The following is a 72,089-nucleotide window of genomic DNA, read 5'->3' on the forward strand; positions in this document are numbered from 1 at the left end:
GCTAGGGTTAGGGTTGGAATCAGGGTTAAGATTAGGGTTAAGGGTGTGTTGGGATTAAGGTTAGGCTTGTGGTTAGGGTTATAGTTAGGGATGGGAGTAGGGTTAAGGGTTTGGTGGGGTTAGGGTTATGGTTAGGGTTGGGATTAGGGTTGGGGATATGTTGGGGTTAGGGTTGTGGTTAGGGGTGTGTTAGGGTTAGGGTTGGAGTTAGAATTGAGGGGTTTCCACTGTTTAGGCACATCAGGGGGTCTCCAAACGCGACATGGCGCCACCACTGATTCTAGCCAATTTTGCGTTCAAAAAGCCAAACGGTGCTCCCTCTCTTCCAAGCCCCGACGTGTGCCCAAACAGTGGTTTACCCCAACATATGGGGTATCGGTGTACTCAGGAAAAATTGCACAACAACTTTGCGGTCTAATTTCTCCTGTTACCCTTGGGAAAATAAAAAATTGGGGGCTAAAAAATTATTTTTGTGGAAAAAAAATGATTTTTTATTTTCACGGCTCTGCGTTATAAACTTCTGTGAAGCACTTGGGGGTTCAATGTGCTTACCAGACATTTAGATATGTTCCTTTGGAGGTCTAGTTTCCAAAATGAGGTCACTTGTGGGGGGTTTCTACTGTTTAGGCATATCAGAGGCTCTGCAAACGTAACGACGCCCGCAGACCATTCCATCAAAGTCGGCATTTCAAAACGTCACTACTTCCATTCCGAGCCCCGAAGTGTGCCCAAACAATGGTTCCCCCCCACATATGGGGTACTAGCGTACTCAGGACAAACTGGAAAACAACTTTTGTTGTCCAATTTCTCCTGTTACCCTTGTGAAAATAAAAAATTGCGGACTAAAATATCACTTTTTGAGGAAAAAAATGATTTTTTATTTTCACGGCTCTGTGTTATAAACATCTGTGATGCACTTGAAGGTTCAAAGTGCTCACCACACATCTAGATAAGTTCCTTGGTGGGTCTAGTTTCCAAAATGGGGTCACTTGTGGGGAGTTTCTACTGTTTAGGCGCATTAGGGGCTCTGCAAACGTAACATGATGCCCGCAGACCATTCCATCAAGTCGGCATTTCAGAACGTCACTACTTCCCTTCCGAGCCCGACATGTATCCAAACAGTAGTCCCCCCCACATACAGGGAACCAACGTACTCAGGACAAACTGGACAACCACTTTTGGGGTCTAATTTCTCCTGTTACCCTTGTGAAAATAAAAAATTGCTTGCTAAAAATAATTTTTTTGAGGAAAAAAAATGATTTTTTATTTTCACGGCTCTGCGTTATAAACTTCTGTGAAGCACTTGGGGGTTCAAAGTGCTCACCACACATCTAGATAAGTTCCCTGGGGGGGTCTAGTTTCCAAAATGGGGTCACTTGTGGGGGGTTTCCACAGTTTAGGCACATCAGGGGCTCTGCAAACGTAACATGACACCCGCAGACCATTCCATCAAAGTCGGCATTTCAAAACGTCACTACTTCTATTCCGAGCCCCGAAGTGTGCCCAAACAATGGTTCCCCCAACATATGGGGTACCAGTGTACTCAGGACAAACTGGACAACAACTTTTGGGGTCCAATTTCTCCTGTTATCCCTGTGTAAATAAAAAATAGCGGGTTAAAAAATCATGTTTGAGGAAAAAAATGATTTTTTACTTTCACTGCTCTGTGTTATAAACTTCTGTGAAGCACTTGGGGGTTCAAAGTGCTCACCATACATCTAGATAAGTTCCCTAAGGGGTCTAGTTTCTAAGGTGGTGTCACTTGGGGGGGTTTCACTGTTTAGTCACACAGGGGCTCTCCAAACGCGACATGGTGTCCGCTAACGATTGGGGCTAATATTCCATTAAAAAAGTCAAATGGCGCTCCTTCCCTTCCAGGTCCTGCCGTGCGCCCAAACAGCGGTTTATGACCACATATGAGGTATTGGTGTACTCAGGAGAAATTGCACAACAAATTGTAGGATCTATTTTATCCTGTTGCCCATGTGAAAATGAAAAAACTGAGGTTAAAAGAAAATTTTTCTGACAAAAAGTATTTTTTTTTACGGATCAATTTGTGAAGCACCTGGGGGTTCAAAGTGGTCACTATGCATCTAGATAAGTTCCTTGGGGGTCTAGTTTCCCAAATGGGGTCACTTGTGGGGGAGCTCCAATGTTTAGGCACACAAGGACTCTCCAAACGCGACATGGCAAACGCTAAATATTCCAGCATATTTTCCATTCAATAAGTCAAATGGTGCTTCTTCCCTTCTGAGTCCTGCCGTGTGCCCAAACAGTGGTTTATGACTGCATATGAGGTATCGGTGTACTCAGGAGAAACTGCCCACCAAATGTTAGGATCCATTTTATCCTGTTACCCATGTGAAAATGAAAAAATTGATGCTAAAACAAAATTTTTGTTGGAAAAATTAAAATGTCCATTTTTTCCTTCCATGTTGCTTTAGTTCCTGTGAAGCACCTGAACGGTTAATAATCTTCTTGAATGTAGTTTTGAGTAGCTTGAGGGGTGCAGTTTTTAGAATTGTGTCACTTTTGGGTATTTTCTGCCATATAGGCCCTTCAAAGTGACTTCAAATGTGATGTGGTCCCTAAAAAAATGGTTTTGTAAATTTTGGTGTAAAAATGAGAAATCGCTGGTCAATTTTAAACCCTTATAACTTCCTAACAAAAAAATGTTTCCAAAATTGTGCTGATGTAAAGTAGACATATGGGAAATATTATTTATTAACTATTTTGTATCACATAATTCTCTGGTTTAACAGAACAAAAATTCAAAATTTGAAAATTGTGAAATTTTCACCAAATTTCTGTTCTTTTCACAAATAAATGCAAAAATTATTGACCGAAATTTACCACTAACATGAAGCCCAATATGTCATGAAAAAACTTTCTCGGAATCACTAGGATCCGTTGTAGCGTTCCTGAGTTATTACCTCATAAAGGGACACTGGTCAGAATTGCAAAAAATGGCCAGGTCATTAAGGTCAAAATAGGCTTGGTCATGAAGGGGTTAACCGGGCTTACTGTCACCTTACAATAACAAGGTGACATTAACCCCTTATTACCCCATATGCCATCGCTACTTGGCAGTGGGAAAAGAGGGGCTAAGTGCCAGAATTATAGATGCGCCATTTCTGGGGTGGCTGTGGGCTGGTATTTGTAGCCAGGGGGGCCAATATCCATGGCCCTTTCCTAGGCTATAAATATTAGCCCACAGCTGTCTGCATAACCTTTCTGGCTATAAAATATAGGGGGACCCCATGTCATTTTTTGGGGGGTCCCCCTATTTTAATAGCCAGTAAAGGCTATGCAGACAGCTGCGGGCTGATATTTATTGCCTGGGAAGGGGCCATGGGTATTACCCCCTTCCCAGGCTACAAATATTGGCCCTCAGCCATTGGCTTTCCCCCTCTGGTGCATAAAATTGTGCGGGAGCCCACGCCATTTTTTTCCATTTTTTTTTTTTTTTTTAAATGAAACATTGCTTATTAATAAACATGGATATGGATTTATCTATGGATAGATCTATCTATCTATCTATCTATCTATCTATCCCATATCTATCTATTTATCTATCCGATATCTATCTATCTATCTATCCCATATCTATCCCATATCTATTTATCTACCCCATATCTATCTGTCTATCTTTACAAAAAAACCTGACCAGCACCTCCTAAGTGTGAAGAGGTGCAAGCTGCAGTGACTGCAAAACATATATGAAAAAGGCACAGCAGCACCCTGTGAATGCCAAGACATGATGTCAATGGAAATAACTTCCAAACACTCTGTCCCTCAACAAGATGTACTTACAAAAGCGAAGGCTCTTAGCGCATGATTTGGCCAATTCATGTGTGCCCGTCAACCGCGGCAAGGTGACACTTCTCTGACAGGTCCTGTCTGAACCCTTCCATATCCTACTGTATATGCCACTTTCTGGTTAAAAAACCTACTATAATGGACAAACATGTCTCTCCTTGGCTGCAAGCCTACAATTTGAATGGGCAAGTAGAACTGGTTGAGAACGTGGGTTCATTCAAAAAACAAAAGCAGACCTCTCTTACAGGGGTACAGAGAGTGGGATGTTTCCCGTGTTTGAACTGCATCAATTGTCCTGCTATGCTTAAAGGGTCATTTTTTATTGATAAACATACTCAGATTAGCTATAAAATCAATTCATTTTTGACTTGGGAGTCTGACTTTATTGTCTACCTTTTAGAGTGTCCATGTCATAAGTGGTATGTTGGCGAAACAACCTGCAACTTTAAAACATGGTTTAGCCAACACAAATACTCCATACGTAAAAAAAAATGGATTTACCAGTGTCCAAGCATTTTGCTGAAAAGGGCCATCTGGATAAAGACCTGAGGTTTCGTATCATAGATCATGTACCCCCGCTGAGACGAGGTGGTAACAGGGTAGCCATTTTGAAACGTAAAGAGATGCAATGGATATATCGATTAAAAACCCTAAAACCGGATGGCCTTAATGCTGATTTTAAGATTCATTCTTTATCTTACTATGCAGCACATGTGTCAATTGATATCGATGGATTTTTTGAAAAAGTTATCCTTTTTAAAAAAAAAATTCTCTATAGACCCTTATAGATCTCTCTTCTTGTACTATACTCTGATATGAGTTTATTTGTGTTTATTTGAGCCAATTTTGGTTCACTATTTTTTGTTTTTTTTTAATTAATTACTAAATAATGTTTTTTTAATTTTTAAAGGTTGAATCCCTGGATAGAAACTCTTCCCAATAATTGTTGTATGTTCTTTTTGTATATTGTATAAAGTATATGAGATAAATTTATCCCAAGGCCTGAATTTTGCTAGTGACATCTGGCACCCAGTTTATATGGTGAATAGTGTTGAGCATTCCCATACAGCGAATATCGGCCGATACCCGATATTTGCAGTATCGGAATTCCGATACCGAGTACCGATATTTTTTCAATATCGGATACCAGAATCGGAAGTTCCCATAATACAATGAGCCAGTGTTGTGGCTGTGATTGGCTGCTGAAATCATGTCATCATGATGTGCGGTCTGTGCGCATCATGATGCGCTGTCTGTGTGGGCCTGCTGGGGGTCTGTGTGGGCCTGCTGGGGGTCTGTGTGGGCCTGCCGGGGGTCTGTGCGGGCCTGCCGGGGGTTGAGTGTGTGTGCAGGCATCGTCCGATGGGACTACAAGTCCCATTGGGCTATGCCTGCTACAATGACAGTGATTGACACATTAGCCAATGATGGGACAGTAGTAGTCCCATCATCCGGCTAATGTGTTAAATGTTAAAAAAACACAAAAAAAAAACATACATACTACATATATACAACATTCATACAACATACATACATACTACATTGATACAGTATACATACATACATACTACATACATACTACATATATACAACATTCATACTACATTCATACTACATCCATACTTCATATATACTACATTCATACAACATACATACTTACTACATACATACTACATTCATACAACATACTACATATATACAACATACAGTACATACAACATACTGTATATACTACATTTATACGACATACATACATACTACATATATACTACATTCATACAACATATATACATGCATACTACATATATACTACATTCATACAACATACCGTACATACATACATAGTACATACTACATACATACAACATGCTACAGACATACAACATACATACTACATACAATACATACATATAGACATAGAGTACATATAACAGAGTACATACTCACCATCACTTGTCATTTTGATCCCCGAAGCCAGTGTCATCTCACTGTAAAAAAAATGAAAATAACAAACAGCCAATATACTCCCTGATCGCAGAAATCCACGAGTGTCCCACGCCGATCTCCTGCAGTGCATCACTGAGAGGTTACTATAGTTCACTGGTCTCACTTTATGGCAAAAGCTGTGTGGGAACTTTCTCACACAGCAATGCCAAAAGTGAGACTAGGGACTATTTTTTTTACAGTGCGGAAGGATACCTACCACCCGTCATTGTATTCCTGGGTCCCCTAGAGAGCGGTCGCATCAGCTGATGCTGCTGTTCTCCACAGGAGATCGTCGTGGGACACTCGTGGATTTCTGCAGATCAGGGAGTATATAGGTTGTTTGTTATTTTCATATTTTTTACAGATGACACTGGCTTCGGGGATCAAAGTGACAAGTGATGGTGAGTATGTACTGTATTTTATATGTATGTATTGTATGAATGTATTGTATGTAGTATGTCTGTAGCATGTTTTATGCATGTTGTATGTATGTAGTATGTACTATGTATGTTGTATGAATGTAGAAAAATGTAGTATGTATGTAGTATGTATGTATGTTGTATGAATGTAGTATGTATGTAGTATGTATGTCATATGAATGTAGTATATATGTAGTATGCATGTAGTATGTATGTTGTATGAATGTAGTATATATGAAGTATGTATGTTGTATATATGTTGTATGTATGTATGCATGTAGTATATATGTAGTATGTATGCAGTATGTATGTAGGTTGTATGAATGTTGTATATATGTAGTATGTATGTAGTATGTATGTATATTGTATGAATGTAGTATGTATGTATGCTGTATGAATGTAGTATGTATGTTGTATTATGTAGTATGTATGTATGTTGTAGGAATGTTGTATATATGTAGTATGTATGGTTTTTTTTTTTACATTCAACACATTAGCCGGATGATGGGACTACTACTGTCCCATCATTGGCTAATGTGTCAATCACTGTCATTGTAGCAAGCATAGCCGGATGGGACTTGTAGTCCCATCGGACGATGCCTGCACACACACAACCCCCGGCAGGCCCGCACAGACCCCCAGCAGTCCGCACAGACCCCCGGCAGGCCCGCACAGACCCCCGGCAGTCCGCACAGACCCCCAGCAGCCGGCACAGACCCCCGGCAGGCCCGCACAGACCCCGCCCGCACACACAGAAACGCACAGTGTCCGCCCACGCACCGCCCACACTCTTCCCCCCTCCTGAACTGGATGTACAAGGAAAGAAAGGGTTTATTTTCATTCTGATATTTGTGCCCCATTGACTTGCATGGGGTTTCCGGTATTTGGGTATTGGTCCGATCCAATCCGATTCGATATTTCCGGATATTGGAAGGTATCGCTTAACACTAATGGTGAATGTTTGCTGGCATGTGCATTTAGCCCATAGTGCATAGTAGTGACGCAGGGGGTTAATCCCCTATGTGGTTGCTGGCTGTGTGCTGGTACTCCACCTCTGTCCTCTACGGGGCATGTGGCGTAGTCCTTGTGGCTTATGCGCAGCCATTGGTCTGAATGTTTTGGGTGTCCAGTTTATCACTTAATACGATCACTACAAGTATTGAGATTTATCTCTTTTGCGAAATACTGTGTGGGCATAGTTGCCAGCACTTGTAATGGTGGAGCGGAGCGTAGAAATGCCTAGTGAGCATGTGCGCTGATATGCTCAGTTGTGCTCTGAGAATGTTGTTATGGTGGAACTACAACATGGCTCTGAGTGTTCCAGGTGATTTATAATGTTTATGCATCTTACATATCACATAGGTGTTTCACATCTTTTAATCATTGTTAATCTAGCTGTATCAATGATTGTAGGTACGGTTGGATATAATGTTTTGCTCTCTAAGGCTAGTTTCACACTAGCGTTTATGAGCTAAGCCCCGCCCCCTGCTGCGCCCCGCCGGTAGCTCCGCCCACCGGCGCATGACGCCCTGCGTCCCCTATCTTTATCACAGGGGGTGCAGGCCGTGCGCAGTATGCGTTTGGCGGCGCATGCGCCATATCATGAAATTGTTGTACAAGCACACATCTTACCCCATGGAGTCACGTGTATCCTCACTATGCAGCGTTCTCTGACATCCACTGCGCATGTCTGAAGTGCATGATCGCTGAGTACTGAGTTACTGGCCAATCACTGACCTTGTGTGGCATTTTTTGGACTACACATGCGCTCTGTTGCTCTATATCTCCATATTGGTTGTGGCACATAAACATTTTTCAGGCAGCAGCACTATTATGCACATTTAGCAGTTTTCTTTCCATTGGTTTTCAAACCAAATATCCAGCAAATTGCGTCGTTGGGATTTGGTGCGCAAGCCTGACATCTCATACTTACGTATATTGTCAATAAAGACTAGTCATTTACTTGGTTTATCAAATTATTCATATGTTATGTGACTGCATGACGTCTGTGTTGCAATCCTGCATTCATGTTCTTGCTCTTGTCCAGCCTGCATCTCCACTGTCTCCCCGGTGCCGCGCATGTGCCCTTTGCCTCTTGTTATGAGTTCCAGTGCGCGCATACTGCACTTCATCATCTTTTACGCGCATGTGCCCCTTGCGATGCGTTTCAGTGTGCGCACACTGCGCTTCATGACGCACATGCGCATTATCTTTTTTGACCGAGATGTCGGTCCATAGCTTCAGGATCCCTCGGATCATCTTTGTTTCAGTCGTTGCTGCTTACACACACCAGAGGGCTATTACTGATGATTTTTTCAGGTATTTATATTTAATTGGTCACGAGCGTTACTTCCACTGATGAAGCCATACATGCTACGGAGATACGCGTGGGGCAACGCTTCTGGGCTTCCACCCATGGTCCTGCTCTCTTGATCTGCTTCACATGATTTCACCCTGGTAATAGTTCTTTACTTATCGCCCACTTTTGGCTCTATCATGTGCTTGGTCCGTTTTTATTGTAGGGTTCAGCCTTATAATTTCTTTATTGGGGACTTATTGTAGCTCCAGCAGGGCTATTTTTACCCTGAATTTCCAGCGGTTGTGGGTGTTATACCACTCTATTGGGCTATCATTGCGATTGATGTTCATCCTTTTTACCCTGGGTCGTTGATTGGAGTGACTATTTGGTCTTGTGATAGCTCCATGTACCTCTGGTTATGTCCTCATGAGCCATATTGAGATTGGTGGGTTCTTTCTACTTACATTTTGCATAGGGTGTTTGGGCATTACATTTATCATGTTCTTTAAACAACATCCCCAAACATGAACGGGGATATAGAGGCATTGTCACAGTATTAAAATAATTTTATTCAAACATGTTGAAATAATGACACCTAAGCAAGGAATCCTCATAGGTAAAAAAACGGAGGTATAGAAAAACCAGGAAAGCTATAATGTCATGAGATATATAGTTACACACATAGCAAAAAAGACGTATATATGAACATATATTATGTAACTAACAGAACAATAAAAAGTGCATTGTGCAGTTGTGCCACATAATAATCCGTACAAAATATATATATATATATATAAAAAAAAAATTTCATTCTTGTAATTGGCGATATGGATTATTAATTATTATGAACATGAATATTCTCTCTCCATTGTTCATCCTGTTTTTATTATATGTTTGTGTCATTTTATTATTTGCTTTATTCTTTGTTTATATTTAGTGTTTTATTATGAGCATCCAGTGTCTATTGTGACATATCCTCTGGCTCTGTAGAAGAGGTTGATGTATTTCTCAAAAAAAGAAAAATACGCAAGATTGAAGAAAAGAAATTTATGTTATTACTGTTTATAGTAATATCTTTGTATTTTGTATTTATATGTATTAGTACATTTGTCTGGTGGTTAGAAGGATGTTTTTTGAATTTTTGTAAAATTTATGGGATGATTATTATTATATTCTGTCTTGTAATAGGGATTAATGATGGGAATGAAGCTGGTATATCTGTGCCTTTTTTTATTTTTCCTAGTGTGGATCACTGTATAGAAATTTTGCACATTAATGGCCTTATTTATAGATATGTATTTTATATATTTTATATAGTATTTAAAATTAAATGTAATGTCTTGAACCGCATACTTGGATAAATATAAATTTTGCACCTATTATAGGCACTTACTAAGTATCACTATAATATGTTTTATCACCATGGTTATTATATTGCTATATTGTTAATAAGTATTGTCTGGTTGTTATAAATTTATTGTGGACAGTATATAGGTATATTTTATACACAACCACTATTGTTTTTAGCACTTTATATTCCTATTAGTGATGTAGTTATGTTCGTTGCCTGTGAAAAGCCACAGGGCTTGGTCTCGGTATTCTGGCAGTGCATGCGTGATCTGGAATAATCCCCTGACTTATGGCGGTGCCTAGACGGGTCTGTAGTGCGTTCTGCGCCTGCGTCCCTGGTGCGCTGAGCCAGAAGTCACTTTTTCATCAGCGGGGAAATTCCGAAGACTGGGCATGTGCTAAGAACGGCAGATTAGACCGACACACAATTCAGCTGTGGCAACGGCTTTTAAAAGGCACTTTTGTATGCACTTAGGCCGGTTTTACATTTGCGCTTTATAGCGCGGCGACGGCCTGCGCACGGCCGCCGCTAAGCCCCGCCCCCTGCCGGCTCCTTGCCCGCCCCATCCAGTCATCGCCGCCTACTAGCGCACATGGGCGCTTGCGATCTGCGCACCCTATCTTTAGCATAGGGTGCGCAGATCATGCGCTGGCCGTGCGCTAATAGGATTTTGCCATGCGCTGCGCACTTTTGAAGGTGCGCTGTGCGCGCCGAAATGCAACATGCTGCGCTCGGCGCACACGGGCGCACCTTCAAAAGTGCGCAGCGCATGGCAAAATCCTGCTAGCGCACGGCCAGCGCACGATCTGCGCACCCTATGCTAAAGATAGGGTGCGCAGATAGCAAGCGCCCATGTGCGCTAGTAGGCGGCGATGAACGGATGGGGCGGGCAGGGGGCAGGGCTTAGTGGCGGCCATGCGCAGTCCGTCGCTGCGCTAAAAAGCGCAAATGTGAAACCGGCCTTACATATGCCCCTGTTTGAGGAAGCCGGTCAGGCGAAATAGTGCTGTCGGGGTACGCCCAGGTGGTCTGGTTAACCAGGAACTTTTCACTGTGAGTAATACATTTAGATCAGTTTGTGATATATAATGATTTCTGGATCAAACATTTTTGGCTTTTAGCTTTTTGGAGCAGTGCACGGAGCACCTTAATTTTTATCATGCCATTTTTGTTATATGCAGTATGATACATTTTGGTCAGGAAATTACAAGGAATTGTGTACTATACACTGCATTTCATTAACTGGCCCTCATATAGTGCAGTTGCACAGTGCACTTTATATTGCTTATTTTGATTGCAAATAAAACTTTTTCAAAAAAATTTTTTTTTTTTTTTTTTTTTTTTATATATTTTTTGTACGGATTATTATGTGGCACAACTGCACAATGCACTTTTTATTGTTCTGTTAGTTACATAACATATATTCATATATACGTCTTTTTTGCTATGTGTGTAACTATATATCTCATGACATTATAGCTTTCCTGGTTTTTCTATACCTCCGGTTTTTTACCTATGAGGATTCCTTGTTTAGGTATCATTATTTCAACATGTTTGAATAAGATTATTTTAATACTGTGTCAATGCCTCTATATCCCCGTTCATGTTTGGGGATGTTGTTTAAATCACTTGAATTGAGGTGGTTTTCTTACAAAAGGACTGTGTTTGGTGATTTATCATGTTCTGTATCATGATATTATGCAGATGATTATGGGTGGTTGCAGCCATGTGTTTTTAGTTATGTTTTAAATGTTATGGTCTTTTGTGTGCTAATAAAATTTATATATGCAATTAAATTTACTTTTGGTTATAGTGTGCGCATTTTGCAGTAGTGCTTTTCTTCCCCCTTTTGTAAGTCCGAACAAGTTTTGTTCTGCATCAATGAGATAAAGGTTCACATTGTGATTGGTGAGTACCACCTGCTCCTCCTATGCTCTGCCTCATAAACCGTCTCATTTAATTGCTTGTAACGATTTTTTTCATTTTTCCATAAAAAATATACGTGAGCAATAAAACCATTTAGTCAACTTTTTAAGTTTTAAACAAAGCCAAACAGCTTCCTGGTACAGTGGGTGTGATCTTTTTACCCTCATTTTATCTTTTTCCCTAAAGCTTTGTGTGCACATCCAAACTGTGTGCAGTGACCCAGTATGGTGGCATGTGCGGTCCTTGCTGATCTTTAGCACAGAGCTCCTGCTTCCAAGGTAGAACACTTCTGCAATATGGCACACAATGCAATATAACTCGATTTTTTTTTTTTCACATGTTTCTTCATTTTAAGTAAAGAATCCATCTCCCTTTATTTGACTCAGACCTCAAAGCTCCTTCTTGACTTTGTACTATCAGTGGTGATGCTTGGGGCCACCACTAGTATGTATTAGTATTATTACTATTTATTTATATAGCGCCATTAATTCCATGGTGCTGTACATGAGAAGGGGGGTTACATACAAAGTTATAGATATCGTTAACAGTAAACAAATTTACAATGACAGACTGGTACAGAGGGGAGGGGACCCCTTCCTTGCGGACTTACATTCTACAGGATAGAGGGGAAGAGACAGAAGGTCGGGGGTGCAGCAGCTCTGGTGGTGGTGAGGCGGCAGCTCGGGTGGTGGCGAGGCGGCAGAATGGTCATTGCAGACTGTAAGCTTTACTGAAAAGATGGGTTTTCAGGTTCCATTTGAAGGATCCGAGGGTGGTGGATAATCGGACGTGTTGAGGCATGGCGTTCCAGAGGACAGGGGAAATTCGGGAGAAATCTTGGAGGCGGTTGTGTGAGGAACGAATAAGGGTGGAGGAGAGTAGGAGGTCTTTGGAGGATTGAAGATTACATGAGGGAAGATATTGGGAGATTAGTTCAGAGATATAGGGAAGGGAAAGGTTGTGGATGGCTTTGTAGGTCAGTGTTAGTAGTTTGAACTGGATTTGTTGGGGAATTGGGAGCCAATGGAGGGATTTGCAGGGGAGTAGTGAGGAGAGAGGTGGATTAGTCGGGCAGCAAAATTGAGGACAGACTGGAGAGGTGCAAGAGAGTTAGCAGGGAGGCCACAGAGGAGAGTGTTGCAGTAGTCAAGGCAGGAGATGATGAGGGCATGTACAAGAGCTTTAGTAGATTGAGGACTAAGGAAGGGACGGATTCTGGAAATATTTTTGAGTTGGAGGCGACAGGAGGTGGCAAGAGATTGGATGTGTGGTTTGAAGGACAGGGCAGAGTCGAGAGTTACTCCGAGGCAGCGGATTTCAGGTGCAGGAGAGAGCGTGATGCCGTTTACCATAATAGATACTGTAGATCGGGTAGGCAAGATACGTGAGATGGAGGAAAGATAATGAGTTCAGTTTTGTCTACGTTGAGTTTTAGGAAGCGAGAGGTGAGAAAGGAGGATATGGCTGAGAGACACTCCGGGATTCTGGACAGCAGAGAGGTGACATCTGGGCCAGAAAGGTAGATCTGAGTGTCATCTGCATACAGGTGGTACTGGAAGCCATGGGACTATGAGTTGTCCTAGGCCAAGAGTATAGATGGAAAAAAGTAGGAGCCCCAGGACAGAGCCTTGGGGGACTCCAACAGAAAGGGGGCGGGATGAGGAGGTAGTGGGAGTGGGAAACGCTGAATGTGCGGACAGAAAAGTATGAGGAAATCCAGGACAGGGCAAGGTCTTTGATGCCAAGGGAAGAAAGAGTCTGTAGCAGTAGGCAGTGGTCAACTGTGTTAAAGGCAGAGGACAGGCCAAGAAGGAGGAGGATGGAGAACTGTCTGTTAGCTTTGGCTGTGAGTAAGTCATTAGTAATTTTGGTCAGGGCAGTTTCAGTGGAGTGGTGGGGGTGGAAGCCAGATTGCAGGATGTCAAGAAGGGAGTTAGATGAGAGGTGGGAGGAAAGTTGAGCATGGACATGCTGTTCAAGGAGTTTGGAAGCAAACGGGAACAGTGATATGGGGCGATAGCTGGGCATAGCAGTTGGGTCAAGGTTTGATTTTTTTTGAGGATGGGTGTTATGGTGGCATGTTTGAAGGCAGAGGGGAAGGTACCAGAAGTTAGGGATAGGTTGAAGAGATGGGTTAGGGCTGGAATGATCATGTTAGTGAGGTTGGGGAACAGGTGGGAAGGGATGGGGTCAAGTGCACAGGTGGTGAGGCATGATTTGGAAAGGAGATGAGTAAGCTCTCCTTCAGTGATGTTGGAGAGGGAGGTTATTAGGGAAGGGCAGAGGTCTGGTATGTGGAGCGGTTGGGGTGGTGGAACAGTAAAGGTTTGCCTTGTTTGGTCGATCTTGTTTTTGAAGTTGGTGGCAAAGTCCTCAGCAGAGATGAGGGGAATTGGAGATGGCAGTGGTGGGCGGAGGAGAGAGTTGAATGTGCTGAACAGTTATTTTGGGTTGTGGGATAATGAAGATACAAGGTTTGTGAAATAGGTCTGTTTAGCAGATGTGAGGGCTGATTTAAAGCAAGTGTAGCTTATTTGAAAGCAGTGAAGTCATCTGGCAGGCGTGTTTTCTTCCACCACCGCTCCGCGACCCTGGATGCTTGTCAAAGTTTTTTGGTGAGGTTGTTGTGCCAAGGTTGCCTATTGGTTTGTCGCATTTTGCCATGCATGAGAGGAGCGACTGAGTCTATGGCTGATGTGAGGGTGGCGTTGTAGAAAGCGGAGGCACTGTCCGTGTTGTGGAGTGAAGATATGGAGGACAGAGGTAGAAGAGAGTCTGAGAGTCTGTGGATGTCTAGGTGTGCGAAGTTTCTGCGAGGATGTGCTAGTGGCTAGACATGGGGGCAAGTGAGGACAAGGATGAGAACGTGAGTAGATGGTGGTCAGATAGGGGGAAGGGAGAGGTTGTGATATTAGATAGGGAACAGAGGCGGGTGAAGATGAGGTCTAATGTATGTCGATCTGTGTGGGTGGCTGTGGAGGACCACTGAGTAAGTCCAAAGGATGAGGTAAGTGACAGGAGTTTGGAGGCTGGTGGGTGTCAATGGGGATGTTGAAGTACTCCATGATGATGGTGGGGATGTCAGCAGAAAGTGGAGGAGCCAGGTGGAGAATTGGTAGATGAAGGCAGTGGCTGAGCCCGTGGTCGGTATATGACAGCCATTTGGAGATTAGAGGGAGAGTAAATACGGACAGAGTGAACCTCGAATGAAGGGAGGGTGGGGGTTGGATAGGGTTGAAGGAGCAGTTTTTAGAAAGGATGAAACCCACTCCTCCACCTTGTCTGTTGCCAGGGCGAGTTGCGTGGGTAAAGTGGAGGCTGCCATAACTCAGTGCGGCCGGGGAGGCTGTGTCAGAGGATGTCAGCCAGGTCTCAGTGAGGGCCAAGAAGGAGAGGTTGCGGGAGGTAAAGAGGTTGTGGATCACGTGGAGCTTGTTGCAGATGGAGCGAGCATTCCAAATTGCTCCAGAAAGAGGGTGCAGGAGAGGGTCAGAGGCACAGGTTTTAAGTGTGAGGGATTGCGGTAGTTTCTCTTAGTGTGAGAAAGATAGGGGTGAGGATTAGAGGGATTTATGAGGCAGGGGGGGCCAGCATTGGGGGATATGTCACCAGCAGTGAGAAGAAGCAGAGAAAGGGAAAGCAGGTGGGTGAAGGAGAGTGATCGTCTTGTATTGTATTTTAGTAGGGGAGGTCTGAGGATAAGGAGTATGTCTGCAGATAAAGCGAGGTGGGGGGTAAGAGAGAGGGAGAGATAGTTATTTGGTTCAAGGGTGCAGGGGTTTAGGGATAGCGAAGGAGAGTGAAGATTAGTGGAGCAAAAATATTGATGGCAAATGTGAGCATGGTTAAAGAGCAGGGTAAAAAAAAAAAAGCAAGTAAAGTAAGAAAGCAGTGGTTAGTCTTACCGTCTGACCGATTTCTGGACTATTTCTGGTATATTTCTCATGTATCGCTTCAAATGATGTCACATCTGACCAAGGTCATATCTGACCTGCTTTGTTCAACTTATACCATTCAAATGTCCATGAAATGAAGCCAGGTGAGTGAGGGAAGGAGGAGGAGAAGGGGGCTGGAGGACGGCTCACAGCAGGGGGCAATTAACAGATTGCAGTTAATGAGACATTTGACTAGCATCAAAGTTGAAGAAAGAGATGGGATAAGATGGAAGGCTGGAAGGTGTGAGGAGCATGGGTATATCAATATGCATACAGTCAATTTGAAGTATGATACATGGAATTAAAGTCAGGGGAAAAAACAGAGTACAGACATACCAATTAAAAACAGAGGGTGAACAATGCATGAGGGTTTAGTGAGTATTCTGGATTAAGAAGCAGGTTCAGCAGACATACCAATTAAAAATAGAGGGTGAGCAATGTATTAGTATGGATTTATACTGCTTACATTCATGTTTTTGGGAATCTTGACATTTGAGCTCCTCCAGTGGTTGCTGGCCACCAGATTTTTATCTTTAAGGCCTTAATGAGACATCCATGATTTTTCTCAAATGTAAAAATATGGACCATTGTTTATCTATGTTTTGGATCCAAGCTTCATTGGTGTTACAGTTTTTATCAGTGATTTTCATGGATCCACACGAGGAGCATTCAGATGGCACTCACTCTGGAAAGGGAGCACTGTCAATTAAAGGAGGGGGAAGGCCCCCAATATGCAAATGAGGTCACCAAATTCTTGGCCACCCCAAGGATGCACAAAAGCCCCTTAATTTGGATACAAAGTAAAAGTTATTTTCTGAGGTACTGAACCAGCCAGTAACAACTACAATGCTAGCATGATTTCTATTGTGGCTAAGTCCCATTTATCACTGTATAGCTCATTTTAGTTTTAGGGGTGCCAGACTCCCTTTAACCACAGCAGTGGCAGCAGAGTTATAGTGCATAGGAGCACCAAGATTGCTGAAACAAAACAGATACTTTGAATTTAGAGCTGAGAGATTTATAACATCAGGATTCAATGGACTCAGCTAGGAAGTAGCAGTTGTTTGTTGGAAATCAGGCAGGAGATGCTTAGAAGATATTTGGCCAATTTGCTGGAGCAATATAGTGGTAGATGAGGCCAATTCCTGCAAAGGCACGTGCTAGCAAAGTGCTAAACTTGATGAATACTCAGGCAACACATAGCTGCCTGATCGTGTGGCGTCCCTGAGGGTCCAATCGCCACAGAGGTACTGCACCTCACCCAGAGGTGTGGTACCCCATTCTCAGGTAAGGAGCGAGCACCACCCAGGACTCTTAACACCTGCACCCAATACATACTAGAGAAGTAGGGCAACCTGGATGTACCCTACGGGAGGATGATATCATCCCTGGCTGGGTAGGAAAGGGTGTTGGGAAGTGGGTGGAGCTAGTAGGAAGAGAACGGGAGAGGACAGTTCAGTTCAGAGAGAAATTGAGGAGGAAGTGAAAGGGAGCAGACATGCTGACAAGCAGCTCCCTGGAAAAGCTGAAGGAAAGGGACAGAAAGAAGCTCCTGAAGAGAAGGGATACAAGAGGCACGGCGCAGCGACCATACTGCCCATGGGGCTCGTTGGGTGGAGGGATCAGGTTGCAGTGGGGTACCGACCCCCTAGTCCAGTGGAATAATCAATAGACTCAGCTGGAAAGCCGGAGGCAGAGGCACCTGTAGGTACCTCAGCCACAAGCCACAGTTATCTTCTCTGGAAAGGCAGTCACAAGGGAGCAAAGGGACGCAGAGAGGACGTCACCCGACAAGGTCCGCAGCTGCTGGTCCGGGACACTGACTGTGAGTTGTTGGGCAGGAAGAGTAGAAACCACCACAGTGAGATGGCTAGGAAAGGCATACACTGAAGGGAGTCCTGGGAAGGTGAAGTCCGATCTACCTGGGAGTTTGCTGGACCCCTCACCTGGAGGACGCAGTACCAAGCGGGCACTTGGGCCCATAAGAACTGTGAGTAAACCTTTGGAACTGCACCCAGCTGTGTCCACTAATTATTCCTGTGTCACCTATCCAACTCTACTACATCCATACATCTTTCCTATTACAACTGCCCTGGGACCAAGCTCTGGCTGTGGAGAGCTATACCAACTCTGCTGCACTATCATCAGTCCCAGAGGATCTGCTCTGCAGCACTGGTCACCTCTGACCAGAAACCACAGGTGGCATCATGAACACTTTATTTTTCCCTTTTTCACTATTCCCCTTTTATTGGATGCCCAGGGCCACGGACCGGGTCACAGCTGCCGTGACACAGCCCCTTTAAGAAGCGGCCGAGTACCGAGTATCCCCACTGCCCTGGTGGGCCATCCAATCGTGCCTTAAAAGGTCTTGTGTAATGACTAGAGATGAGCGAAACGTTCAAGGTTTGGTTCGGTTCGATTTACCAATCATTTAGATGTTTGCCGAACATGTTCGACAAACATACCCGAACTCCATTAAATTCAATGGGATGCCAAACCAAACGTATGCACAACTTCTCAAGGGGTGACAAAAAGCTTCCCAAACAGCTAAAATTAGTTGTAGACACCATAAAAAGTGGCATCAATTGACCCACAGTAAAAATGTCATGACTTTGGACAGGATGGTTCCGCCTCCATTCTGGTTAGGTCAGGGTTAATTCTAGTTTGCTTCTCTTTGGTTCTGGGGCAGATATTTAATGATGGTAGTGGTTTGTGTTTGCTGACCCAGGTTACTCATCTGTAATCACTGTGCCTCTGTGTGTGTGACCTTTGTTGTGTATGGCCCGGTTTGTCCCCTGAGTTTTGCCTCTGTATCCTGCGTTGTACTGCCCTGTCCTTCCTGGTTATCTGACCCCTTGGCTCGTCTTGGTTTACTGTCTGTCATATCCCTAGGTACCACGCTCTTGTCTGGCTTTTGACCCTCGGCTCTCCTTTGAGTACGTTAATGTTATGTGCCCTGTACTCCACACTCTCAGCTGCCTTCCCTGTCCTCACACACGGTGATTCCGCCCCCTGTTATCACATGACTACTTAGTTCCAGGTCCTGTGCTCACTGGTTAGTCTCAGGTCCTTGTGCAGTGCGTGCCTTGTTCCTCCACTCCCTGCGCTCATTCCCATACCCCCCTGATAGCGCCCCCTAGGCTGCCCAAGTGACACCATCAGTGTCATTACAACAAATTTGCAAACAGCACAGCTGAAATCAGCCATGAGACAGGGTCTGTGCCAGCATTTACAGCTTGTAATTGAAGTTTCAATGAGGACCTCTTTGTAATTGAGCTGTGTAAGCCTTTTTAGCTGGGAGCCCTGATACCTCATGCAACACCTCTAAATTTTTTTTAATTTAGCCATACTGAGATGGCCAAACATCACTTTCATACCGTACTATTGGTAGAAAAATGTAAGGAAATTAACATAGGTATGTGACTGAAACTAAGTACATGTGAAAAATGAGTATGAATGAACTCAAGGAGATCAACATCCAACACTGCGGAGACACCATCACATGTTTCTCAAAGCAGTGATTCTAGAGCAATGCCCCCATCCCTTATGGGAAATATGTAAAAACATGCAAAACACAAGCCGCGGAGACACCATCACATGTTTCTCAACGCAAGCAATGACTAGCCAGGTCTTTACCCGGGAAGGAACAACCACGGGAAGGGCAGTCTCCAATGAACGAAACCACCTATGCCAAAACATGGTATCCATCCACAGACAGCTGTTTCGGGGTATTGCCCCTCATCAGTGTGGAGTAGGAAACTGGCCAGTAGGAGCAATGCCTAGTAGAAGACTGTGAAAAATGAGGATGAATGAATTCATGGAGATCAACATCCAACACTGTATAATTGCACATGTTAGCTATAGGGGGTGGCGGGCTAGAATTATTAATGTGTACTGTCCATCAGGACACGACAGGAAAAAGGAGCGTCTGGCTCTTTTGGAAAAATTAAGTTTGTTTCTTCCGGGCAAAATGCCTACAGTTTTAGTTGGAGACTTTAATTGCACCACAGAAGGGAATTGTGACATAACTGGTAAAAAGTTATCCAATCTTATTTCTGATTTTTCCCTTCTAGATGCTGCTGCTCTGAAATTTGGCATCCCACCACCGCCAACTTACCATGCTGATAGGGGTGGTATTGCATCCAGGATAGATAAAATGTTGTTTTCCAAAAATATGTTGTGTATGAATTTTGAACAAAATGCTGTACCTTTTTCTGATCATGAGTGTTTGAGTGGTGTGTTTAGTGCGATTGATGACCGTGTGTATGGGGGTGGGGTTTGGAAGCTGAATGTAAGATTGTTACATGAGTATGTGATGAATGAATTAAAAATAAAGTATAAAGAGTGGAGAGTATGTAAGAGGGATTTTGCGTGTGTACTGGAATGGTGGGACTGGGCTAAGGTGTGTTGCAACAAATTCTTCAAAAAGTGGGGCTATAAAAAAGCTGCTATTTATCGGAGTAGATTTAATGATTTAAACAGGCACTTAGACTGGTTAAGCAAGTGTGGAGAAAGTGGCATGGATGTGTCTGATCTGCTGGCTGAGACAAAGAGTGAATTAAAGAGTGTTATGGATGAAAAAGGGAAAGAAATCATCTATCGCACCAAAATAGAACATCTTGAGAAAGATGAAAAGTGCACGAGGTTCTTTTTTAAGAAAATGAATGGGAGAAAGGCTGATATGGATAAAATCCTGGATAGGAATGGTTTGTGTGTGTCAGGTGACAATGTGATAAAGGAGGTGAATAGGTTCTATAGCAAGTTATATGATAAAAAATGGATTGATTCTGGTCTTGTTTCAGAAGTGCTGAATGGGTTAGAGAACAAGTTGGATAGTGGAGAATGTGATATTTTGAATGAGGACGTAATTATGGAAGAAGTAGAAAATGTGATGAAGAGTGCTAAAAAGAATAAGACTCCAGGTAAAGACGGATTGCCGGTAGAATTCTATGTGAAGGCGTGGGATTTTCTGAGTGCTGATTTGACTGAGATATGTAAGTATATGTGGGAGAGTGGTAAGTTGTGTGAATCAATAAAAGAAGGGGTGGTTGTGCTTGTGCATAAGAAAGGTGAGAGAAAGTGTTTAGAGAATTGGAGACCTATAACATTGTTGAATGCAGATTACAAAATCTATAGCAAATTGTTGGCGAATCGTATGCGTGAGGTGATTGGTAGTGTGGTGGATGAGGATCAAGTGCTGCGGAATATGTTGGCGCTATATAAATAAAAATTATTATTATTATAAGTGTGTGCTGTGCCTGGAAGAAGTATGAGTGATAACTTATTGTTATTAAGGGATTTGATTGGAGACTGCATGGGAAGGAAACGGAAGTGTATGGTTCGGTCAATTGATTTTGAGAAAGCGTTTGATAGGGTCTCACATGTGTTTTTGTTTAAAATTCTGGATAGAATGGGATTTCCTCCAAAATTTGTGAATGGGATAATGTCTTTGTATGATTGTGTGTCAAGTGAGTTTCTTGTTAATGGGTGGTTGAGTGAGAAAGTGAATATTAAGTCTGGTGTAAGGCAGGGGTGTCCCATGTCCCCTGTCTTGTTTGTATGTGTGATTGAACCTTTGTTATGCTTGGTGAGACGTGATAAAATGATGCGAGGTTTGTTGGTACCTGGGAGTGGTGGGAAGCATGTGAAAGTTCTTGGATATATGGATGATGTTGTGGCTGTGAGTGAAAGTGTTGCGTCTATGAGTAGGGTTAAGTTGCTTCTGGAGTTTTTCTGTGGTGCATCTGGCTTTAGAGTGAATTGGAATAAATGTAGTTTTAAATGTTTTGGGGATAACAGGGTTAAAATGGAGGGGGTAAAGTGTGAGGAGGGTGCTATCAAAGTGCTGGGAGTATTATTTAATAAGGACTTGGAAGGTAAGGAGAGCTGGGAGGGGAGTGGAATGCGCATAGAGCGTAAGTTAAATTTTTGGCGACTGAGAGACTTGACCTTGATTGGTAAGATTTTGGTCATAAAAGCGGTGATTCTTCCAATTTTGCTTTTTATTGCAACAGTTTTTCCACCATCATGTAGGATAATAAAAAGAGTGGAAAAGTTAGTTTTTACTTTTTTCTGGAGCAGTAAAATAGAGAAACTTAAGAGTCTTTTCAAGGCTTGTCACCATGGTGGCATGGCCTTTCTAAACATTGAGATTTTTCTGGGGCTTCAGTATATCAAAACTGTTGTTATTTTGCTGAATAAAGGAAATAAGGGAGCGTATATGGCAAGTTATTCTGCTGGTTGGATGTTATATGGCTTATGTTGGAGAAAGAGGGATGCTAGAGTGCCTGTTGCTTTCAAGTGTCCGGTCTGGTATGAGGTGATTGAGAAGTTTGTGAGGCAGCATGATTTGCTGCGTGTGCCGATGAATGATTTTAGAATGGCTAAGAATGTGATGAAAATAATACGTAAGAATGATGTGGAATGTAATATTGTAGGGTTGAGAGGGAATGAAGTTTTGGTTGCATGGAAGAGTTTGGAAACGCACGGGATGTCTAATAGACAAAGGGATATTGTATGGATGTCCTTGCACAATATTTTGCCTGTGCGACAGGTTCAGAAGAGACGAGGTCTGACCAGAGCTGATGTGTGCCCGAGGGAAGGATGTGGTGGATGTGAGACTGTGTGGCATACTATGTGGGACTGTTATTACGCGTGCAGTGTGTGGAAGTGTGTAGGTGGGTTGTGTAAGGAGTTAGCAGGTGTGAGTTTTATTGACTGGCGTGTTGCGATGTTTGGAATTGGTGCATGTGGTCGTGTGAAAAATAGAATCCTATGGTTAATTATGACTTGTGTGATGCAGAGTTTGTGGGATGTGAGGAATATAGGAATTTTCAAAGAGAAGCATGTATCTGTGAATAAGTGTGTCGGGCTGATCCTTTCTAGATTATGCTTAATTTATAAATTAGACAGCGAAGGCGGTGGTGGTTCTGATGCAGAGGGTGTCTGGAAATTTAAAAAATGGCAGCACCTTATCAAATATCAGTGAATTTTAGTGATGTTTATTGATGTTCAGGATGTCTTTTGTGTATACCCTTGGTTTGTTATACTAAAATAAATATGAACCATGATGATGAGAGTTGAAACAACGACGTTTAAGTTGATGAGCTTATATTGAGTTGTTTATAACTAACCTGAATGGTTTTAAAAAAAAAAAAAAAGAAACAGCTGTCTGTGGATGGATACCATGTTTTGGCATAGGTGGTTTCCTTCATTGGAGACTGCCCTTCCCGTGGTTGTTCCTTCCCGGAGAAAGACCTGGCTAGTCATTGCTTGTGTTGAGAAACATGTGATGGTGTCTCCGCGGCTTGTGTTTTGCATGTTTTTACATATTTCCCATAAGGGATGGGGCATTGCTCTAGAATCACTGCATTGAGAAACATGTGATGGTGTCTCTGCAGTGTTGGATGTTGATCTCCATGAGTTCATTCATCCTCATTTTTCAGTCTTCTATTAGGCATTGCTCCTACTGGCCAGTTTCCTACTCCACACTGATGAGGGGCAATACCCCGAAACAGCTGTCTGTGGATGGATACCATGTTTTGGCATAGGTGGTTTCCTTCATTGGAGACTGCCCTTCCCGTGGTTGTTCCTTCCCGGGGAAAGACCTGGCTAGTCATTGCTTGTGTTGAGAAACATGCGATGGTATCTCCGCAGCTTGTGTTTTGCATGAAACTAAGTACAGGCTTGCTTGTCTGGGAGCCCTACTTACACAGGTGATCCATCAAATGAAGACCCAAACTGGAGTATCCACATTTCAAAAAATTATTGTCACACACCACTAAAGTGTCATCAATTTTCCATAAAATTCAGTAGAAACAGTATAAGCCTCTGACACACCTTCCACTACAGACAACTCACCAGATGGAGACCCAACTTTGAGTCTCCACATTTAAAAAGAAAAAATATATTGTCACACACCAGTAGCCAAAAATGCAAAAGGGTCCAAATCTCCCTGATGGCATTGATTTTGAGCTCCATATATTTCTGCACCATCCTCTCCAGTCGTTCACAACATGTCAGACTCGTACTCTGTTCTGCTGGTGCACTGGCTGGTCTAAAAAATGTGTGAAACGACACAGAAATTGCTCATACCACTTACACTGCTGCTGCAAATATGTATTTGAGCTGATGCCTCGCCGATCTCAGGATTGGACATCTAGAACTGTGATGCACATTGTATGCCTCACTTCTGTCTTGGGGATTGTCTACAAGTGTGTTTTGATACTTGAGCATGTGAGTGTCCCTTGCCAGGGAGGAAGCATCTGGCTAAATTTACTCTTGTACCGTGGATCTAGCAGACTGGCAACCCAGTAGTCAGCACTATTTCTAGCTATAAGAATACGGGCATCATGTTGAAGAAGGCGCTCATGTGTCGTGTGCTTCCACGTCCATCATCATGTCCTCCTTTGTTTGTTCCTTGGCTTCTGCACCTTCACTACCACTTTGTCTGGTACCATGAGCCCCCTCAATCGCTGTATGCCACCCTTCCATAGCACCCGCCTGTATGACAACAGTCCGGAAATTTGAGATATTGTTTTCCCTTCCGCATCCTACTCTGTTTCCATGTTTTTGTCTCAGACCACCACCTCCTCATGCAGACTATTCAAAGTGTGCTCCAGTATGTAGGCTATGGAATAGTGATGCTGATAATGGTATCGTCAGCGCTAGTCATCTTAGTAACTATATCAAAACTGTGCAGAAGGGTGCAGAGGTCATTCATCTGTGTCCACTCCACAAGCATGATTTGCACCACGTCCGTACTGCATTGGCCCAGGTTATGCCAAAGGACATACTGCACCAGGGCTCTTTGCTGCTGCCAAAGTCGCTGAAACATGTGCGGAGTGGAATTCCACCATGTTGGAACATCGCAAATCAAATGGTTAATTGATAGGCCGAAAAACCTCTGTAGCGATGCAAATCGATGACCTTCAGGGTCCGATCGTCGGTAGTGAGCACACAGCGACCGTGCTTTCCTGCATCCAGGCCGGGGAAGTGGCAGAGAAATTGCTGTACCACCAGGTTGAGGACGTGATCCATGCAAGACATGTGTGAGAGTTTCCCCCGGTGTAGGACCACCACGATATTTGCATCATTATCACACACGGCCTTCCCTGGCTCCAGGTTCAGTGGAGACAGCCATTGCTCTAACTCGACCTGAATAGTCATCCACAACTCTTGAGCTGTGTGACTGCATTCTCCATGGCATATTAATTTGAACACACCCTGATTGCGGTGAGCCATGGCTGCTCAGGTGGGGGATTCTATCTTCACTGTTGGAATGTGTGTCTGATTAAAGGAAAGATTGAGGGCACAGGTGGAGGCCCTCGAAGAGATGACGGAGCCAGAAGCAGTGTAGGAACTGTTACAGAGGTTTGTCCTGCAAGAATTAGGGATTCAAAGACTTGTGGAGCAGCCCCTTGACCGCCTGCCCCTACAGCCAACAGTCACCCAGTGCCCAGTCAGTGAGATGTAACGCCCATGCCCATGTTTGTCAGGTGTCAGTAATGAAATGCACCCTGACAGATATAGATTGTTTTTCAGGAAATGGGTGAGGATCACCCCCAGGGCAAGTGGGGTTCACTCACTTGGTACCGGGCCGGTGTCTTAAAGGGGATGGGTGGCGGTGACCCGGTCCGTGGCCCTGGGTGTCCATGTAAAATAAGTGGAAAAGAGTTTATGAGTAGATAAGTTCGTGACGCCACCTGTGTTATCAGGTCAGAGGTGACCAGCGCTGCAGTGCAGATCCTCTGGGACAGATGGTGTGGTGCAGCAGAGGTGTAATAGCTCTCCACAGGCAGAGCTGTAGTCCCAGGGCAGTGGTAGAAGATGTTGAGGTAGATGGTGTAGTATTTAGGCACAGAGATGTAGTAGTGCTGAAGGGGTTGGCGCAGAAAGAAGGCAATGACACAACTGAATGCAGTTCCAATGCTTTACTCACGTTTCTGGCATAGACAGGTGCCCGCTTCAGTGCCGTGTTCTCCTGGTGAGGGCTCAGCCAACTCCCAGGCAGATGGAATACACCCTTCCAGCACTCCCTTCCAAATGCGCCTTTTCTGAATGTCTCCTTACTAGGGCTAATCTGAAGTATTTGTAGTTATGAATTACACTCAAGTTCCTCTTTCTTGCTGTTACTTAGAACTCCACTCACATGACAGGTAGCTGTAGCCTACTTCAGGGACTCCTTACAATCATGTCCCGTTGCTACTGTGTTGTCGAGTCTTAGGTGGAAATAAAGTGGTTACAACTTCTATTCCTCCAGTTTCTACTGTAGAACCATTAACATTCACACAGCCTCGGATACCGGCGCCCGGCCTTAGGCGCATTAATTTAGGGAAGGGCTTTGCTCTAGCTCCAATCCCCAGCTCTCCTCCACACGTTCTGTACTTTTCTATCTTTCCTTCTGAAGAACTGATCTTTCCTTTCCCTTCCTTGCCAGCAGCTCCAGCTCACAGGAGGCTGCTACATCTACGTCCTTTCACCCCATCCCTCTCAGGGGATTCTGGTCTAACTTCCTGTCAGCTTTCCCCTCTTAGTGCAATCTAAGCTCCACCCACCTCCCAGCACCCTTCATGAACCAAGCAGGGGCCATAGAGGGTGCTCTGCTGTTCTAAGGTTTCCGTGCTGGGTGCAGGAGTCAGGTCAGGTATTTCCATCTTACCTGGTAGTGAAGCACCACATCTCAGGAGGAGGTGCAGTACCTCTGTGGCAACTGAACCCTCAGGGGAGTCACAGGTGATGTCTGATATTTTGGTGTAGCGCAGGCACAGCTTCCTTAGAAATAATGGCGACTAGGCAACTGGTACTGGGGGACTTGGACGACCATGAACTTTCTGAAACCGTCTATATCCACCAAGAGGAAAGGCAGTAATCAACCAGCAAATCAGCACCTTTAATGTTGTCCTGGAATGTGCTGCTGACAATCATAATTAAGTTTTCTATTCATTAAGAAGTTCCACATGAAATGTATCACCTAAAGTCTCATAAATAACTTTGAGCAATGGCCCCAAAACATCATATCTGGCGAGCAGTCCTGTCAGTTTCCTTTTACTATGCTACTTTGGCTTCAGTTCCTCTACAGGGTATGCTGGTTAGGTCCGCAGATCTTCTCCAGGTTTGCAGCACTTTCAGGTTTCTGGGACTTCTGATGCTCCAAAATGTTGTCAGGTCTGTTGACTTTAAGGGAATGTGCACACCTTGAGTATTTGGATGCAAAAAGTTCTGCACCATTTCTGCATCCAATGGAAGGAAAAACTCAGCAGACAATACATGTGTTTTTGATGTATTTTTCCATGTGGGGTTTGTTTTTGTTCAGCAATGATTGCTATTTGTAGCTTATAAAGGTAGTAGAAAAAATAGAAAAGTTTAGATAGATAATTATCTATCTATTGTAAGGCAGCACTTACTGTATGTGTTGGGGGACACTCGATTGGCAACAGGATGAAGGCACAAAGGAACGTTTTCTCGCTTAAACAGTCCATGCGGTTTATTTATACTCAGCATAAACCACTGTAGGCTATGTTATACATCACAGACCTAACACATAGTCCATAACACTTCTTAGTACATAGCTTTAATTTGCAGACACTAAAAATGCCAGACTTCTCTTTGTCCAGTTACCTTGGGCGACCGCACGCCGTGCCAGTGTCTCTCACAACTTTACTCCATGACACACGACATAGATTGCAGTCTCTAAACATGCTAGACCTCACTTCGTCCAGTTACCGTGGGTGACTGAACACTTCATTAACATCCACGGAACATAATAAGCACCAACAGTCTGTTCCAATGGCAGATACTTGTCTGCCCTTTAACCCCCTTGTCTGGAGTTACATTACAGGAGCTCCTGCTCCACATGCTGACTCCTTGTCAGTCCTGGCTTCTGGGGAAGCTGCCTTGCTGGAATCACCATCTCATCCGATGCCTTGGGACAAGGGCACTCCTGACAGTCCAGACCGTCAGAAGGTCCGTAGCTTCATAACACAGTGCCGTCACAGACTCTGCGAGTACCTGGTCTCACCCTGTGCTATTCAGGAATCCAGTCCACCTGCAGGACCTATCAACACAGGGACCATCCAGGTCGACGGTCTCACCATGTGCTATTCAGGAATCCGGTCCACTCACAAGACCTTCCAACACAGAGACCTTCCAGGTACACGGCATCACCATGTGCTCTTCAGGAAGTCTATCCACTCATAGGACTGTTTTGAATTCGCTTTCTGTCCTCCCTCTGGTTATTACTAAAGGTAGTGGAGCTGGTCAGATTGACAGAGGGGTTGTGAGTTCTCTTTCTGGGCTCCCTCTGGTGGTTACTGGAGGTAATGAAGCTGATTTGATTGACAGAGGCTTGCCACCTGCCAATGAGGATGATGATTGGAGATCTGGGGTTTCAGATTGGAATTTAAGACAGCCGACTCCCTCTATCCCTGCTGGTGATTTTCTTCCTGTGTCTCCTGAGGTCTGATGTGTCCAGCTCTGTCCGTGCATGTTCAGCTAAGTGGTTCATTTGCTATTCTGTTGCATTTGATCTGGTTTTGTCTATCTCTGCTTTGTGCGGGTCAGCCAGCTCCGGCTGGGGCTGTGCTGAATCACCGCCCATATGTTACTGCTTGTGCCAGTTTGTTTTGTCCCCTGTTCGATTGGTCTCTTTTTGCTCTGCTTTCAGAATATACCAGAATGCTGATATAGTGGGGGCGAAGTCGTGCGACTTCAGTGTTTTTGTGCATCAGACGTGTTGGACTTTTTGCAGGGTTTTTTGCGTGATTGCAGACAGTGTCTTTCCTTTCCTGTCCTGTCTATTCAGTGTGGGCCCCATTTGCTCAGTCTATTTTCCTGCCTCCATTTGTATTTCCATCTTGTCTCACCGACAATATATGTTTGGGGGCTATCTATTCCTTTGGGGTCTGCTCTGGGGCAGTTTAGATTTCCCCTTTCTTGCTTTAGGCTGTTAGCTCTCCGGCAGGGCCGAGGCATCTAGGATCATTGTAGGTACGCTCCATGGCTACTGCTAGTTGTGTGGATAGGGTTCTGCAATCCGCTTAGTTATCAACCTCTCTGGTTTTCTGTGGCTTAGCCTGGGCCTGCTCTCCTCGGTGACCCATTCATAGCATAGGACCTTCCAGCACACAGGCCTGACCTCTTGTAAGACCTTACAAGCTAGAACATGTGACCCAAACTACGGTCACATTATGTAGCTGTAACCACCCCTATAGGTGGGAGGTGTGTGTGGTTAGCCAGTCCCGCCCAGTTCTCTGGCTAACCCTATAAAGCCCCTAGTATAAACAAGGCTCATGGAACGACAGGTCCCAGAGCAACATTTGAAGCTGATAGTGCAGAGGATCTCCTCCTCTGCGACACATACCGGCCATTTACAAAAATGCCGGTCACTGTCTCACAGTGAGTTACTACTATTTTGTTCAAATCCTAAATCTGATCCTGGCCTTGGATTTGTTCCTGATTGTCAATCTATGTCACCCTTTGGATTTGTTACACTCCTGGCTCTGACTCTTAGGCTATGTGCACACGCTGCGGATTCACCAGCGGATTTTTCCATGAGGATCCGCAGGTAAAACCGCAGGTAAATTGTCCTGCGGTTTGACACCTGGACAATGGAATAGGTGTCAAACCGCAGCGGAATCCACAGCATGGGCACATACCCTTAGGTGTGTTCCTGACAGCTCTCCCATCTCATCCTTTGACCTGATGTATTCTGATAGACCACCTGGTGCCAACCTTCATCTCTGTTCCTCACTCAGAAGCTCCTTCAGCAATACCAACTCTAATCTCTAATTATTTTGAGGTCCATAACCAGGCAACACACACATCTCTTTAAGTGGTTTAGGCTAAGTGCACATGTACCGGAACTCTCGCGGAAATTACCGCGAGAATTCCGGAATTCCAGTCCGCGGGAAAATCGCATTTTAAATTCCCGCGATTTTCCCGCGGAAAAACTAGCATTTTGCAAGCGTAATTAGCTTGCAAAATGCTAGCGTTCTCCAAGCGATCTGTAGCATCGCTGGGAGAACTGATTGACAGATTGGTCACACTCGTCAAACATAGTGTTTAACGAGTGTGACCAACTTTTTACTACTGAGGCCGCCTATGCAGCATCAGTAGTAAACGATAAAATGTAAAAAAAAATAAAAAATAGTGTTATTCTTACCCTCCGTCGTCCCGCGCATCCGTTCCCAGTAATCCTTTGCGAAAATGCCCACGATGACGTCAGTTCTCGCGGGATCGCGACGTCTCGCGGTAATTCGCGATGACGTCGCGCTAATGACCGCGAGACTTCGCGATCCCGCGAGAACGGACGCCATCGCGGGCATTTTCGCAAAGCACTACTGGGAACGGGAACGTGAAGAGAAGCGGAAAGACTGCGCGGGACGTCGGAGGGTGAGAATAACAATATTTTTTATTTTTAAATTCTATTTTTTACAGGGGTATGGTACCCAAAGCCCGGAGGACAGTCTCCTCTCCTCCGGACCGTGGGTACCATCCGCAATTGTTCTGCTTACTTTCCGCATGGTGTGCACAGCCACATGCGGAAAGTAAGCAGAACAATGCATTCCTATGGGTGCGGGATCGCCGCGATTCCGCAAATTAATGAGCATGCTGCGGTTTTTACCGCGAAGCGATTCCGCCACGGTAAAAACCGCAGCATTAGCACAGCATTGCGGAATCCCATAGGAATGCATGGCATGCTTATTTTTCGCGTTTTCGCGGCAAAATCGCGCGGTTAAAACCGCCGCGGAAACGCGAAAAAAACGCCACGTGTGTACTCAGCCTAAAGGTAGAATTTGAGATCAGGGAATTTTAAGATTCCACAACCCAGTCGATCCAGAGGAAGAAGGATTGTACCTTAGAGAGTCCACACTCTGACACATGACCATACCGTCATCAGAAGAATATATAGAGAGTCCTCTGTGGTTGATACCTTTTTATTAACATCTGAAGAGTCACATATTTTACACACAAGACAGCACAGAAATAACGCAATAGATAAGACAAGTGATGTGAAGCAGAACAATCATTATGGGAGAGGGATTTTATCAATTGCGTTATTTCTGTGCTGTTTTGTGTATAAATATGTGACTCTTCAGATTTTGTATTAGTCTAGCCTGATGAAGAGACCTGAGTAGTCTGGAAAGCTTGCAATGTGTTACCATCTTTTCAGTTAGCCATTAAAAGGCATCAACCACTGAGGACTCTTAATTCTAAATATTCTTCTATCTACTGGCTAACACGGTACAAAGATATATATCTTTCCTGTATAATACCGTCATCAGACACTTGGTGTATATTTATTCTTGGCTTTTATATGAATGAAGCTTACAATAGCTTATAACTTTCTTGTGTTACAATAGCTTTTTTTCTGCATACTTTACATTTTTTCTGCGAGTAAAAAAGCTACAATGTCAATAAACTAACATTTTATAGAGCAACAGTCTGCTGTATATAAAGACACAAGTGGTGATGAGGGCAGAGGAGGGAATAGAAGGGAAAGCGATGAAAACTATGAATACAATAATCTCTCTCGTGTTTATTCTTCTTATGAGCAGTCAAAAGGGTAAGTCAAAATGTAGTATTAGTGTGAGGAGGAGATGACACTGCTGTGTGCACTATGCTGTGTATACATGTCATGGTGTAGTAGTGTGAGGAGATGACACTGCTGTGTGCACTGTGCTGTGTATACATGTCATGGTGTAGTAGTGTGAGGAGGAGATGACACTGCTGTGTGCACTGTGCTGTGTATACATGTCATGGTGTAGTAGTGTGAGGAGGAGATGACACTGCTGTGTGCACTGTGCTGTGTATACATGTCATGGTGTAGTAGTGTGAGGACGAGATGACACTGCTGTGTGCACTGTGCTGTGTATACATGTCATGGTGTAGTAGTGTGAGATGACACTGCTGTGTGCACTGTGCAGTGTATACATGTCTTGGTGTAGTAGTGTGAGGAGGATATGACACTGCTGTGTGCACTGTGCTGTGTATACTTGACATGGTGTAGTGTGAGGAGGAGATGACACTGCTGTGTGCACTATGCTGTGTATACATGTCATGGTGTAGTAGTGTGTGGAGATGACACTGCTGTGTGCACTGTGCTGTGTATACATGTCATGGTGTAGTAGTGTGAGGAGGAGATGACACTGCTGTGTGCACTGTGCTGTGTATACATGTCATGGTGTAGTAGTGTGAGGAGGAGATGACACTGCTGTGTGCACTGTGCTGTGTATACATGTCATGGTGTAGTAGTGTGAGGAGGAGATGACACTGCTGTGTGCACTGTGCTGTGTATACATGTCATGGTGTAGTAGTGTGAGGACGAGATGACACTGCTGTGTGCACTGTGCTGTGTATACATGTCATGGTGTAGTAGTGTGAGATGACACTGCTGTGTGCACTGTGCAGTGTATACATGTCTTGGTGTAGTAGTGTGAGGAGGATATGACACTGCTGTGTGCACTGTGCTGTGTATACTTGACATGGTGTAGTGTGAGGAGGAGATGACACTGCTGTGTGCACTGTGCTGTGTATACTTGACATGGTGTAGTGTGAGGAGGATATGACACTGCTGTGTGCACTATGCTGTGTATACATGCCATGGTATAGTAGTGTGAGGAGGAGATGACACTGCTGTGTGCACTGTGCTGTGTATACATGTCATGGTGTAGTAGTGTGAGGAGATGACACTGCTGTGTGCACTGTGCTGTGTATACATGTCATGGTGTAGTATGAGGAGGAGATGACACTGCTGTGTGCACTATGCTGTGTATACATGTCATGGTATAGTAGTGTGAGGAGGAGATGACACTGCTATGTGCACTGTGCTGTGTATACATGTCATGGTGTAGTAATGTGAGGAAGAGATGACACTGCTGTGTGCACTGTGCTGTGTATGCATATCATTGTGTAGTAGTGTGAGGAGGAGATGACACTGCTGTGTGCACTGTACTGTGTATACAGGTCATGGTCTATTAGTGCTACAACGGAGGAGGTAGCGATCCTGCTGCTGGGTTGTTGTACTCTTATGGCCTCTGTCCTGTTATTTGTTCCATGCTCTGGACACTGTGCTGACAGACACAGCTCTATACGCTATGGGGTGGCTGCATTATTCTCTTATCGAGGACTATGGGCAGTGCATTATACTATATGAAAAACTATGGGGTGCATTATATTATGGGGAGTGCACTGTACTACAAGGAGAACTATGAGGGTGTATTATACTTTATGGAAGACTGAGGAGTGTATTATACTATAGGGAGTGCATAATACTATGTGGAGGACTATGGGGTGTGCATGATATTATGTGGAGGACTATGGGGTGTGCATGATATTATGTGGAGGACTATGGGGTGTATTATACTAACCAAGCAAAATGCTGTCTATTCATCGATTGGATTGAATATGCCGGAACGAAACTCATTGTTCTTAGCAGCACATCGCCTGGTGAAAATTGTAGATAAGCTGCTGATAACATAGTAGTGTATGGGGACAGATTGATCTATTAGTGATCATTCTGTCCTCATCATTATTACCCAGCCGGTGTAAAGAGGCTGGGAAACAAGGACCGAAGGGCTTCAATATTGTTGATCACACTCACTTAGCGGCCTGAAATCAGCGCATGTGAATACAACCAAAATGTTTTTGTGTGATGGTGCAATATACAGTATTAGCATTTGGGGCCCCATTTTAAACTTTTGCCCAGGGCCCCGCTTTGCCTAAAACTGGCCCTGAGTGGAGACTGAACCCTAATAGAAGCCCATAGCATTATCCTCCTCCACCAATCTGTACAGCGGGCACAAAGCATATATGATACAAAAAGACAACAAACGGTGGAGCCGCAGTTTCGTTCCTGGTTTATTTTATGCATTTTTTTATTTCACGTAGAGTATTTTCTGTTTGCAGTTTCGGCCCTGAAGTGCTTTCGATGTTCAGATACTCTGTGTAGCGAACTATGTACAACGACCTGTGGTGAGGGAAAAATCTGCAGATCAGTGTCTTATTCGAGCGGTGAGTACATATAACATAAACCTCATCATATTTCATACTTCACCTTTTTATATGCCTGTTATGAAATAAAATGAGGAGTCCCTTGCTTAAGACCCTCAACCTCTATGAGCCACTGCATATATAGTTAAGAAAACTTGTCAGTGCATTTTTATATATGGAAGTAGTGGTTGTGTAGATAATTGTCCCCCAATAAAAATTATACCTTTTTTGTAGAGCTCCGATGTGCCAGTCATGAGAAATGTAGCGTAGATGCCATGAATAAATTGTGCTGCAAGTGCACTGAGGGTGTGTTCGTGCACCTGGACTGCTTCTTTCAAGTGCACAGATACGCCCACAAGTGCACTTCCAGCCTGATTTACATATGGCTTGTACACTAGATTTTTCATAACTGGCACATCGGAGCTCTACCAAAATGGTGTAATTTTCATTGGGGGACAATCATCTACACAACCACTACTTCCATATGTAAAATTGCATGCAGATTCCGTTAATTCTCATTTTGGTGAACTCCAATTTTCCATATATTACACGAACACATTAATCTCAATGACGCTGCATAAAGTGCCCCTCGTCACCCTCGAGAATTGGGTTCTGAAGTTTTTTGTTAAAATGGTGAAGTGGCTGAGCAAACAAGTCACCACTCCATTCATTGTCTAAGGGAGTGCCGGAGTTAACCAACTTTCACAGTCACATAGATAATGAATGTATATTCAAAGATCCAGCCTAACGGGAAATTCGGAGCCACATTTTCAGGATCAGTGGTGGTCCCAGTGGACAGACCCCCAGGATGAGAAAGTAATTAGCTACCCTATGCCTAGCTGATAACTTGCTGAGCTGGGACTAATCCCTCTTTATTGTTGCATCTCTGCAGTGGATTTGGAGATGTGTATCCAAAAAAACAGATCATGAATGGACGAAACATGTCCTTTAAATTCCATAAATCAGAGTAATAAAAATGTGTGTTCTATCTGTTGCAGGTAATATTGAATATGTAGAAAAAGGTTGCTATAGTAAAGATAATTGTGATGACCGCCCTTCGTATATACCAGATGCTATTTCATATGAGTCAAGCTGCTGTGATTCGAATCTCTGCAATTCTGCCATCACTAATAAGATGTCCTTCGTTACAGCCGGCATCCTGATCCTGGTGTCTCTATATGTTTCCAGGTTTTGATCTGGATGAGTTGGATGAGTTGATTTACCAGCTAACATAGCACACAACATCTTCTTCTGACATACATATGCCTGGCATGTACACTTGTATTACCTATGCTTATCCAATAAAGTAAATTCTGTATGGTATTTTTTTTTCTTATTGCTTATATATCTCCAAACTCTGCAGACCTCAGTCCCACACCCCCACCAGGACTCATAATCTGATTCCTCACTCTTTAATAATGGTAGATTATAATACTGGTGGTGTGCGCATGCATATTACATGCCATCATTAAAATAGAGACATTAAAGCCTCAAATCCAGTCCTCAGAAATGGCCAATACTAACTCTTCTTTCAGGTATGGTTTACATAAATTCTACCCTCTCTCACACTGGGGAATGCCACAATTTGCCATGATTGTGTAATGGGGCAACCTGGCAACTCTAAATGGGTCTTCCATGGACAGTCTTTACCCAAACCAATCTGCTTAGCAGGTCCCAGGGAACACTTGCCTTCAACCTTTATTCCCTATGCAGTGATCTTACACTGGGCGCCCTGAGCTATGTCCACAAAGTGGCTGCTGGCCGGTGGAGTGAGCTGGCAGCAGAGAGTTGTTGTGAGGCTAGATCAAAACAAGAGGACTGAAACAGGACAGAATCAAGAATCAGAGACCGGTTCAGAAGAATGGTGAGATCTAGAATAAGAGACAATGACCTCACACAACTGGTTCAGGACCCAACAATGGGGTGGGCGCACATCTAGACCTAATTATAGCCAATAAGAATTACAGAAAATCAAATGTACAGGTTGGGGGTCACTTGGCTAATAGTGATCACCAGGACACTAAACTTAAGGAAGGCAAATATGCAATATCTTCAATGCCTTGAAAATATATTCATACTTGTGAACTTTTCCACATTTCTTCATGTTTCACCCACAAACTTAAATGTATTTGATTGGGATTTTTGTGATATATCAACACAAAATAACAAGTATTTGTGAAATGTAAAGGAAATTATACATGGATTTCTAATTACTTTAAGAATATCAATTTGAAAATTGTGACATGCATTTGAATTCAGTCCCTGAGTCAATACTTTGTAGGACCACCTTTAGCTGCAATTACTGCTGCAGTCTTTTGGTGACATTTTTAACCGTTCGTCTTTGCACATTCGCTCTTGCTCAGTGAAACTGGATGGAGACGTCTGTGATGAGCTGTTTTCAAGTTTTGCCACAGATTCTCAATGGGATTTGAGTTAGGACTGTGACTGGGTCATTCACACAAGAATATGCTTTGCTCTTAACAAGTGTTCCCCAACTCCAGTCGTCAAGAGCCACCAACAGGCCATGTTTTCAGGATTTCCCTTAAAATTGCACAGGTGAGATCTGCTCACCTGCACAGGCAATAATTCCACCACCTGGGCGATTGTAAGGAAATCCTTAAAACCTGACCTTTTGGTGGCTCTTGAGGACTGGAGTTGGGGAACACTGCTCTAAGCCATTCATTGTAGCTCTGGCAGAATGTTTAGGGTCGTTGCCCTGCTGGAAGGTGTCACAGACCCACCGCTCACATCGGTATTTCACGGACGGAGGGATGCCACGCACTGCCGACACACGGCTATCACATGCACAAGGGGGGCTTATCTTAGTTATCCCACCGCTGGCACCATGTGATAAAAAAACAGCAAGCTAGTCTTGCCCTAACAATTTATCGCAGGGGGTTATTTTGGCTGTCCCGCCACTGCCCACAATACTTAATGAAACTTTTCAGTTCCACTTTGGAACTCGCAGCTCTCCGGCACACCCCTTACCCTCTGGTCAGTCAGGAAACTACACCTGGGATAATTGGTCACCGGCCGGCTGCTTCAATGAGGTCTGGCCACCCGGCACACTGCAGTGAGGGAATTATAAAATGCTCTGGCCGCAGCCACCCAATTAGCTTATAAAATCCCTGTCCGTCACAGCCAGTAGTACCCGGGGCCCAGACCACACGGCGCCGCCACCAGCTACGATTCTCTTAACCAATGAGTTAATTAAGAGGGTCCGTAGCAAACCCCCAAATTAGTAGTGTAATTATCTTAAAGGCACGTGTTCGTTTTTAGAGCATGAAGACAGACTAATAAAGTAATAATTTATTCCCCAAAAGGAGGGGGGAGTGATTACACAGATAAAAGATGTTACAAAGTTGAGACATTAAGTATGTACAATGCAAATATAAAATAAATGGTATTAACATAGAAAATCAACACTTACAGTTGCTTAATGGTCTTTAGGCTAGCTGTCACGTGCTCCATCCTGAGTGAAATGGCCAGCAGGCTGGTAACTGATACAATAAGACAAAGGGAATAGGGAAAACCTGGGTAACAATAACAATGGTGTCCCTGCGATAGGGAACGGGGAAGTGGAGACCTCCTGTACGCCCCTGAGTCAGTGTCTCTACACTGCATGCATTGTTTCCTCCACCGTGTCCAACATCTGGGTGCACTGTCTAGCAACGGAGTCCAGCACCTGAGTGCAGCTGTCCAGCAATGGGGTTCAGCACCTGAGCGCAGCTTCAGCCAAAGAGTCCAGCATCTGAGTGCAGCTCTACACCATAGCTGCCACTCCACCAAGCTTTGCAAAAATTCTTCACTGACACCATAGCTGCCACTCCACCATGCTTTCCACAAACTCCTCTCTGACACTGACACATAACTGCCACTCCAGGACTCTGATGGAGTTGTCCTGGACTCTTCTCAGCACCATAGTGCAGCCTTGGAGCAAACAGTCCACATCTGCGTGCAGCTGTCCTGAAACAGAGTCCCGCAAATGAGTCCAGCTATTCTGCCAAAAAGTCCAGCATGCTTGAGTCCAGCTCTTAGCAACAACATCCAGCATTTTGAGTGCAGCTCTACACCATAGCTGCCACTCCACCAATCCATGCACGAACTACTTGCAGACACCATAGCTGCTACTCCAGGAATCTCCCTGAGCTGCCTGTGACTCTCCTTTAGCTCCATCCTTCACCCAGGCTTTCTTGCATATGAAGACCTTATCACCAAAAGTGATTAACACACCTGATACTCTCTTATAGAGCTACCACACCTGTTACATAATTACGTGCACAAACTAAGGTAACCAAAGTGCAATGGCCACTGAGGGGAAAACTACAACTGAAATCACCACAGTGCAATGACCCTAATGGCCACCGGGGGCAAAACCACCTTTGGCACACAGCGAAAGGAAAAAAAAAGGTTACTTTGTGCATTTAAACTGTCAGATCCAACCTGGATCATGACACTAGCCATGTGGGGTGGCGGGGCCACACGTTGCCCTGCATCTGGGGTCCTTTCAGCACGGACTCTGCAGTTCAAATGAATGATTTCAGGGAGGGAGTACCTTATAGCTTTGGGTTTGTGACATCATAAAAAGGGCCGTCTGGGGTCGGTCCTCCCCCACTCTAAGTTACAATTCTGACTACAAAACTTATAATCACTATATCTCACAGAGGGTACCTCGTATGAACATGCACATGGTATTCTTTTTAGCCTGTCGCCGCAATAATTAAAAACCAAACATGCAGTAGTTATACCTATTTCTCGGATTCCATTGGGGTTAGAACTTCGCAAGAACCACCATAATTATTATTATTTATTATTATAGCGCCATTTATTTCATGGTGCTTTACATGTGAGGAGGGGTATACATAATACATACAAGTACAGTAATCTTAAACAATACAAGTCACAACTTGTACAGGATGAGAGAGGACCCTGCCCGCGAGGGCTCACAATCTACAAGGGATGGGTGAGAATACAGTAGGCGAGGGTAGAGCTGGTCGTGCAGCGGTTTGGTGGATCGGTGGTTACTGCAAGAAGTAGGCTTGTCGGAAGAGGTAGGTCTTCAAGTTCTTTTTGAAGGTTTCCATGGTAGGCGAGAGTCTGATATGTTGTGGTAGAGTTCCAGAGTAGAGGGGATGCGCGGGAGAAATCTTGTATGCGATTGTGGGAAGAGGAGTTAAGAGGGGAGTACAGAAGGAGATCTTGTGAGGATCAGAGGTTTCGTGCAGGTAAGTACCGGGAGACTAGGTCACAGATGTACGGAGGACTCAGGTTGTGGATGGCTTTGTATGTCACGGTTAGGGTTTTGAACTGGAGTCTTTGGGTAATGGGGAGCCAGTGCAGGGATTGACAGAGGGGAGAGGCCATAATGACGCTGGATTGGAGCATGTCCCAGAAATGTCCATTTCATTTTCGTGTCATGAAAGCGGTGCGAGCTATGGCTTCTTTTAATATTTCCCATATGTGAATTAGCCGCATGGCCAGGACAAAGACATTCTTTCCATTCAGCTTAATTAACATTCATTAGCTGTGGAGAAAGGAATGTGTGCATAGGAAGTATCTGGTGTAGGGTTACAGATGCAGGCAAAGAGCTGTGGAAAAAAAGGAGGGGCCGCAGCTATGTGACAGGCGATTCTCCTCTGTAGTGTTATAATCAGGGAACCTTAAGTCATACCTTACTTATCATTACACCTACCCCCTTTAGAGAGCGCTTAGGGCGGTAGTACCTGTCGGTACGCCGCTAGACGCACCTCCGCGGGCTCACCCCGGCGGGACAACTCATCGGCATTTCCATGATCGCGACCCTTCTTGTGTTGCATGGTAAAGTCATACTGTTGAAGGGCAAGGCTCCAGCGTAGTAACCTTCCATTAGTTCTGGACACTGTGTGCAGCCAGCTCAGAGGGTTGTGGTCGGTTACCACCATGAAGGTGCGCCCGTACAGGTAGGGCTGCAAACGTTGCAGTGCCCACATCATGGCCAGGCATTCCTTCTCGATGGTCGAGTATGCCACTTCCCTCGGCAAAAGTTTCCGGCTCAGGTACAACACGGGGTGCTCCTGGTTCCCCGAGTCGACCTGGCCGAGCACAGCACCGAGGCCAAACTCGCTGGCGTCAGTCTGTACCAGGAACGGGCAACTGCTGTTGACTGCTTTCAGCACTGAAGAGCTGCACAGGGCTGTTTTCAAAGCTCGGAAGGTCACCTCACAGCCATCTGTCCAGTTGACTGTTTGGTGTAGATTCCGCTTAGTGAGGTCTGTCAGGGGTTTAGCAAGGGCACTCACTATAGTTCTGTAGAAACCGCCTATAGTAGTATGCAGTCCCCAAGAAGGACATCACCTGTTTCTTGGTCCTGGGGGTGGGCCAGGACATGACTGCATCCACTTTCTCCAGCTCCGGACTCATGGAACCCCTGTCTACCCGGGGCCCCAGGTAGTGGACCTCGCTCATGCCCATCTGGCACTTTCCCAGCCTGATGGTCAGGCCTGCCTGGTGAAGACGCTTGAGCACCTCCTGGAGATGCTGAAGGTGTTCCTTCCAGGTGGAACTGAAGAAGGCAATGTCATCCAGGTACGCCACTGCGTACTCCTCGAGTCCCCGGAGCAGGTGGTTGACCATCCGCTGGAAAGTGGCAGAGGCATGACCGTGGACTCGTACAGTCCAAAGGGGGTGATAAAGGCAGATTTCTCCAGCACCTCAGAGCTCAGGAGAATCTGCCAGAATCCCTGGCTCAAGCAGATCCTCGATGCGTGGCATCAGGTGTGCATCAGAGGTTGTGATGGTGTTGAGCCCCCTGTAGTCCATGCAGAATCGGGTGGTCCGATCCTTTATAGGCATGAGAACTACAGGTGAGGCCCACGCGCCTTTTGACAGTCAAATCATCCCCAGCGGTAACATCTCATTGATCTCTTGGTGCATGACCTGTTGCCCCTCCTCAGAGATCCGATAAGGTGTTCGCCGTAGTGGGGCGTGATTCCCGGAGTCCACCTCATGAACCGCTAACTCCGTCCTCCCAGGTAGGTTGGTGAACACGGCCCGGAAAGGTTCCAGGGTGTCCAACAACTGCAACCACTGGGGTACGGTTAAGGAGGCACTTACCTCCATGTCCTCAATGGACCCATTGGCCTTGGCTTGGGCCAGCATGTCCAGGAGGGGATCTTCCTCCCCATCCTCGGGCAGGTTGCAGGCCGGTAGGACGCAGGCTTCACGTTCGTAGTGAGCCTTCAGCATGTTGACGTGAAAGGCCTTGCGCCTACCCTGAGCATGGTCAAGCGTGACCACATAGGTGACCGGTTTGAGCTGTTGGTGGATGACGTATGGGCCTTCCCAGGCTGCCTGAAGCTTATCCGTTGGTACGGGGACCAGCACCTACACCTTTTGACCCACCTGGTAGGTCCGCTCCCGGGCGTTCTGGTCGTACCAGTGCTTCTGGTCATCCTGAGCCTGCGTCATGTTGTCATGCACCAACTGCGTCAAGGTCTGCATCTTCTCACGGAAGTGCATGACATAATCCACGATGGACACTTCAGAGGGGTTTGGCTCATCTTCCCAGGATTCTCTTATCAACCCAAGGGGTCCCCGGACTCGCCTGCCATACAGGAGTTCGAAGGAGGAGAACCCCGTCGAGGCCTGCGGAACTTCTCTGTAAGCGAACAGCAGGTGTGGGAGGTACCGCTACCAGTCACGCCCTTGGGTCTCAACCAGCATGTGGAGCATCTGTTTGAGGGTACCGTTGAAGCGTTTACACAAACCATTGGTCTGTGGGTGATACGCACTTGATACCAGGTGCTTCACCTGCATTTGCTTACAGATAGCCTCTATTAGGTGAGACATGAATTGGGTCCCTGGATCGGTAAGCATCTCCCTGGGAAATCCTACCCTTGAAAAGATGGTCACCAGTGCATCAGCCACCTTATCCGCCCTGGTTGAGGTCTTTCCCCCTCTGACAGACGCCTCGCATCCATCAGTCATTTCGTATCTGGCACCCCCTCCTCAGTTTTCTTTTGAAATGCTGGCTCCTTCGCTGTACTATCGTTTCGTGGGCATGCGCAGTTAACGCTGCCCGACGTGCCTGTGCTCTCAGATCACATCATGGCCTTCATATCGCACGGCCACAGATCCCACCCCACAATCACTTATGATTTATTCACGCTGCAGGGCTGGGAATCTCGGGCATGCGCAGTAGTTATTTGCGGCTCTCATGCCCCAGATTCCCAGCCCCGCAGTGTGAATAAATCATAAGCGACTGCGGGGCGGCATCTGTGGCCGCGCAATATGAAGGGCGGGATGTGACCTGCCCCTCTGTCAAATTTCAGGTATTTTTGAACAATTTTATAAACGATTATTTCTGCGGTGGAACAGAAGCTAAGTAACAGAGCCACCTTGACAGAATGCAGCATTAGTGCTGCACAAGGTGGCTCTTTTACATAAAAACGCCTGGGGGGGTGACAGGTTCCCTTTAAGTCTGATCTCTCACAGTGCACACATCTTATTCAGGTGACTATGCTCCAACTCCCCAGAAAAACTACTAAAGAAACTCTTAAAAGAATGGACATATGCACATCAATTTTAAACAACTTCCTGTGCAAATTTTCAGTTTTTAAAGCTTCTTTTATCTGCTCCTGTTGTCCAAAGTTGTGAATTGGATAAAAGCAGTGGAAGTCTCTCAATAAATAGTTTATAGAAGAAAAGAAATACAGATAAAACAACCATTTCAACATCAGAAAAGACTCTTCAGAAAAATAACACCCCTGACGTTTTTCACAAGCTTCCTCTGCTTGAAAAAACTTGCTAGGCTCACCCAAGCTTAAGAGACTTAGTATGCACATACCCTTATGAGCAGAGGCATAGCTAGGTTTTGGTTCCGGGGGGGCAAAACTTCTGAGTGGGCCAAAAATAATCTATATTATATTTATATATATATATTCCATTATTGCTGCGTCAGCACGGCCTCCAGTGTGCGCCGCAATAATGGAAGAGAGAGCATCACATGACGCTCCCTCTCCCATCATTACCCTCTTCCTCCGACACACAGCGGGTGCGCGATGACGTCACTTCATCGCATCCCCGCTGTGTGCCGGTCTGACTGAAGCGCAGCTCCTGACATCAGAGCAGAGCCACCGCCGAAATCAGCGTGGGAGCAAGGAGAGGTGAGTATAGTTTTTTTTATTTATATAGTGAGTCCTGGTTGCATATTACGATACCCCGTATGGGGGGGCGGCAGCATGATACCCATATGAGGGGGCAGCATGATATACCCCATATGAGGGGGCTGCATGATACCCCGTATGATAGGGGGCAGCATGATACCCCGTATGAGGGGGGTAGTATGATACCCCACATGAGCGGGGCAGCATGACACACCGTATAATGGGGGCAGCATGATAACCCATATAAGGGAGGGCAGCATGATACCCCATGAGGGGGGCAGCATGATACCCTATGAGGCGGGCTGAATAATATTCTGAAGGGGCGACATTATATTCTTTGAGGGGGCTGTATTATACCATATGAAGGAGGCTACAGTAAAAGAAAGAAAGAAAAGAGACAACAGAGAGAAAGAAAGAACAGAGAGAAAGAGAGGAAAGAAAGAACAGAGAGAGAGAAAGAAAGAACAGAGAGAGAGAGAAAGGAAGAACAGAGAGAAAGAAAGAACAGAGATAGAGAAAGAAAGAACAGAGAGAGAGAAAGAAAGAACAGAGAGAGAAAGAAAGATTAGAGAAAGAAAGATTAGAGAGAAAGAAAGAGGGGAAAGAATGAAAGAAGAGAGCGAAAGAAAGAACAGAGAGTGGGAGAAAGGAACAGGGGAAAGAACAGAGAGAAAGAAAGAACAGAGAGAGAAAGAGAAAGAAAAAAAGATTAGAGAGAGGAAGAAAGAACAGAGAGAAAGAAACAGAGTGAAAGAAAGATTCTATAAAGATACTATAGCAGCCTGGTTCCCACTGTAGTGCCCACCTGAGCCTCCCAGTGCAGGACATATCATGATCTGTTCACATGGCTGACATCCCCGAGTCCAAGGCGATCCTGCTGTCCACGCTGTCAGAGGAGACGGTGATAGATCTGAAGCATTCCCTGAAGTGCCTCCATAGTTCTGTCACAATCTCCTCCCGAAATGACCTCATTTCCGGTCAGCTTCCAGCACCGTCACTTCCGGTGGAACGTCATGTGCAAATTTTAAAGTTCTCCTTGGTGCTCTGCCGTGTACTCCTGTGTCCGTGGGAAAAGTAAGCTCCTGACCGGGGCAGATTCTCTCTTAAAATCAAGACGGTTGGGAGGTATGAATGCTCCCCACCATATACCTTGTACACGCATAGCTCCACACAACTCATACATACACGGTTACGCTTTATATGCCTCGTATACACTCGACTCCACTCCATACACCTCGCACTCAGTACACACATGGCTTCACTCCGTAAACCTTGTACACATGCGGCTCTGCTCCGTACACCTTGTACACATGCGGCCACGCTCTATACACCTTGTACACACATGGCATGGCTCCACTCCGTAAACCTTGTACACATGCGGCTTTGCTCCGTACCCCTCGTACACACGCAGCTCCGATCCGCTCACCTCGTACAGACACGGCTCTGCTTCGTACACGCACGGCTCCGCTCCGTACACTTCATACACACACGGCTCTGCTCTGTACACTTCGTACACACGTGGCTCCGATCCGTACACCTCGTACACACGTGGCTCCGATCCACACACACGGCTCCACTCCATACACTTTGTACACACACGGCTCTGCTCCGTACACCTCATACACACACAGCTCTACTCTGTACACCTCGCTCCTACACACATGGCTCCACACACCTCGTACACATGCGGCTCCGCTCCGTATACCTCGTATACACGCGGCTCCGCTCCGTACACCTCGTACACACGCGGCTCCGCTCCGTACACCACGTACATGTGCGGCTCCGCTCCGTACACCACGTACACGCGCGGCTCCGAACACCTCATACACACACGACTCCGCTCCATACACCTCGTACACATGCAGCTTTGCTCCGTACACTTCATACACACGCGGCTCCGCTCCGTATACCTCATACACATGCGGCTCCGCTCTGTACACACACGGCTCCGCTCCGTACACCTTGTACACACACGGCTCTCCTCCGTACACCTCGTACACACGCGGCTCTGCTCCGTACACCTCGTACACACACGGCTCTGCTACATGCACCCTGTAAACCCCTCCTGACCCCACACATAAACTTCCCCTCATCCAGCACCATGACAACCAGCACAGCAGAATCCTGCATACACTGAGGCCCCTGATTATGTGACCTCGACTCCTCCCCTCCTGTGACCTCATCACAGGTCCTGTGGTAGAGAAGAGAACATAGCGGCAGAGCAGGGAGATGAACGATTCTCCCTGCTCTGCCCAGATACAGTTACAGTAGCACAAATCTGGGTGGGCCCCCTCAAAGTGCAGGCCTGGGGCCACCGCCCCCTCTGCCCCCCGGTAGCTACGCTACTGATTATGAGAAAAGAAGGCACCAATACTGATTATGAGAAAAGAAGGCACCTCACTTGGGGTCAGTCAAGACATAGATGACGGAATAGAAACTTAAATGAACTGTTATGGTGATGACGGCAGAGAAGGAGTGGTCTGAACAATGGCTAAGGCTGGTTTCACATTTGGAGATGGAGGGCTGCGGACTTCCCCTGTGAAGCCCCGCCCCCTGCTGCGCCTCTTCCGGTCAGCTCCGCCTATTTCTGCATGCGGCCTGCGTACCCTATCTTTAACATTGGGTACGCAGGCCGTGCCGCAGTGTGTCGTTTTGACGGTGCAGCGACCCGCATAGAACGCATCATGTTGGAATTTTATGCGGGCGCCGCATCGTCAAAACGACGCATGCGGCGGCATCCGCATACTGCGGCACAGCTTGCGTACCCAATGTTAAAGATAGGGTACACAGGCCGCATGAAGCCACATGCAGAAATAGTCAGAGCTGACCGGAGGAGGCGTGGCAGGGGGGTGGGGTTTCACGGAGGAAGTCCGCAGCCCTCCGTCTGCAAATGTGAAACTAGCCTAACAGTTGCTGTCAGCAGTAATATCAGCCTGCTCTGCTGTGACTGAAATGATGATTGAACCATTCAGCCCTCGATGTCTTCTACTTACTTGACAAATTAATGCCAAGATGCACAACATTTTCTTCGATGCTATCAGCTACTGTAGTTTAACACAGAAAATACAAATGGCAATATAGGATGGAAAAGTCAAAATTCCTGCTTCTTACTCCTTTGCTGTCTATATACATCACCCTGTTGACGCTCCTCTCAGTGTAGGAGCACCGCTCCCCTTCCCTCTCTGCTATTGTGCTGCCCAAATCGAGTGACCCAATAAAGATCATGTCCTCCCAACTTTGTAATAATGAGATTTGGAGGTAGGGGTGTAGATATAGATGATGCAGAATTTTCAGTCACATCATGGTCCTGAGGGGCTCCTCTACACATAAGAGGTCTCCACATGGTGGATGAATTGTTGACAATATTGATGCTGTTAGTGATGGGACAGTTAACTTGGGAATACCCCAATCCATCCATGGACAACCCCTACACCGGAAAGGAGAACCCCTTTTTGATTAGGAACATCCTTGAATTTGCCTGTCCAGATTTGTTTTTGAAAAATCCGGAGAGTTTGGGCAAAATCTGGACTAAGGGTAACTATGTAGGTGGGTAGAGGGTTGGACTTGGACCAAACTTACCATCGGGACCCAGGGAATTTTAGCTACACCTGTATGATTGCAATCATTCATTGTTCTTTAATTAACAGTGAAGAGAAAAATTTTTTTTGCCTCTCAGTAGTCAGTGATCACTTGCAGTAATTTGAAGACGAAAAACAATATAAATATGAATTCTACAAAGCTGAATAAAACACTACAAAAATAATAATTAAATATAAATGAATGAATATAAGTGTGGATGTCTAGTATATTTTTGTTCAATAGGGTAAAGAATGGAGCGCCCATACCTCATGGACGTCGCTGTTAGGGACATTAGGGTATGTGCACACGGAGTTTTTTGGCTCTGCGGATTTTGTAGTGAAAACCGCAGATAAATCCGCAGGATATCTGCGGTTTTGCCCTGCAGTTTTACACCTCACAATGGATGAGGTGTGAAACCGCAGCGTTTCTGGACAAAAGAATTGACATGCTGCGGATTGTAAACCGCAGCAAAACCGCGTGGAAAAATCTGCAGCATGTGCACAGCATTTTTTTTATTTCCGTAGGAAATAAAGGTACTGTACAACGCAGCAGAATCTGCTACGTTTCTGCAGGGCCAAAAATGCTGCGGAAACGCAGCAGAATTCACAGCGTGTGCACATACCCTAAGGTGTGAATTCAGTGCAAAAGTGCCAGTGCAGATATACTGATAAAACTCTTATTCATAAATAAAGCAAAAAAAATTTATAGGAAACAAATTTATATAATGATATGCATATGTTGCATCAATCCATACAGTTGAAACCGGAAATTTCCATACACTATATAAAAAGGCACATCTGCATGTTTTTCTCAATATCTGACATGAAATCAGAATAAACCTTTCCAGTTTTAGGGCAATTAGGATTACCATAATTATTACTATCTGCCAAATGCCAGAATAATGAGAGAGAGAGAATGTTTTAAGGCATTTTTATCAAAAGTTTACATACACTAAGATTACTATGCCCTTAAACAATTCTGGACTGCCCATATGATGATGTCATGTGTTTGGAAGCTTCTGTTCTTTGGGAACAACTGAGTTAATTAGAGACACCTGTGGATGTATTTTAATGCACACCTGAAACAAACTGCTTCTTTGTGTAGTATCATGGGAAAGTCTCACGAAATCAGCCAAGATATCAGGAAGAGAATTGTGGACTTGCACAAGTCTGGTCCGACATGTGCATATCAACCCAAGGAAAAAAGCAAATGAACTTGTGAAGATGATGGTGGAATCTGGCAAGATTGGGTCAATATCCACAGTGAAACGAGTACTGTATCAACATGGGCTGAAAGGTCACTCTGCCAGGAAAAAGCTATTACTCAAAAAGAAACATAAAAAAGCCAAATTAATGTTTACAAATGCACACAGGAACAAAGACCTATAATTTTTGGAGACATGTCATGTAGTCTGATGAAATTAAAATGAAACTTTTTGGGCATAATTGTCATCTTTCCATTGTCATCTTGCATTTGGAGTAAAAGGGAGAAGCTTGGACGCCTAAGAACACCACCCACCTGTGATACTTGGGGGTGGCAGCATCATGTTGTGGGGTTGTTTTGCTGCAGGAGGGACTGGTGCCCTTCACATAATAGATGATATAGTTCATATTATAGAATGCACTCAATGAAATATGAAATATGTGGGCTCTACTATCTGTAGATTAAAGGAGAGAATGTGTGAGCACCTTCATGATGTAGTGCAGCCTACAACCCGGAATATATCTAATGTGTCAAAACATTTTATTTCTCTTCACAATATAGATCTTACATATATTAAAATTTATGCAATAGAACAGATTAAAAGAAAAGTTTGAGGTGGAAACAGAGAAAAATTACTGCGCGATAGGGAAGCTTTATGGATTTATCTCCTTGACACACATATACCCCTAGGGTTGAATTTAAGAGAAGATTTCATGTTATATTATTGATTTTGTATATTTTGTACATTTATATATTTCTATATTTGGTTTTAATTAATCAATATTGTTCACCTGTTCACCTACTTCATCTCCAGCTCAGTTGGTTTCCTGAGGTCATTCTGAGTCTAAGAGCACATGGTGCTCGAAACGCGTTCAGATCCTCTCGGGCAATCACCATGCGGTAATCCCGTGTAGGGTATACCGCTAAGATGAATATAGCAGCCATCTCAATTTTTTATTGATAATAATAAAGATTTTGGATTTTATTCCTGGAGCTGGACTTTCCTTTTTCTGAAGTAATAAAAATGCCTTAAAACATTTTCTCTCTCATTATTCTGGCATTTGACAAATATTAATAATTATGGTAATCCTAATTGCCCTAAAATGGGAAAGGTTTATTCTGATTTTAGGTCAGATATTGAGAAAAACATACATATGTGTCTTTTTACAGTTGTGGCCAAAAGTATTGACACCCCTGCAATTTTGTCAGATAATACTCAGTTTCTTCCTGAAAATTATTGCAATCACAAATTCTTTGGTATTATTATCTTCATTTAATTTGTCTTAAATGAAAAAACACAAAAGAGAATGAAGCAAAACATTGATCATTTCACACAAAACTCCAAAAATGGGCCAGACAAAAGTATTGGCACCCTCAGCCTAATACTTGGTTGCACAACCTTTAGCCAAAATAACTGCGACCAACCGCTTCCGGTAACCATCAATGAGTTTCTTACAATGCTCTGCTGGAATTTTAGACCATTCTTCTTTGGCAAACTGCTCCAGGTCCCTGATATTTGAAGGGTGCCTTCTCTAAACTGCCATTTTTAGATCTCTCCACAGGTGTTCTATGGGATTCAGGTCTGGACTCATTGCTGGCCACCTTAAAAGTCTCCAGTGCTTTCTCTCAAACCATTTTCCAGTGCTTTTTGAAGTGTGTTTTGGGTCATTGTCCTGCTGGGAGACCCATGACCTCTGAGGGAGACCCAGCTTTCTCACACTGGGCCCTACATTATGCAGCAAAATTTGTTGGTAGTCTTCAGACTTCATAATGCCGTGCACACGGTCAAGCAGTCCAGTGCCAGAGGCAGTAAAGCAACCCCAAAACATCAGGGAACCTCCGCCATGTTTGACTGTAGGGACCGTGTTTTTTTCTTTGAATGCCTCTTTTTTTCTCCTGTAAACTCTATGTTGATGCCTTTGACCAAAAAGCTCTACTTTTGTCTCATCTGACCAGAGAACATTCTTCCAAAATGTTTTAGGCTTTTCAGGTAAGTTTTGGCAAACTCCAGCCTGGCTTTTTCATGTCTCGGGGTAAGAAGTGGGGTCTTCCTGGGTCTCCTACCATACAGTCCCTTTTCATTCAGATGCCGACAGATAGTACGGGTTGACACTGTTGTACCCTCAGACTGCAGGGCAGCTTGAACTTGTTTGGATGTTAGTCGAGGTTCTTTATCCAACATTCACACAATCTTGCGTTGAAATCTCTTGTCAATTTTTCTTTTCCGTCCACATCTAGGGAGGTAAGCCACAGTGCCATGGGCTTTAAACTTCTTGATGACACTGCGCACGGTAGACACAGGAACATTCAGGTCTTTGGAGATGGACTTGTAGCCTTGAGATTGCTCATGCGTCCTCACAATTTGGTTTCTCAAGTCCTCAGACAGTTCTTTGGTCTTCTTTCTTTTCTCCATGCTCAATGTGGTACACACAAGGACACAGGACAGAGGCTGAGTCAACTTTAATCCATGTCAACTGGCTGCAAGTGTGATTTAGTTATTGTCAACACCTGTTAGGTGCCACAGGTAAGTTACAGGTGCTGTTAATTACACAAATTAGAGAAGCATTAGATGATTTTTCGAACAGTGCCAATACTTTTGTACACCCTCTTTTTTATGTTTGGTGTGGAATTATATCCAATTTGGCTTTAGGACAATTCTTTTTGAGTTTTTTCATTTAATTAAATGAAGATAATAATACCAAAGAATTTGTGTTTGCAATAATTTTCAGGAAGAAACTGAGTATTATCTGCCAAAATTGCAGGGGTGTGAATACTTTTGGCCACAACTGTATATAGTGGATGGAAACGTCTGGTTTCAACTGTAAACATCACATGTTTGCAGATGCTTGTAAAAAGCCAACTCTCCATTTACATTGGCCACGAGACGGAACTTTCTTCTCCTGTGCATTTGTGATTATTACTTGAAATGTAAATGCCCCAATAATACATCATCTTCTGTGTGCCGTGTACTTCCCCTAATGATGTTGATGAAATAAATCCTATAACTCTTAGACGGTAGGATCTAATGATGGATACAACATCTCTTTATTCTCCTAAAAATAAAATATTCAAACTTTAATAGGCTTGAGAGTGATAAAAAGAGCAGTGTAAAGAGCCCAGATCCATACACCTTGTGATGAACATCCTTATTCTGCATACTTCTACATTGTTAGTAATAAAAAAAAAAATAACATAGGTAATAAATCTTTAGCAATGTGCAGTATTGCGAGTATCTGCTGTATATAAAAGACAAAGGAAATGGTGAGAAGACACAATGACAACCATGAACATCATCATCTCACTTGTGCTCATCATTTTGCTCAGGAGTCAGACAGGTAAGTGTGCAATGTGCTGTATGTACATGTCATGGTGTAGTAGTGTGAGGAGGAGATGACACTGCTGTGTGCACTGTGCTGTGTATACATGTCATGGTGTAGTAGTGTGCGGAGGAGATGACACTGCTGTGTGCACTGTGCTGTGTACACATGTCATGGTGTAGTAGTGTGAGGAGATGACACTGCTGCGTGCACTGTGCTGTGTATACAAGTCATGGTGTAGTAGTGTGAGGAGATGACACTGCTGTGTGCACTGTACTGTGTATACACGTCATGGTGTAGTAGTGTGAGGAGGAGATGACACTACTGTGTGCACTGTGCTGTGTATACATGTCATGGTGTAGTAGTGTGCGGAGGAGATGACACTGCTGTGTGCACTGTGCTATGTACACATGTCATGGTGTAGTGTGAGGAGGAGATGACACTGCTGTGTGCACTGTGCTGTGTATACATGTCATGGTGTAGTAGTGTGAGGAGGAGATGACACTGCTGTGTGCACTGTGCTGTGTATACATGTCATGGTGTAGTAGTGTGAGGAGGAGATGACACTGCTGTCTGCACTGTGCTGTGTATACATGTCATGGTGTAGTAGTCTGCGGAGGAGATGACACTGCTGTGTGCACTGTGCTGTGTACACATGTCATGGTGTAGTAGTGTGAGGAGATGACACTGCTGTGTGCACTGTGCTGTGTATACATGTCATGGTGTAGTAGTGTGCGGAGGAGATGACACTGCTGTGTGCACTGTGCTGTGTACACATGTCATGGTGTAGTAGTGTGAGGAGGAGATGACACTGCTGTGTGCACTGTGCTGTGTATACATGTCATGGTGTAGTAGTGTGAGGAGGAGATGACACTGCTGTCTGCACTGTGCTGTGTATACATGTCATGGTGTAGTAGTGTGAGGAGATGACACTGCTGTGTGCACTGTGCTGTGTATACTTGTCATGGTGTAGTAGTGTGAGGAGGAGATGACACTGCTGTGTGCACTGTGCTGTGTCTACATGCCATGGTGTAGTAGTGTGTGGAGATGACACTGCTGTGTGCACTGTGCTGTGTATACATGTCATGGTGTAGTAGTGTGAGGAGATGACACTGATGTGTGCACTATGCTGTGTATACATGTCATGGTGTAGTAGTGTGAGAAGGAGATGACTCTGCTGTGTGCACTGTGCTGTGTATACCTATCATGGTGTAGTAGTGTGAGATGACACTGCTGTGTGCACTGTGCTGTGTATACATATCATGGTGTAGTAGTGTGAGATGACACTGCTGTGTGCACTGTGCTGTGTATACATGTTATGGTGTAGTAGTGTGAGGAGATGACACTGCTGTGTGCACTGTGCTGTGTATACATGTCATGGTGTAGTAGTGTGGGGAGATGACACTGCTTGTGCACTGTGCTGTGTATACATGTCATGGTGTAGTAGTGTGGGGAGATGACACTGCTTGTGCACTGTGCTGTGTATATATGTCATGGTGTAGTAGTGTGAGGAGGAGATGACACTGCTGTGTGCACTGTGCTGTGTATACATGTCATGGTGTAGTAGTGTGAGGAGGAGATGACACTGCTGTGTGCACTGTGCTGTGTATATATATCATGGTGTAGAAGTGTGAGGAGGAGATGACACTGCTGTGTGCACTGTGCTGTGTATACATATCATGGTGTAGTAGTGTGAGATGACACTGCTGTTTGCACTGTGCTGTGTATACATGTCATGGTGTAGTAGTGTGAGGAGGAGATGACACTGCTGTGTGCACTGTGCTGTGTATACATGTCATGGTGTAGTAGTGTGAGGAGATGACACTGCTATGTGCACTGTGCTGTGTACATGTCATGGTGTAGTAGTGTGAGGAGATGACACTGCTGTGTGCACTGTGCTGTGTATATATATCATGGTGTAGAAGTGTGAGGAGGAGATGACACTGCTGTGTGCACTGTGCTGTGTATACATGTCATGGTGTAGTGTGAGGAGATGACACTGCTGTGTGCACTGTGCTGTGTATACATGTCATGGTGTAGTGTGAGGAGGAGATGACACTGCTGTGTGCACTGTACTGTGTATACATGTCGTGGTGTAGTAGCAGTGACATATTTTGGTTCTTATTTTTCTCTTGAAGGCCATACTTTAAAATGCCTTTTATGTAGCAGTGGAGACTGTGAAACCTATGAAGTACAGACCTGCCTTTATAGCGACAATGTTTGTATTGAGTGGCTCATAAGTGGTGGTAAGTCATAATCAATTCTACATTTTTGCTGAGGAAGTTAAATGAAATATTAAGATCTTGAAGGGTGAACTGTGACGTTAGATCTCTATAGGGCTACACATTTCTTAGTAGGTAGTTGGTAACAACCTGCCTGTGCTGCCCCACGAAGATATCTGTCCGCACAAAGCGGTCACAGTCGAGCCTCTTTAAATGATAGTATGAAACAATATGCTCAGAATTAGAGACATAACAATAGTAATCATCATCCATTTTATCCAGCGGCTTACCTATAAATCACCATAGCAAGTGACTAGTACAGAGTACTTGGTGGGAGGGACTGGATAATAAATTGCCTGTTGCAACAACGGTCCGTCACTTGGGGGAGCTTTCTTTCTGCTCATTTACATAGGTGCTATTGATCTTAATAAATCTGTATGTATTTAGCTCCTCCTAGTTGTGACTGAAAGCAGCCAGAGGTAAATCATTTATCAAAAGCAGACTAACATGTATGTAAACATCATCTTTTTCTCTTTAAAAGTGACATATAAATCATGTGGATTCAAAGAAATGTGTGAAGATACCGGTATTTCATGCTGCGCAACGGATTTCTGCAATATAAAAATCACCAAAACCACCAAAGCCACCAACTCGGCGATCAGCCTCAGGACGTCAATGCTTTTTGGAGGAACAGCTATTGTGGTCCTGTGGATTGCAAAATTCTTATGAATACAATGTACAAACCATTGATAAACTGTTGATCTTTGCAGGTTTTTATTGTTAAAGTGGAGTGATGATGTGCCCTTTATTGTTACCATTCCATAAAATGAGCACATCATCAGTGTACCTTCCCCAAAACAAAATGTGACTGGGGTAGAATGAAAAATCATCAGAAAATAAAAGTGTATCTTCCCACCACCCTAGAAGAAGATTTGCGTAAGTGGGTGAACAAGTCGTGCCCATAGCGGTACCTTTAGGGGAGGCTAATGGTTTCTCGTTTTTTAATAGGATGTGTGATGGCAGGCTTATATTATTGTATGCAAGATAGGGATCAGAATATACTATGATGGTCCAGAGCTATACAACCTGCAGATATAAGCAATTAATGATCAATTACCTTCCTATATTTGGGGATTATTTTGACTGAGAAACTCTAATAAAAGATATATTAATCTTTTCTATACATCGCACTATGTTTTTTAATTTTTAGTACACTTAATTGATAGAATAAAAGTTAATTTTTAGTGTAGATCTTAACTTTAGGGGTTCTTTATGCCTTTACTAATATGTGATTATGTAATGAATTACCCCTATGCTGACTGAGGAGCAATAATCTCTTTCTACAATCACAGCTGTAAAACACACTAATATCTTACACCAGGTTCAGACGGTTGTATTTCATAGTCCATATACAGACGCATTGCCAGTATTTATTGTCGATCTTATGACCAGAACTTACATCCTCATTGGCTTATATGAAGGTGGAAGGTTGGGTCAGGAGACCCTAAGTCAGTCTGGGCACTGTATTCAGACTTTGAATGTACCTCGTCTTAACCCCTTAATGCCCAGAGGTATTCTTGCATTTTCATTTTTTGCTTCCCTTCTTCCTAGAGCCATAAGTTTTTTATTTTTTGGTTAAAATGGCCATGTGAGGGCTTGTTTTTTGCGGGACAAGTTGACTTTGAACGACACCATTGGTTTTACCATGTTTTGTACTCTAAAACAGGAAAAAATTCCAAGTGCAGTGAAATTGCAAAAAAAGTGCAGTCCCACACTTGTTTTTTGTTTTTCTTTTTTACTAGGTTCACTAAATGCTAAAACTGTCCTGCCATTATGATTCTCCAGGTCATTACGAGTTCATAGACACCAAACATGGATAAGTTATTTTTTATCTAAGTGGTGAAAAAAACTCCACACTTTGGCCGGTTTCACATTTGTGCTTTATAGCGCAGCGACAGCCTGCGCACGGCCGCCGCTAAGCCCCACCCCCTCCCGGCTCCCTGCCCGCCCCATCCGGTCATCGCCGCCTACTAGCGCACATGGACTCTTGCGATCTGCGCACCCTATCTTTAGCATAGGGTGCGCAGATCGTGCACTGGCCGTGCGCTAGCAGGATTTTGCCGTGCGCTGCGCACTTTTGAAGGTGCGCCCGTGTGCGCCGAACGCAGCATGTTGCATTTCGGCGTGCTCGGTGCACCTTCAAAAGTGCGCAGCGCATGGCCAGCGCACGATCTGCGCACCCTATGCTAAAGATAGGGTGCGCAGATCGCAAGCGTCCATGTGCGCTAGTAGGCGGCGATGACCGGATGGGGCGGGCAGGGAGTCGGGAGGGGGCGGGGCTTAGCGGCACCGTGCGCTGCAGGAAATAAACGCTAGTGTGAAACTAGCCTTTGTTATAAAAAAAATTGCGCCGTTTTCTTATACCCATAGCACTTCCATTTTTCGTGATCTCGGATTGGGTGAGCGGGGCGCTTATTTTTTGCGTGCTGAGCTGAAGTTTTTAATGACATCATTTTTATGCAGATACGAATGATTACTGTGCACTCACTGTTTAGGGAGCCATAGCAAGAAGGTGCAGGGAGAATAAAAATTAATTTTATCCCTGTAGCCGCTGGTCCATTAAAATTGCCAGACAGGATTTTAGTTTTATTTACCTGCAGAGTAACCATTTATGTGTAGGTAAGTAGCATTTCTGGACGTGACAGGTTCCCGTTCTTCCTTCTCCTGTAATTTGCTTATTGTGAAGATGTAATTTTCTTGCCCTGGTGCCTACTTTCATGTCAATCAGAAAAATACATGGCTAATAAATATATATCAAATCCAGACATTATGTGTTTACCTCTTTTATGTTAAGACTGAGCCTCCGGATGAAAAAAATTTAAATTCAATGAACGGAGGAAGTGTGAAAAATTTGATATTTCAAGAATCTCCACTGAGGTCTCCTGGTCTTCTTCTCAGTCAACAAGCTGCTTTGATTACATGGGTCCATGTCACATCTCAGTCTGAGATCCCTCTCTACCCCAGTGTGAAAACAGTTTATGCTCTTCTTCACTGCCAGAAAAGCAAGCAACTGTTTTATGGTGATGTCCTTGAAGAAGAAGGTCCTGGCAAGGCAGTATTTAGACATCTTCCAATACACTGTCTGCACTTATTATATGTTCTCACACAAAGATAATCTTATCTGCCTCCAGAGTTTATTTTTAGTGAAAGGGGGCATTACCAGTGTGAGACATTTAGATCTAGAGAGCAGACTGTCAGTCATTACATGTCTCACACTGGTAACTCCCCCTTTCATTTACAATAAGCTCTGGAGGCAGATTCTCAGGGAGATCTATGCCCAGCCCATAGATCTTAACAGCTAATTAATATATTAAGAAAAATGTGGAGCAAAGCTGTGGAGTAGTTGCCAAAAGAGGAAAATTTTTAAAGAATATGTTGTCTCTAAGGCTTTACCAATGGAATAATTCTGCTGGCTGTAAGAGAATATTTTTGTCCCAAAGAAGAGTTTTCAAATGTTTTGGCTCCAAGAGTGTTGTGTGTATATATTCTATTAAATCAGGCATCATAAGAAAAATAATGATTCCAAAATATTTTACCACAATTCTTTTGTTAATTGTGATATTATTCATATTGTGTATTTAAGAGGTGTGAACATGGCCCTGCTATCATGCCATGCTGATGTTTCAATAAAGAATTTTTCATGGTGATCTGCTGTGAAGACACTAAGCTTGAACTGGGGTGACCTCATCACTGGCATTTTACCACAGTCCTGAGGTCACCGCAGTTCAACCCGGCTGGGAACACTGCCTCAGTGACTTCACCGCTAGTCACTGACGCTGCACTCATAGCATCTCATTCACCAGTGGTTCTCAGCCTGGACGGTCACATCTTGGCACCGTTCAGGTTGAAAATTGTTTATCCCCCAGACATGGATTACGACGTGGGACAGAACGACGGACAGGAATGGTATATTGTTTTTTATTTTAGTTTTATTACAGGAGAACGAGGGCATCGGTGGAATTAGGCAAGGTTTTAAGTATGGTTTAATTGAAATTATTAAAGGAGTCTGTGTCATTTTTTCAATTACAGGACCTTTTCTGGGTGTCTGTGTGTTCATACTATGTGACTATGGGCTTAGTAATGGGGGCATCTTATTGACGCCTCTCCATTACTAACCTCGGGGCTTGATGTCACCACACAATACAAAGGTGACATCAACCCCACAAATATGAACCCCACTTGCCATCGCTACAGGGCAAGTGGTAAGTGCCGTGCAAAGTGTCAGAATTGGTACATCTAATGTCTTTTCTGGGCAGCTGCGGGCTGCTGTTTTTAGGTTGGGAGGTCAAGATCAATGGCCCCTTATCAGCCTGAAAATACCAGCCCCCAGCTGTGAGTTTTAGCAAGGCTGGTTGTCAAAAATGGGGGGACCCCACTTTTTTTAAAAATTATTTATTTAAATAATTGAAAAAAACAGCGCAGGGACCCTTCTGTTCTTGATAACCAGCTTTGCTGAAGCTGACAGCTGAGAGTTGCAACCCCCAGCTGTGAGTTTTGCCTGGCTGGTTATCAAATATACGGGGGAACCCACGCTGGATTTTTCATTAATTTATTTAGCTAGAGCGCAGGCGGAGGGTGATGAATACTCCCATCATCCACTCCTCCTGTCACTGTTCTTAGCGGCAGCAGCTGTAGGTTGAAGGGAGTAATAGTTCCAAAAGCCCCCACCTGCTGTCATTGTTCTGACTTGAATATAATTCTCATCATTCTCTGCTTGCGCCAATCGCCGGCAGAGCAGGGGAGAATGAGATGTCATCAGCACCTGGCGCCAGGGAACAGTGCTTACTGTAGCGCTTCTTCCCCGGCGCTGATGCATGTCACACAGATGATATCAATGTGTGTTCTCCATGTGCACGTGTGCTGGACGTTTTATGGTGCGTGCTGACAGTAAAAAACAGACATGTCAGCGTGTTTTGCCCATGTACACATAGTCTGTGGAAGCACACTGACATGTGCACAGACTCATTCAGTTGAATGGGTCTACGTGTCAGTGTCTCCGGTACACATGAAAACTGTCACAACACATACAGGAGACATGGACATGTGAAAGAGGCCTGAGAAAGGAAATTACAAAAAAATACGTATTTTAGCAAATGCAAGTTTTTGTAAAATTTGACTAGAATTCACTTCTATTCCAATATATTTGCTCATCTCTATGTAACATTATCAGTAGACTAGCATTAGGTATGGAAGTTCAGCAGGTAAAAAAAGTACATGTGTTTTTACTGTATTTCCATGGCGGAAACTCATCAAAAACACATGTAATCTGCACCTCATGACTGTGACTGAAACAATAAAGTCTTGTCAAAGTCAAATACCAGGAAGTATCAAAAACAAACCATCTTATTTAAAACATCTATATATATAAAACTGAATGTATGTATGTGTATCACCAACCAATCACGAAGCATCTTTCATTTCACCAGAGCTGTTCAAAAGAAGCTGAGCTGTGATTGGTTGCTATGAGCAACAGTTTTTCTTGCAACCAATCACTAAGCATCTCTCATTTCACCAGAGCTGGTTAAAAGAAGCTGAGCTGTGATTGTTTGCTATGAGCAAGTTTTCCCACTTGACAACACCTCAGCAGACACTGACATGGTGGGAGAAATCTAGCATCCCTGGGAACATAAGCTCCCAGCCATTGTCTGCCCCCCAAAAAGAAGCGGAGAGCACATGACAGAAATGAATCCCCCCCTCCCGTGCCTATATACCCATCACACATCCTCCATCCCATAGGCACATTTTCCCTCTTAAATGGATCTCCGGTATGGAAGTCAGGGCAAATCCATCCAGCGCTTTGGTTTTGAGCCCAGGCCTCTCTTAAAGGGATCCCCAGTATGGAAGTTAGGACCGTTTCACTCAGCTCTGTGGTTCTGACTCCAGGGTCTCTTAAAGGGATCATTGGTATGGAAGTTAGGGCAAATCCACTCTGTGCTTTTGGTACTGACCCCGGCTCTCTTAAAGGGATCTCCTGCATGGAAGTTAGGGCAAATCCCTCAGCGCTTTGATTCTGACCCCAGGGTTCTATCAAAGGGATCATTGGTATGCAAGTCAGGGCAAATCCACTCAGCGTTCTGGTTCTGACCCAAGGCCCCTCTTAAAGGGATCATTGGTATGGAAGTGAGGGTATATCCACTCTGCGCTTTGGTACCTACCCCAGGCCTCTCTTAAAGGGATCTCCGGTATGGAAGTTAGGGTGAATCCATCAGTGCTCTGATTCTCACCCCAAGCTTCTATTAAAGGGATCATTGGTATGGGAGTCAGAGCAAATCCTGGTTCTGACGCCAAGCCTCTCTTAAAGGGGTCCCTGGTATGAAAGTTAGGACCGTTCCACTCAGCACTCCAGGCCCCAGGCTGATGGGATGATGTGGGATATTAGGGGTAGTAGTCCGATGGCTCTGGCTGACGGGATGATGTGGGATATTAGGGGCAGTAGTCCGGTTTCTCTGGCTGACGGGATGATGTGGGATATTAGGGGTAGTAGTCCGGTGGCTCTGACGGGATGATGTGGGATATTAGGGGTTGTAGTCCGGTGGCTCTGACGGGATGATGTGGGATATTAGGGGTAGTAGTCCGGCAGCTGTGACGGGATGAAGTCGGATATTAGTGGTAGTTGTCCGGTGGCTCTGGCAGACGGGATGATGTGGGATATTAGGAGTAGTAGTCGAGTGGCTCTGGCTGATGGGATGATGTGGAATAATAGGGGTAGTAGTCCGTTAGCTCTGGCTGATGGGATGATGTGGGATATTATAGTGAATGTGGCTATGCGGAGTGGGCGGGGCTCTAAACTGAGCTATATACAGTGGGGAAAAAAAGTATTTAGTCAGTCAGCAATAGTGCAAGTTCCACCACTTGAAAAGATGAGCGGCGTCTGTAATTTACATCATAGGTAGACCTCAACTATGGGAGACAAACTGAGAAAAAAAAATCCAGAAAATCACATTGTCTGTTTTTTTTTCATTTTATTGCAGCATTTTTGCACTTACTCATTGCTTTCTATGGTGAAAAAATGTTGCAAAAACGCTGAAAGATTTGACACGCTGCAGTTTTCCAATTCAGCCAGGAAAAAAACCAACCATGTGCAGGAGATTTCTGAAAGCTCAAAGCATGTGCCTGAATTGTGTGTTTTCATGTTAAGAAATACTCTACGCTGTATGGTTTTTAAAAGTTAAACAATTTGCCTTTTATATTGTTTTTTTTCTGTTGTTCCAATACACACAAAACATGTGTAACTGCAATAATTTTCTGGGTGAAATACTTAATTTTCTTGGAGCAATTTCAAGGGTGCCAACACTTTCAGCCATGACTATAGTATCAAATCACCGTCCTTCACAAACCCCTTTTCCCTATTTGTTTGGATTTACTCTCCAATGTCATTCTTTTTCTCTCTGCTCTTAGTTGTGATTACAATGCAAAATTAGGCCGGTTTCACATGTCAGTGTCTCCAGTACATGTGGTGACAGTTTCCTTATACACCGGAGACACTGACACAAGTAGACCCATTCAAATGAATGTCAGTGTGTTCCATGGACCATTTGTCCATGTGCAAAACACGCTGACATGTCCGTTTTTGAGCAACAGCACGGATCACACTGACCCATACATGTGCCATTCATGTGTGTTTTAAAAGTCATAGGGCTAACATTGAAACAAATTGTTTCAATACATGGACACACAGACAGCATACGGAAAGCACACAGATCACACACAGATGGTACACACGGACAGCATACGGATGCCACACGAATGTGACAAATTGACACGCGGACACAAATATCTCCGGTACCGGAAATATCAGGACGTGTGAAACCGGCCTAAAAGAGAGTATGGATTTGGTCAAACTATTTGACCAGGTCAGATTTAAGAAAACCTGACAAGTGCTTTTATTTTTGGGGAGATCTGTAGGATGATAGTGGGACGGATCTCTCCTTCCACTCCTGGTCTTCAAAGTGGCCCATATCCACGGTTCCCATTTAAACTTTCAGATAATTTTTGGGTGTGTCAGTTTTAGGTTTGCAAGTATCAGAGCAGGAGCTCTGTGTGGGACAGGTCTGTGTAAGATTGAGCACCGGCCAGAGCCAGAGAAAGCAAAGCCACTGATGCACCCATGAGTGAGTTAATGGTGCAGTAGCCCACGGACTGATACGGACGTTCCGGATACGAACTGGAGGATAACGTTTTGAGTTGATTTTCATAAGTTGGCTAAAGGCTTTTAAAGGGAATCTGTCACCCCTTTTTTGAGACATCATATAATGATATCATTCAATTGTGTGTCACATAAGGATTCTCTTAGTACTTTTGCTTCCCCCTGACCCCGCACCTTTCATGCATAAATACCTTTTTATATCGGTTCAGATGTATGTAAACTGCCGTGGTCCAGTCCGATGGGCGGGGCTTATTCAACTGCTCCCCCCCCGTCTTGCTCTACACAAGAAGAAATGCATAGAGCAAGACAGGGAGGGGGAGCAGGTGAATAAGCCCCGCCCAGTGGACCGGACAGTGTCTCACTACTGAACGGACGTGAAAGCTGCAGCCTTCCAATATATATATATATATATATATATATATATATATATATATATATATATATATATGTTAAATCTTGCCTAATGCAAAGTCCTGGCAGTCTGGAATAATATAAATAATCATTTAATTTTTTTCTGAGCCATGGAATGATATAATATCTGCAATATTATTTTATGTCTTTCATTGGGAGAGATCAATCTTCTTTCAACTGTCTATCACGGTATGTCCTCCCCTGTCTCTACTTCATTTTTTCACACTAGCTATCTCTCCTCACATCCTTAGGCCGGTCTCACACGTCCAGATAATTCCGTTAGGCCGGGGTCACACTAACCGACGCAAAATACGGTCCGTATTTTACATGCGTAATACGGATGAACGACCCCTAACTAGTGCTCCGTATGTCATCCGTAAGCAAGGTGTGGTCACATATTTTGCACATGTCAGCATCCGTATGTAATCCGTAGGTAATCCGTATGGCGAGATTTTCTCGCAGGCTTGCAAAATGGACATTTAACGGTTTTGAGGCCTGCAAACTATTTAAATCATTAGCCTGCACCCTATTTATTGGCTCAGGAACAGGTGGCAGCCTCCATTCTGTCCATTTGTGACCTTGCCTTCACTAGGTGTGTTGGTGTTGTATGTGCAACATGGCAAACAGTCTGAGTTTCAACACAACTGAGCAGGCTCTCTTCAACTGGCTTTTGTCACGCCGCTTTTGTCAACCATACCCAGTGATAGTGGATCCGCGGAGGAGGAGACGCATGTGGGTACATCCACTTTTGAGGCAACGACTGACAAGAGGTCATTTCCACCGCCTCTATTCTTCTCTGCGGGATCATCCTGAAAACTTTTACCAATACTGTCGCATGAGCCTTGCAACATTTGATCAACTCTTGGAGACAGTGTGCCCTGGGATAACCTTTCAGGACACAAGGATGCGCAAAGCTATATCTGCAGAGGAGCGACTTCTACTCACATGTACTACACAACCACATTCTCTATGTTCATGATGTGTTGCCCAAAGTCTGTAGTTATTGCTTCATGGACTAAATTTAATGCCCTCATCTTATTCCAGATATGTTGAAACGTACAGACCAGAATGTTATGTGTAATATGTACTGAATATCACTTAGTAATTGTGTGACCAAATATGTGTGTGTTAGTAGATCTGAAATCCTAACAAGTTTGGTATGTATGGACCTGTTTTTTGGTTAATTTGTGCATTCTAAAATGTTAATTTTCTGTTGTTCATCAGCTTCCTGTCCACTGGCCTGTCTTATGCCGCCCTCCACCATGAGTTTCTCATTGGAAGATCTACCATTTCTGGCATAGTGAGGTCGACATGTAGTGAAATATGGTCAAGACAACATCAACTCGTCATGCCCGAGCCCAGGATGGAAGACTGGTTGAGAATATCAAGTACCTTTGAGGAGTACTGCCAGTTTCCTAATTGTATTGGGGCCCTTGATGGCAAACATATGCGGGTGCGTAAGCCACCGAACTCTGGCTCCCAATTCTTCAATTATAAACAATACTTTTCTGTTGTATTGTTGGCTCTGGCCGACCCTCAATACAAGTTTATAATTGTTGACATTGGGGCCTATGGAAGGACGGGAGACTCTTGAGTCTTCAATACTTCCATTATGGATCTACCACCACCACGCCAGCTACCAGACTCCACTCAAGAATCAGTCCCTTATGTCCTTGTGGCAGATGAGGCATTTCAGTTAATGCGCAATGTCATGAGGCCATATCCCCGGCGCAACCTAGACCACCGGCGCAGAATGTTTAACTTGCGCCTATCACGTGCTCAGCGACTGGTGGAGTGTTCCTTTGGCATTCTTTGTGCCAAATGGTGGGAACTCCAGTCTGCCATTCAGCTGAGTGAACAAAATGTAAATGAAGTAATTAAAGCATGTGTCGTTCTTCAGAACTTCACCAGGATACATGATTGTTCCTCCTCTGCTGGTGTTGTGCGTGGGTCGGACAATGTGCGTAGGGCGAGACCACCTGTCAACCCTCAACGTAGACCGCTCTCTGGGCTCAAAGTGCGTGATATTTTCACAAATCACTTTAAGTCACCTGAGGGTGAAACTTTTTGGCAAGAGCATGCTGTGTCTGTTATAATTTTTTGGTTGATGTGTGTCTAAATATATATATTTAAACCCCTTATGATTCTATGACTGTTTAATTGCATTGGTAAGCGTATGTTAGTATGCTGACACCTTTTTTTAGAATTGAGACAGAGACGTAAAATGTAGTAGACAAATGTTTACTTTTGCCTTATTTTTTTCTTTTAGAAAAACATATTATTGCCGTAGGATCAATGTGGCAATGGGCCAAATTGGCCTTTGTGCAGATGTGAAAATTGGGAACAAATAACATTTTATGACAAACAAAACAACCACAAAAACATTAGGCAATACCAAAATGGCAACATTATAAATTTTGGTAGGTCGGGGGAGGAGAAGGCGGAAGACCAGCCTGTGTTTGCTGCTGGCTACTTTGCCCAACTTGGCCATCGCCCTGTGTGAGGGCATACTGTTGCCCATGATGTGGGTAGTGTACTAACTCCTGTGATTGTGGTTGGTACTGGCCAGAGTGATACTGGAGAGGGGCCTCTTGATGGGGCTGGTAGGCCCATGTCTCATACCCACAAAATTACCAAGTCGTCCCCAACCAGGTTGGGACCAGCCTCCAACACTGGGTGGGAACAAGTGGCTATACTGGTGAGGCTGGCTAGAGCCAGACATATGTGGCTGCTGTTGGAAAGGTTGGGTAGGGGGAGGAAGGGGGTGAGGTGTAGGCCCACGTATTTGAGGATCCTCAGAGCCTGCTTGAGCAAGCATGTGTGTGGGGTGTCTAAGGCGCATCAGATTTCTGGGGGAAAGCTGCCACCTCTCCAGATATTCAAATAACTCATATGGGGTATTGGGGTGTGTGCTTGCATCAAGCAGGATCTGAAAACATCCTCGAATACGTAGCCTCACCTCACGGGAAAGGGCACGAAGATAAAGGGCCAGGCTGCAAGAGTATGCCTACTCGCCATCATCATTATTGACTCTAGCCAGATAGTTCAGTACCCCTGTGTCAACATCGGTACGGGTATCTTGGGCAGGGATCTGTCGCCTTCTTCTTCCTCGCCGGGATGGTCCAGCAGGCTGTGGGGAGCCCTGCATCTGGGCAGTTAGGCTGCTGCTGATGTTGACCTGCTCTTCCTGTATGGCTGATGGTGCAGCAGCAGACGGTCCTGCTTGTGGATGTGGTCCTGGTGGTGGGGTTTGTGATGCAGGCACTGGGTTTTCCTGAGAGGAATCTTCACCCATGCTTCTTGGAGCGGGAGAAGATGGGCCAGCCACCTCTTCCCCTACAGACCCAGGATCTATGATGGGCTCGGTATCTGAGCCAGTTTCTCTCTCCATAAGGTTGGACTGAGTTCTGTTATGAAATAGAACAGAGCCAAAAATAAATCAATTTTTTTGGCCCTGTAAAGTATCTGTGTAATGTGGTGTGAGGTATCTACTTACGGTCTCAGATCCAGAATTGGAGCGAGGAAGGAGAGGCGGTCATAATAGATATATTTCCTCTTTATGTGGCCCGCATCACCACTCCTGGCATGCTGCTGACGTTCCCGCCTGTATTGGTTGCGGATTCTGCGCCAGCGTCTCATCACATCTTCCACTGCAATGTGACAGGAAATATTCTCAATTTCACATATTTGCTAGGTCAAATTTGCTACCAGTAGCCTAGGCATGTGACCTTCTAGGGTGTGCTTTCTACCCAGGGTGGCATATATAATTGGGGCATCCAGGCCATATATACAGGGTCACAATAGTTCAGGTATCAAGTAACTACACTTAATAACTTGGTTGGTTAGGAGGATGATGAGCTTGTGGCCTGGGCCAAATTACGGCAGTGTAAAACCATGGGTCACATAAAAATCTACCCGCCTCATGAGGCAAAAAGTCCAAGCACAGGAAAGGGGGGGGCCTGATTCTAAATGCCTTTTTTGATGCGAGGTAATTTTAAACACTTTTTGGGTTGTACTAACTCATTTGCTGCTGCTCCTCACGTGGCCGATCACCAAAATAGTGGAACATCTGGCGACATATGCGTCTCCATGACGCCTCCTTTCTTGCCCGGTTGGCATAATGGGCATCACGTTGGTCCCAGATTTCCGGGCGCTCCTGCACTAGTACAATCAGCATCTCCACATTGAGGTAATATGGCGCCATGATGCTGCAGGACTCCGTGGAGGCGTACTTCCTGGATGTCTGGAGCGCTTTTTGAGCTAATTAGCATGTCTAAGCTTCCTGATGATGGATTGGCCCATTTCCTGTCACCTGCCAAAAGAACTGCGTATTTCTCGGAAGTCACACGTGTGGTCCGTGTGCAATCCGTATTTTTTGCGCACCCATAGACTTGCATTGGCGTACTACGCTGACAATCGCAGCATGCTGCGATTGACACGGACCGTAGAATATAGACGAGAAATATACGGCTGTTGGGAGCTGACCCATAGAGAATCATTTGTCCGTGTGTAATGCGTGGTTTTAATGCCTCTAACTCGTCCGTATGTCACTCTAGTGTGACTCCGGGCTTTCTGGAAAAAACAGTACCGGAGCTATCCGTGTCTGTGTGGATACGTGGTACCTCTGTGTGGCACACGTGTGGCAACCGTGTGCCGAATCAGGACCATACGGACGGCCGCCGGGGAAGAAGCGCTACTGTAAGTGCTATTAGATGTGCCTATCCTTTGCTGTGTTCTTCCCACTTGCCCTGTAGCAGTGGCAAGCGGGGTAATAATGGGTTAATGTCACCTTGCTATTGTAAGGTGACATTAAGCAAGGCTTAGTAATGGAGAAGTGTCAATAAGACACCTATCCATTACTAATCCTAGAGTTATTCAAGGGTTAAATAAACGCACACAATAAGAGCAAAGTATTTTATTGAAAGAATACACTACACACATTGTTTAAATCTTTCTTACACTCCTAATTCCATTGCGACAGCATTGTTCTCATGTAAAAAAGTTTAAAATAATAAACCAAAAATATACATTACTTGTCCGTCTCTCAGTCAGGTCCCAAGGCGTAATCCATCTCGGTGGTTAATTAGTTTACAGGCGGATCGCTGTTAACACAGCTGCTCTGACTGTAAACGACTTGGGAATGAATGGAAGCAGCTGGCACATTCTCAGTAACTAGCGGTTACGTCATCGCTCATCACTGAGTCTGCGCTCTGCTTCCATTCATTCCCCAGTAGTTTACAGTCAGAGCAGCTGTGTTAACAGTGATCCGCCTGTAAACGAATTAACCCCGAAGATGGATGGCCCCTTACCAGCCTGAAAATAGCAGCCCCCAGCTGTGAGTTTTGCCGGGTTGGTTGCAAATATAAGAGGGACCCCACGTTGGGTTTTCATTCATTCATTCTCTCCTGCTTGCTGTTGCCTGCAGAGCAGGAAAGAAGAATGACGCTTACTGTAGCGCTTCTTCCCCGGCGGCTCTCCGTGAGCACAGAGGACAGTGTGAACAGGATGATGTGGGATATTATAGTGAATGTGGCTATGCGGAGTGGGCGGGGCTATACACTCAGCTTTATATATATAAAGATATAATCATTATAATTTGTTATAACTAACCGTAGTTAGTTACTATGCCCGGGAAGCGCCAGGCTCTTCAGCTAGTCTAAATATAGAGCTGAGTGTAGAGCCCTGCCCAGTCTGCATAGCCACACCTAATATATAAAACTCAAGTGTGTGTATGTATGTATGTATGTGTGTATGTCCGGGATTGGCATCCGCACCATCGCAGCTACAGCCACAAAATTTGGCAGTCACACGTCTGGACCCAGAGAGTGTCCTAGGCTACGTTGTGAGGCGAAATTTTAACCCCGCGCATTCCAATTCACCAAACAATTTTGCCCCTATCTACATAATGGGGAAAAAGTGTGTGTGTATCATGCCCCACCCCTCATTATGATGTCATAATGGTTGTCATGGTGCTGCTGATGTCATCATAGGTTGCAAGCCCCGCCGCTCATTTTGATGTCATAATGGTTGACTATGGGATGGAGGATGTGTGATGGGTATATGGGCACTGGACTATGGGATGGAGGATATGTATGACGGGTATATGGGCACAGGACTATGGGATGGAGGATGTGTGGGTATATGGGCACTGGACTATGGGATGGAGGATATGTGTGACGGGTTTTTGGGCATGGGACTATGGGATGGAGGATTTGTATGATGGGTATATGGGCACGGGACTATGGGATGAAGGATGTGTGATGGGTATATGGGCACTCGACTATGGGATGGAGGATATGTATGATGGGTATATGGGCATGGGCTTATGGGATCGTGGATATGTATCATGGGTATATGGGCACGGGACTATGGGATGGAGGATAATTATAATTTGCTATAACTAACGACAGTTAGTTACTATGCCCAGGCAGCGCCGGGCTCTTCAGCTAGTTCACTATAATATCCCACATCATCCCGTCAGCCAGAGCTACCGGACTATTCCCCCTAATATCCCACATCATCCCGTCAAAGCCAGTAAAAGTAGAATAGTGAAATTGCACAGAAACATGGTTCACTGAGATCCCAGGTTTTCTACTGATCAGGCTGATATTCTCACTTATCTGCCACCATAAATATCACAGTCATGCTTTTCACCAATGGACAGGCACAAACCTTATAAAGTACATTAGTACAGTAGAGAAACCTTCACACACATTTTCATGCACTGTCACCTTGTAATTTGTCCGGCTGAGTTGCTCATGGATGTACAGCATCTGTATGCAGTATAGTATCATATTTAATGGGTTGTTATGGGAAAAGCATTACGTGTTATATGGGTATATTCAGGTGAATTATGGGGAAAGTAGCACTTTAAAAAAAAACTGACAGCATCAGAGCACAGTAACACATCAGTAATGCATAAAAGTGTCTGTCAGAAAATATTAAATCCACATGACATTTAATGTGTGCACTTTCCTACATTCATGTGTGTCGTTTAATGATACCACACGGGAGGGGGGGATTCATTTCTGTCATGTGGTCTGTGCTCCATTCTGGGGGACAGACGATGGCTGGAGCTTATGTTCCTGGGGATGCTAGATTTCTCCCACCATGTCAGTGTCCGCTGAGGTGTTGTCAAGTGGGAAAACTTGCGCACAGCAACCAATCACAGCTCAGCTACTTTTAACCAGCTCTGGTGAAATGAGAGATGCTTAGTGATTGGTTGCAAGGAAAACTGTTGGTCATAGCAACCAACCACAGCTCAGCTTCTTTTGAACAGCTCTGGTAAAATGAAAGATGCTTTGTGATTGGTTGGTGATACACACACACACACACACACACACACACACACACACACACACACATTGATTTTTATATATAGAGATTTGATGCCAATAAACACTGTTCTGAAAATCTCTATTAGGCCATGTTCACACATTCAGTATTTTACATCAGTATTTGTAACCAAAAACCAGGAGTGGAACAATCAGAGGAAAAGTATAATAGAAACCCGTCACCACTTCTGGATTTCTCACCCACTCCTGGTTTTGGCTTACAAATACTGATGTAAAATACTGACCAAATACTGAGCGTGTGAACGTGCTCTAATGCTATTGCTCTGGCAAGGAATTGGTTTTGCCTCATTTTTTAACTAGTTGCGGTACGCACACTTTTTTCAGTCTCTTCAGCATTACTTTTTTCTGCATTTCTATACAACTCCATTCACACAATGTTCACTGCTGCTGCTCTTTATGGAGCCAAGATGTTAGGGATCTATTATGAAATGGACCCTGGCAGATTCCAATTAATGACAAAAGGTTTCTAGTATTTGAAGCTGAGAGCAGATCTGCAGATGTCTCAATTTTTGCCATCAAACATCAGAACCACAAAAGGAACAGAACCCACCGCCAATGTCAATGGAGCCTAAAACTGTTGTCCATATCGATAATGTTCCTGAAAAATGTTTTAGGGATGAAAATTGAGATGACCTTTGGCTGATAACAGAAACAAGTAAATTCTTAAAAATTTAAAAGTAATTGATGGAGGAAAAAAATCACAAGGGAAATTTAATGTTTCAAATCATTGTAGTTCTCACTATTGACCACTAGATGTCAGCACAAAAACATAAGACAGATCAGCTATTTAAAGGGAATCTGTCGCCCCTTTTTTGAGATATCATATAATGATATCATTCAATTGTGTGGCACATAAGGATTCTCTTAGTACTTTTGCTTCCTCCTGACCCCGCACCTTTCATGCATAAATACCTTTTTTATATCGGTTCAGATGTATGTAAACTGCCACGGTCTGGTCCGCTGGGCGGGGCTTATTTACCTGCTCCCCCCTCCATGTCTTGCTCTATGCATTTCTTCTTGTGTAGAGCAGGGAGAGGGGGGAGCAGGTGAATAAGCCCCGCCCAGTGGACCGGACAGCGGCAGTTTACATACATCTGAACCGATATAAAAAAGGTATTTATACATGAAAGGTTCGGGGTCAGGGGGAAGCAAAAGTACTAAGAGAATCCTTATGTGCCACACAATTGAATGATATCATTATATGATATCTCTAAAAAGGGGTGACAGATTCCCTTTAAAGATTTTTCCATAGGGCCCGCACAGGTTTAAAAAAAAAAAAAAATCTGAAATTTTCTGCAGCAAATTTCAGTTGGAAAAATCTTACAGTATTGTTTTGGCTGCTGTGTTTTTTTATGGAATGTCAATTATTTCCATTTTCAGTGACCAAACTGAAGCACAGAGGTGCATGTACAGTAAACTGGTGATTGCATTTTTCCATAGGAACAGCCCTAAAATGATTTTCCTAATGAGCTTTAGCTGTAGGACCTGATTCATTTACATCTGTTTGGTCTTTATTATTTATTTAGATTATTTAGAAGGGATGTAACGTTCTTCATTGCCACAAGCATTGCACTATTGGTATGTTCACACGATATGCTGCAGATTCTAGTACCAGTGTCCAGGATGAGATTTTATGGGAGGCGGATGGACGCTCTTAAGGCTGTGTGCCCACGATACGATTTTTAAGCATTTTTGTCGTGATTTTCGGCGCGAAAATGCAGCAAAAACATTTAAAAATAGTGTACTGACCGCCCCCCATGCATTCCTATGGCATTCCGCCCATGCTGTGCTAATGCTGCGCTTTTTTCCACGGCGGAATCGCATCGCGGAAAAAATCGCAGCATGCTCATTCTTTGTGCGGAATCGCAAAGAATTGCCGCGATTCCGCACCCATAGGAATGCATGAGAATCGCTTACTTCCCGCATGTGGCTATGCCCACCATGTGTGAAGTTAAGCGTCTCATGTGCGGTTGGTACCCACAGTGTGGAGGAGAGGAGACTGTCCTCCAGGCCCTGGGTACCATACCCCTGTAAAAAAAAGAATAAAAAATCGGTGTATATTTACCTTCCGGCGTCCCGCCCTGCCATCCCGGGCCTCAGCGTTCCCAGTAATGCCTTGCGACACGGTCCAGTGATGACGTAGTCTCGCGTGACTCTAGCGGTCTCGCGAGATCGCTACAGCAACGCGAGACTACGTCATCACAGGTCTCGCAAGGCATTACTGGGAACGCTGAGGCCCGGGATGGCAGGGCGGGACGCCGGAAGGTAAATATACACCGATTTTTTTATTTTTTTTAGCATTTTAACATTCTTTTACTATTGATGCCGCATAGGCGGCCTCAATAGTTAAAAGCTGCTCACACTTGTCAAACACTATGTTTGACGAGTGTGACCAACCTGTCAATCACTTTCCAAGCGATGCTTCAAATCGCTTGGAAAGTGCTTGAGAAAATGGCGGCAAAATCGCGAACAGAATCGCGGTAAAATCGCGGTGAAATCACACTGAAAAAAACGCGCGATTTCTGGGAAGGAGTCCGGTTTTTAGTGTGCGTTTTAAAACGCTACGTGGGCCCACAGCCTATAAGGGGTTTTTCAGGACATGATCAGAGACTAATGTAATCTCGATTGCTACCACTAGATGGCATCCAAGATTACATGTCAGATATGTTATATTCACAAGACAGCGCCCCCTTAATAAATCAGGACTCTACTCATATCCTGCACTCACAATTCCTACAGTATCACTCTTTTCTCTCCGAGATGCCATGTCTAAATCTCAAGATCGTCGGAAGGCAAACTGAAAAATAGCCCAAAAGTATCTTGATGTAAGCAAGTAACAAGCTAGCTGTAAAAGTACCATTGTCTGTGCTACATAAATTAATAGTGCTCACTTTAGACCCCCACAGTAGCACAGCACCTTTCGGTGT

At 44.5% G+C, this 72,089-nt stretch overlaps 1 long non-coding RNA gene across 1 annotated transcript; it reads left to right on the forward strand.

Moving 5' to 3' along the window:
* The first annotated feature begins 8,585 nt into the window (after window positions 1-8,585).
* LOC141051672 (uncharacterized) lies at window positions 8,586-34,754 on the forward strand. Its single transcript, XR_012220672.1, has 3 exons — window positions 8,586-8,681; window positions 33,643-33,747; window positions 34,725-34,754. It is a non-coding gene; the product is annotated as an uncharacterized lncRNA (long non-coding RNA).
* The last annotated feature ends 37,335 nt before the right edge of the window (window positions 34,755-72,089 follow it).

The sequence above is a fragment of the Dendrobates tinctorius genome, unplaced genomic scaffold (genome assembly GCF_039654945.1).
Source record: "Dendrobates tinctorius isolate UK_male_01 unplaced genomic scaffold, ASM3965494v1 ptg000158l, whole genome shotgun sequence".
NCBI lineage: Eukaryota > Metazoa > Chordata > Amphibia > Anura > Dendrobatidae > Dendrobates > Dendrobates tinctorius.